Below are 53,008 nucleotides of genomic sequence, written 5' to 3' on the forward strand. Positions count from 1 at the left end.
TTTCTAATTCCCATGTAGATTAGATCCATGTATGTCTCTCTTAAGGTCCTAATTGTTATCTAGGTTCTCTAGGATTGTGAATTGTAGGCTGGTTTTCTTTGCTTTATGTCTAATAGCACTTATGAGTGAGTACATATGTTATTTGTCTTTCTGGGTCTGGGTTACCTCACTCAATATGGTGTTTGCTAGATCCATCCATTTTCCTGCAAAATTCAAGATGTCATTATTTTCTGCTGTGTAGTACTCCATTGTGTAAATGTGCCACATTTTCCTAATCATTCTTTGGTCGAGGGGCATTTAGGTTGTTTCCAGGTTCTGGCTATGACAAATAGTGCTGTTCTGAACATAGCTGAGCACATGTCCTTGTGGCACAATTGAGCATCCTTTGGATAGATACCCAAAAGAAGTATTACTGGGTCTTGAGGAAGGTTGTTTCCTAATTTTCTGAGAAATCGCCACACTGATATACAAAGGGCCTTTCCAGTTTGCATTCCCACCAGTAATGGAGGAGTGTTCCCTTTACCCCACATCCTCTCCAGGATCATCAGTGTTTTTGATCCTGGCCATTCTTACAGATGTAATACGGAATCTCAGAGTTGTTTTGATTTGCATTTCTCTGATGACTAAGGATGTTGAACATTTCCTTAAGTGTCTTTCAACCATTTTAGATTCCTCTGTTGAGAGTTCTCTGTTTAGGTCTGTACCCCATTTTTTTAAAAATTGTATTATTTGTTCTTTTGATGTCTAGTTTCTTGAGTTCTTTGTATGTTTCAGAGATCAGTCCTCTGTCTGATGTGGGGTTAGTGAAGATCTTTTCCCATTCTGTAGGCTGCCATTTTGTCTTTGCTTTACAGAAGCTTCTTGTTTCAGGAGGTCCCATTCATTGTTCCTCTCAGTGTCTGTGCTACTGGGGTTATATTTAGTGATCCCCTGTACCAATGTGCTCAAGTTTACTTCCTACTTTCTTTTCTATGGGGTTTGGTGTGTTTGGCTTTATGTTGGTTGAGGTCTTTGATCCATTTGGACTTGAGTTTTGTGCATGGTGATAGATATGGACCTATTTTCATTCTTCTACATGTCTGTTTTTATGTCAATAGCAGTCTGTTTTCAGTACTGTAGCTCTGTAGTAGAGTTTAAAGTCAGGGGTTGTGATGCCTCCAGAAGATCATTTACTATACAGAATTATTTTGGCTATCCTGGGTTTTTTGCTTTTCCATATGAAGTTGCTGACTCATTATTTTGAGTTGACTTTTTGGTCATTGTACTTTTAGAAACTTTTCACTTTTGACAAAATTTCTGGGACCTACCCCCCACAATAAGTTGTGTGACCCTATGTAAGGTTTGAGTCACAGTTAAGGAAGATTTTCCTTAAATCATTATCACACTCAGCAAAATAGATGGCTTTGTACATAAATATTAGAATGTATTGTTGGGAACAATGTCAAGGACAAAGGCTATGTTTTTGAGAATTTCATACTTGAGTACCGTGTTTAAATTTCTACCCATCCTCCTGGAATTTTTTTTAAAGATTTTATTTACTTATATATATATATAATATTCTGCCTACATATATCCCTGCAGGCCAGTAGAGGGCATCAGATCTCATTATAGATGGCTGTGAGCCACCATGTGGTTGCTGGGAATTGAACTCAGGACCTCTGGAAGAACAGTCAGTGTTCTTAACCTCTGAGCCATCTCTCCAGCCCCTGCTCCTGAAATATTTTCAATTTGTGGTTGGTTGAATCTGTGTGTGAAAATCTCAATTTATTTTATTTACAAACAAAATCTTTTCACTGAACTTAATTTAATCTTACCATTTTGAAAAGCACTACCAGTGACAAAATGGCAGCAATAACCATTTGGTTAGCATTTGAGGCTGACCAGAAAACATATTTCATAAAAGTATTTCATATGAAATAATTATTAGAAATGCCTTTCAAGGACTAAGGGAATGGCTCAGTGATAGAGCACTTGCTTAGAAATATGTTTGGAGTTAGTTCTCCTGTTTAATAATGGTTAGGGCCTTTGTATAGCCCATGATAGGCTAAGTGTGAGAGTGAGGGATCTGCCCACTGAAGCCATTCTGGACAGCAGACGCCTCAGCTCAGTATGTCCACTATCAGTGAAAGGAAGAGCCCATGGTCAAATGTGTCCTGACTCTTAAACAGCTCTGCCTGACAGGACAAACAGCACTTCTAACTTTTCCCTGGCCAGAGTGATCACATGGCCATGCCTAACTTAGGTGAAATCTTTGCCATATCTTTGATCCCAGCATTCAGGAGGCAGGGGCTTAAACACTGCATATATATTTTAACATTTCTTTCTTTCTTTCTTTCTTTCTTTTTTTTTTTTTTTTTTTGGTTTTTTGAGACAGGGTTTCCCTGTGGCTTTGGAGCCTGTCCTGGAACTAGCTCTGTAGACCAGGCTGGTCTCGAACTCACAGAGATCCGCCTGCCTCTGCCTCCCGAGTGCTGGGATTAAAGGCGTGCGCCACCATCGCCCGGCTTAACATTTATTTCTATTTGTGTGTGGGGAGTAGGAGTGTGCAGAAGTCCAAACAACGTGGGAATCAGTCCTCTACTCCGACCATGTTGGTCCTGGGGCGCAAACTCAGGTCATCAGACTGGTCGCAAGCATGCTTACCAACTGAGACATTTCATTGGCCCTCAAAGATATTTGTATACTCATGTTCCTAGCAACATTATCATAAAGCCACAATTTCCACACAACCAAAGTGTCCACTGATGGAGCAATGGATAAAGGAAATGTGGCATACAAGCAATAGATTATTATTCAGCCTTAAAAAGGGAGTTTTGAGCTGGGCAGTGGTGGCGCACACCTTTAATCCCAGCACTTGGGAGGCAGAGGCAGGTGGATCTCTGTGAGTTCGAGGCCAGCCTTATCCATAAGAGCTAGTTCCAGGACAGGCTCCAAAGCTACAGAGAAACCCTGTCTCGACAAAAAAGAAAAGGGAATTTTGACACACTATGATCTGAAACTTAAATACATTATGCTAAGTACAATAAACCTGGCACAGTAGGACAAATATTTGTATAATTTACTTTCGTGGAGTACTCAAAATACTCAAACTTACAGAGAGAAAATCAAATGGTGGTTTCAAGGGACTGCAGAGAGAAGATGAATGGGTTAGTGTTAATAGGCACAGAGGTTCTGCGGAAGAAGGTAAGAATATCCTTGAGTAGATGGTGGTGGTATTTGTACAACATTGAAAATAAACTTGATAGCACAGAACTGCATACTTAAAGATGGCTAAAATGATCCATTTTCTCTCATATTTTGTTGTGGGACTGTTTCCTCTGAATTGAAAAATGATTCCCTGGCAGGAAAGGGGAGCTCACAAGAAAAAGAATCCCACAAGGGGCTGGAGAGATGGCTCAGCATCTCAGGATGGGGCTTTTATTTCCAGTATCCACATGGCGGCTCACAAACATCTGCAAACTCCAGTTTCAGGGAACATGATGTCTTCCTCTTTGGCTTCCATCAGCACTCTATGCACGTGGTGCACAGACATATACAGGTAAACTTTCATACATATAGAAAATCAAAACAGAAGAAATCCACAAGACTCAAGAGACCCCTCCCCAAGGTTATTTATTTATTTATTTAACAGAGGGTCTCATATATCCCAGGTTATCCTACAACTTCTTACCCTACTGCCTCCTCCTGAGTGCTGGTATTACAGGGGTAAACCACTATGCCCAATTTACATAGTGCTGGGTTCGATGAAACACAGGGCCTTATGCGTATTAGTAAGCACTCTAGCAAGCCTGAGCTACATCCCCAGCACCTCCCAACCCAAGGTAATTTAGGTGGGAAACAACTGCTGGGGAGGAGAAACCATTTATTTATTTATTTATTTTTTTAAATTTATCCCAATAACTTTATTTTTTTTATTTTTCTCATTATTTTTTAATATTTATTTATTTATTACATATATAATATTCTGTCTGTGTGTATGTCTGCATGCCAGAAGAGGGCATGCAGACATACACACAGACAGACATACTGCACTGGCACTCCAAGACAGACAGGAGGATCTCTAAATTCAAGGTCAGCCTGCCTTAGAATTCCAGACTAGCCTGAGTTACTCTGAGAGATATCCTGCCTGCCTCACAAACAAACAAAATAATAGCAACAACAAAAAAGGTCCAATATAGGAATTTGGGGAGAATTCAAACATTCAGACCCTAGTGAACGAAAAGTGACTTTCTGATCATTTATAGAAAACCTGTTTCACAATATTCTCTATCTCAGTAAATGCCAATTCCAAGCTTCCGATCGTGCCATGTCATCTTAGACTCCTCTCACGATGGACATCTAATCATGTATGACAGGGCTCTAAAGAATCCCAGATATGACCTTTTTGTTTGTTTGTTTGCTTGTTTTTTGAGATAGGGTTTCTCTGTGTAGCCCTGTTGTTCTGGAACTCTTTAGACCAGGCTGACCATGAACTTGAATTCACAGAGATCTGCCTGCCTCTGCCTCCCAGTGCTGAGGATTAAGGGCATGCACCAACACCATCCAGCTTCTGATTGCGTTTTTTTTAAAAAATATTTATTTATTTATTATGTATACAATATTCTGTCTGTGTGTATGCTGCAGGCCAGAAGAGGGCACCAGATTCCATTACAGATGGTTGTGAGCCACCATGTGGTTGCTGGGAATTGAACTCAGGACCTTTGAAAGAGCAGGCAATGCTCTTAACCTCTGAGCCATCTCTCCAGCCCCTTCTGATTGCGTTTTATTCTGCCATGGTAACACCATCTCCTGGATTTTGGCAGTAGGAATTGTTGTTCTCTATTTGTTTTTAGCCATCTTGAGAGCAGCCAGAACATTTACAACCATGAGACCTGTGCTATCACACTGCTTCTGCCTGATACTCTCCATAAAGGTTCACCTTCAGGGTAAAAGATAATCATTCCAAAGATGCACAGGGAGCTGGGCGATGGTGGCGCATGCCTTTAATCCCAGCACTCGGGAGGCAGAGGCAGGCGGATCTCTGTGAGTTCGAGACCAGCCTGGTCTACAGAGCTAGTTCCAGGAACAGGCTCCAAAGCCACAGAGAAACCCTGTCTCAAAAAAACCAAAAAAAAAAAAAAAAAAAAAAAAACCAAAAAAAAAAAAAAAAGATGCACAGGGTACCAGACTGCACTGCTCCTTTCTGCTCCATTATTCACTGTGCCTGACTCCCAGCACAGAGGCTTTTGGCTTCCTTGAACCAGCACACTTGTTCCTGTTCCAACGTCTTTTAGGCTTGTATTTTCTGGCTGGCGCTATTCTTTGGCTACTTCAAGTCTTTATCACTGTTGTTCTTAATTCCTGCGGGTTAGATGAGGGTTACGCTAGAAAAGACACAGACACGCGGCGGTACCACGTGGTACACTTTTTAATGGGAGGGGAAAACACACTAGGAAAAGTGAAAGGAAGGGACAAAGGCAAGGGACAAGAAGGGAAGGGAAGGGGCGAACTCGTGGCTTGTCCTTGCTTTTAACGGAGGATGCAAAGGCTTCTGGGAAATGTGTCCCGCGCTTGCGTGCGCTGGAGTCCAGAGGGATGCTGGGAGTTGTAGTGTTGCAAGGGAACAACAATCACGATCTAACATGCTGTATTGCTTATTACTTATTGAATTATTGATACAGGGTCTTACTCTGTAGTCCAGTCTTCTTGACTCCGAAGTGCTGGGATTATAGTGTGAGCTACCACCATCGACACCATTCCACTTACTGCCTGTTTTCCTTCACTATACAATATAAACTCCAAGAAAGTTGAAGTTGCCATTTTGCTCAGTGCTTGGCACTCTCCATATGGAAGATGTGAAATATGGTGAGTGAAACTATGGACAAGTAGTTAATGAATTTATGCTTTTGATAACTTGTTTAAATTTTTAAAATCTCACGCTGTGGGCTGGCCCCCTTGGCTTCCTGCCTCAGCCTCCGAAAACTGAGATTACAGCAGTGTGCTACTTCATCTAGATTTTTCTTTTGTTTTTCTGTGTAGCTTGGTGCTTCCCACCTGTCCTGGAATTAGCTCTGTAGACCTGGCTGGCCTCGAACTCGCAGAGAGCTGCCTGTCTCTGCCTCCCAAGTACTGAGATTAAAGGCATGCGCCATCATTGCCCAGCTCTTCTTGCTTTTTAAAAACTGTTTTTAGGTTTTAATTTTTAAAATTTTATTTGTTTATGCGTATGGGTGCTTTGCCTGCATGTATGTCTGTGCGCCACATTCGTGCAGTGGTCAGAAGAGGGCGTTGGATCCCTTGGAACTGAAGTTAGCTGGCCGTGAGCCACCTTGTGAGTGCTGGGAATTGAACTCAAGTCTTCTCGAAAAGCCGTAAGTGCTAGTAACCAGCGAATTGTCCCTCTAAGGGTTTCTACATAGCTCTGGCAGTCTAGGACCTCACTATGTCGACCAGGCTGGCCTTGAACAACCCATCCGTCTCTGCCTCCAGAGCGCTGGAATGAAAAGGGGGTGCGCCACCAGGCATGGCTCCCTCTTCGTATTTTTTTTAAGCCCCAACTTTTGGTTTCCTTAGGATAATGAAACATTGTACTGTGAAATCTTCATGCATACAATAAATTGTCACCTCTGTATTTCTCGATCGTAAATTCCATCAGGTTTGAACAGACGCTCAGTTTTCACTGTCGACAAAATCCTTTTGAGCCTCAGCAACCCCAAGTAATGTGCTTGCAAAGAACGAACTACTCAGGGGAGGTGCCTCTCCCGACCGCCGAGCACAGTATCGCGTATCGATCCTAGACTGAAGGCGGCTGTCCTGGTATCTCCCGCCAGGCCTAGCCTTACGGCAGACACGCTTCCACAACACTCGGGTCTGGCCCAGGCTGCTGGAAAGCAGGAGCCCTGCCTTCCCCCAGAGAACAAAGTTTTCCTCGGGGCCCTTCCGGCTCGCCACACCCCGGCCAGAGGCCGCTCTGCGGACTAGGCCTCTGCCGACTCAGCCTGAGCGCGCTCCCTCGCCGCCAGCCCTCCTTTCCCCTCCCCCCGGCGCGGCGGCGGCGGTTGGTCGCGCGCCTCCGTGCCTTTTCCACCCCCTGCGAGAACCAGCGGGCTCCAGGCCCTTTGGGATTGGCTGCGTCAAAGGGCATCTTCTCTCAACCTCTTTGATTGGCTGCTGTAGGCGCGGGATGCAGTCTCCAATTGGCTAGGTTAGAGCGCCTGCGCGGCGGGGTTCTCGGTCGCCAGCCATTCCAGAGGAGGACTGCGGGTCGTTCGGACGTTTTGCCTGTCGCTGTAGGAGAGCTCCCGTCTCTCCGGGAAGGCGGCTGCGGCGTCAAGATGAAGATCTTTGTGGGCAATGTCGACGGGGCGGATACGACGCCGGAGGAGCTGGCAGCCCTCTTCGCGCCCTACGGCACGGTCATGAGCTGCGCCGTCATGAAACAGTTTGCCTTCGTGCACATGCGCGAGAACGCTGGCGCGGTGCGCGCCATCGAGGCCCTGCATGGCCACGAGCTGCGTCCAGGTCGCGCGCTCGTGGTGGAGATGTCGCGCCCAAGGCCCTTGAACACTTGGAAGATTTTCGTGGGCAATGTGTCGGCTGCATGCACAAGCCAGGAATTGCGCAGCCTCTTTGAGCGCCGTGGACGCGTCATCGAGTGTGACGTGGTTAAAGGTAACGCGGGAGCGCGCTTGGGGAGGGGACGCGCGCGGTGCACTCAGCCTATTAGCCACGCCCCTTACCCGGGGGGGTTGGTCCTTGCGGTTGGGAACGGTGGGGAAGTGCGCGGGAGCGGGGCCTAAGGTGTTGGGGGCCAGTTGGGTACCGCCACCCTCCCCTGCTGTCCAGGCAACAACATTCATCAAGTGGGAGGAGTCGGCTCTGGGCGGGTGCAGTGGCCACTGCTAAGCGAAGCCGCGGGCCTGGGGTCGCGCCAGAGACTTGCGAGTGTCTCGGGTTGGGGCGGGGGTGCATTTTCCTGGTTGCAAGGACTTGGTACCAAACTGAAATTGGGAAGTGACGGGCACCAGCCGGACCATGGAACAGGGAAGATTTCGCCACTTTCCCACTTCCTCTCCACACATCGGTCAGATCCCGGGAAGAGGGAAAAGGTGGGGGCTAAAGCCCCAAGGCCTCCCCGGGGTTACCTCCTTACGAATGCTTCCAAGCGGAAGGTAACGGGGCCCTTGGTCGTTTCTCGGGTTGCAGTCTTTATTAGTATTCTGTCATGGATCTGCTTGTGGGTACCAGAGGGGCCTTTTCCAAACCCATTTGGCTTTTCAATATTTGGTGGGTTATCCTTGATAGTTTTGTGCTTTCCAACCCTCGGGGTCCCCCCCCAACTTTGTGTTCAGTCTTACATCTTACCAGCTGGAAGCCCTGATTTTATTTTTGCATGTGGAAGGGGGCTTTTGTTATGAGGCCTCCCCCCAGGTAGTTTTTACTTGCCAAGTTGGTGCCACAGGGCCCAGCTGTTTTATAAGTTTTGAGATTGCAAAGGGGTATGCTCTGGCTTTGCGGTATGTTGAGAGGCGGGCGTGGTGTCTGTTAAACTTGGGCTAAACACCATTCACTCAGTAGTCGTGCTTGAATAATTCTCAGGACAGCTCCCTAGTTTCGTTTTCTTTGAGGAAATGTCTTTTTTGAGACCCTGTTGACTTTCTTAGCCTGGGGTCTTATCGCTTGTCTCCTAAATGCTATTCTTTTTTGTTGGCAAGATTTTAAGGGACAACCCAGACCGGTGTCTGTTTCACTGGTCAGAGTTAACTTTGCCCTGTCATTTTCAACAATGCCACCTGGGAGTGATGTCCTACTCATGCCTTACTTCTGTTGGATTCCTATCTGCTCGTGCCCTATGGGAATGATGAGGACAGGAATAACTGCGGTGGTAGTGCTTGCTCATTTCATCAAATAGTTCGTTTGCTATCCAGGAAAGTCACAACTTTTGGGCCATTGTTGTCTTCTCTATAATGGGGGTGTTTAAAGGGTCATAGGGTGTGCATTACCAGGAACAAAATGTTTGTTCTGCATTGATACTGATTCTGTTTTCCTCAACTCAGGTTATATCTGGAATGATACTTTCCTGCAGTCTTTAAGCATACTGTGGTGCATGGATTTTTTCTGTTTAAAGTAAAAGTGGGAAAGGTCTCAGTTTGGGTACTTGACCAACAAAAGGATGGGATATATGAGTTTTTATGACAATTTTGTGTTTAATTGACCTATTTAGTTTCTTTTGTGGTTCTTAGGTAGGCTGGCTACCAGAGTGGAAATCTAGAATCCAGTACCTCAGGGTACAGTCTCTCCGTTGGAATTCATATGGATCAATAAACTTTTTTCTCAGGTGGTAGGCCAGAAATTTGCCTGGCTTAGTTTGGGACTGACATTAAGTAGAAGTGAGGGTGGTGGTTGATAATGACTTTACATACACTGTACAGCTCTAGGCAGATTCCCTGTGAGAGTTACAAAGTTTGTGCATTTTTCCTTTTAGGAACAAATATAGCAAAATTACACTCTAGACTGATATGACCCAGTCTCTACTTTGATATGAAAGATTTGGTGACGATCTGAAACATACTTCCACTGATGATGTTCTCTTTGGGAATGAAAGCATTTTAAAATTGGGAGAGTACTAGAAGAAACTGGCTCTGCAAAATACCTTTCTCATTTTTGGGAGGGGAGGCTGAGGATAGGCATTTGGTTGAATTGTCAAATCTTTGAAAAGTGCAAAAGCTTTATTTTACACAGAATGGCCAGCTGTTTTATTTTACAGGAAAAAAAGCATAGTTGCTTGGTTAATTGAGCTTAGGTCTGACTTGTAACAAACAATGACTATTCTCCACAGCTATAGCAGCTGTGCACTGTTGGATAGTCAAAGATGGACAGTTTCAGGTCCGAATATCAGAAAAGAAAGATTTTTTTTTTTTTTTTTTGGTCGGCCATTCTTTCTCTACACAACTTCGTAAACTTAAAAGTATTTAGTCTTTGGGAAAACTCAGTTTCTAGTATTCTTTTAGCTTTGGTGCTAGAGAGATTGTGGTGCCATCATAGAAGGTCCTGAAAACATAACTTGTTGATCATATCTCCTCTGTCCCTGCTCAGACAGGGTTTCTTTGTATAGCCCTGGCTGTCCTGGAACTTGCTCTGTAGACCAGGCTGACTCCCATACTCAGAAATCTGTCTGTCTCTGTCTCCCAAGTGCTGGGATTAAAGGTGTGCACCACCATCTGCTAATCTTATGCTGTGATTTCCATCAGTAGTTTCTTTGAAGTAGTTCAGCAGGCAAGAAGGTCTTTGGAGTTCTTCAGATTTCTTTGTTGCCCTAGTAGTAGTTGGTTTCTGAGTGTTTTTGACAGGTCTGACTTTGGCTACTTACTGCAATTTAGCCCATTTCTAGGTATCAGATTCCCTGGGCTTCTACTAACTGAGGTACATCTTCACCCTCCCCCCATCTTTAGGTCTATTTTATTTTATGTTTATGAGTGCCTGCATGTATGTATGTGCACTACATATGTGCCTGATGCCCACAGAGGTCCGAAGAGGTCTGATCCCCTGGAATTGGAGTTAGGGATGGTTGTGAGCCACAATTTGAGTGCTGGGAACTTATTATACAAGAGCTGCAGGTCTTGTAGAGAATTCAAGAAGCCATCTCTCCAGTCCCTGTTCCCCTTTTTTATGCAGCCCAAGCTGGTTTTGAATTTGCTGTGTAGCTACAGTCCTGATTTGAATTGCCTCTACCTCCTAGGAGCTGCTATCATACGTATGTGCTGCAATGCCCAGTTCACACGTTTTTCTATTTATTTATTTATTCATTCATTCATTTATTTATTTATTATGTGTTTAGCATTCCTTCCACATGTGCCTGCAAGCCAGAAGGGGGCGCCAGGTCTCATTATAGATGGCTGTAAGCCACCATGTGGTTGCTGGGAATTGAACTCAGGACCTCTGGAAGAGCAGTCAGTGCTCTTAACCTCTGAGCCAAGTTGACTATATTTGTGTCAGAGATCTTCCCTCGTTATTGCTTAATTAATTGGGCAGTCATTTGAATTATTCATTTGAAAGTACTGTTCCTTTTCCATCCTCCCCTTGTCTGTCTCCCCCCCTTTCCTTTTTTATAGTATGGGGGATCAAACCAATGTCCTTACAGTTGTTACGTATACACAATCACTGGTTACATCCCAGTTCATAAGTCTTCTTGTTGTTGTTTTCAAGACAGGGTCTCACTATGTAACACTCACTGACTATCCTGGAACTCCTTTGTATGCCAAGCTAGCTGTGAACTCATACAGAGCACCCAAGTGCTGGGATTAAAGGCACTAAGCGCCCCCCCTCCCCCCCGCCACATTTTTAAATCTTCTTCTTTTGGTTTGTCACTATTTAAGCTTTTTTTTTTTTTTTTTGAGACAGGGCTTCACTGAGACTCTAGATTGCCCTTCAACTTCTGGTCCTCCTTGCCTTTCCTCCTGATTGCTAGGGTTACAGGGTTACTACTGTCATATGCTGGGCAGCACTTTATCTGCTAAACTCAAAACCAAGTATAAGGTATAGATGATGGGAGATGTAATTTCTCTTGTAAATCCATTGAAATTTTTCTTAGGTGTTTTTCCTAGCTCATTTTTGAATAGGATAAGGAAACAGGTGGGTGGTCATGTTGGTGCATGCCTTTATTTATTTATTTTTTGGATTTATTTTTTTTTAATTATGTGTGTATGTGGAGTCTAGCTAGAGTACTTTGGATCCCCTGGAGCTGGAGTTAACGGAGCTGTGAACCACTTGACATGGGTGAGCGGTCCATGCTCCACCCACTGAGCTGCCTTTAATTCCAGCATTTTGCAAGTCAGTCAGGCAGATCTCTTATGAGTTGAGGGCTAGTCTGGTCTATGCCAGCCAGGGTTACGTAGTGAGGGGAACAAAGATCAAGAATGCAGCGGGAGGCAGAGGCAGGCGGATCTCTGTGAGTTCGAGACCAGCCTGGTCTACAAGAGCTAGTTCCAGGACAGGCTCCAAAACCGCAGAGAAACCCTGTCTCAAAAAAACCAAAAAAAAAAAAAAAGAATGCAGGAAGGTTCCTTTGTCCTTCCTGTTGTTTGGTTGTCTCTTTCTACCTCACCTTCTGCCCCATCTACTTTGAAGCTCCAGCTAACCTTAATGTTTTCTTTTGAGTGGGTGGGTGTTTCTGCTTGTCATTGCATTTCCCTGGTACCTTTGTCTTTCTTGAGGTGAGTTCAGCTTTTTTTTTTCTTTTTTTTTTTTCCAGTGACTTTGTAGCTCTTGTTGACCTCTAACTCACCTTCTGTCTGTCTCACCTCCTGAGTGCTGGAGTTTTGACAAGCTTTACTACACCTGGCCTCTCTGTTTTTAAAGATATCTTAGGCCACAATAGCTATTTTTAGCTGATCAACCTAAACTAGAGATCAGCAATCAAAGGACAATTCAAATACCCTGTGGCTAGGTGGAAAGTAACATTTAGCCTTTCATAATTGTTAAAAAAAAAGTCAGCTTTTGGGCTGGAGAGATGGCTCAGTGGTTAAGAGCATTGCCTGCTCTTCCAAAGGTCCTGAGTTCAATTCCCAGCAACCACATGGTGGCTCATAACCATCTGTAAGGAGGTCTGGTGACCTCTTCTGGCCTGCACCACAGACAGAATATTGTATACATAATAAAATAAATAAATAAATAAATAAATAAATAATTAAAAAAAAGTCAGCTTTTGACCATGGGATCATTGAAGACTAGCATTTGTTGAACTAGGAACATCAAGCTTGGTGTTCATCTTGTTCTTAAAAATTAAGCCAGGCATAATGGTGAACACCTTTAATCCCATACTCAGAAGACAGAGATGGAGGGGGCCGGGGAGGAATCTCTGTGAGTTAGAGATGAGCCTGGTCTAGTCTACACAGTGAGTTTCAAGATAGTTGGAGTCACATAATAAGACCCCATCTTGACCCTCCCAATATTATTTTATGTGTATGAATGTTTTGCCTGCATATATGTGCCTACACAGTTAGAAGGTGTGGCATTCTTTGGAACAGGAAGTGATTATGAGCTGCCCATGTGGGTGCTGAGAACCAAACCTGGGTCTTCTGTAAGAGCAGCAAGTGCTCTTGACTGCTGGTCCAGCTCTCCAGCTTCATTTTGTTCTTTGGTCATATTAAGCAGGTTTCAAGTTTATGTGGCATTATGATTTATTAGATGAAAAATAATATTCTCTAGGGAAATAAATCTCTGGTTAGTTTAGGTTTGAAGAATTGTCATAATTCTCCATTATCTTGCAGCCATTTATACCTCACAAGGCATTTCTGTCTTCTTACTTGACCTCTAATTTGAGGTTAGTAGTATAAATTTTTCCAACAGGGAATAAATGTTATATTCTTTAAGATCACCTAACAAGTCAGGGATGATGGATCTAAAGCTGGGCCTTGTAGTGTAGCCCAGGATCCTTGATATTATATTGTACTTGGCTTTTTGCCTTTTACTTTTTGGGAGAGGGCATTGTCTTCAAATCCAGGAAATGACTTGTTCTGTAGGAAGGAATAACTTAGATAAGCATCTTGGAATAAGTCCTAAAAGTAAGGATGGCTGTTGGGAGGCCATTCACAGTAATCTATTTTATAATAGATAATAGCCTTAGTAATTCCGTCCAGATAACTCCTCATTTCTTGCACTGATATGACAGAGATTGGATCCTGCCTCTTAATTTACGTAAAGTAACCACAGGTCCAAAATGGAGTTAGGGGCAAAACCTTAGGTTCCTTTCATTGTTCTTTATATCCTCTTGATGGCACTATTACGGTTCGTGGTATGGTTGTTGTTAAGAATTTCTTCCCCTTTAAGATTTTTCCTAGCCGGGCGCTGGTGGCGCACGCCTTTAATCCCAGCACTCGGGAGGCAGAGGCAGGCGGATCTCTGTGAGTTCGAGACCAGCCTGGTCTACAAGAGCTAGTTCCGGGACAGGCTCCAAAACCACAGAGAAACCCTGTCACGAAAAACCAAAAAAAAAAAAAAAAAAGTTTTTCCTATGTTGTAGATGATTAGAGTTCTCAGATCAATATCCTGTCTTAGACTTCTTCCCAACACAATTTACTCAAGTCTTTAATGAGAGAACCTAGGTAGGTGGCTGGTGATGTTGCTCAGTCATGAACTGGCATGTGTAAGGCCCTTTGTATGTTCAGTCCCTGGCCCTACGCTTTCCCCTCCCAATAAAGCAAGTGCCCTTTAAGGGTAAACCTGAAAATTCAGCAAACAATCTTTTAAGGGGAATGTGTTCTTCTGTCCCTTGAAGAGGAAATAGCAGAGAAAGCAATGTGGACTCTTGATTCCATTCCCTTATCTTACTGACACTCATAGGGTCTAGCTTCTGTGCAAGTTAACGTTTTTAGTTATACTACACAATCCTGTCCATGGACCTCCGGATGAAACAAAGGGGCATGGAAGAGCTAGCTGGGGCTTTGGTCCTGGCATTAATAAATTGATTTGCAGCAAGCCTTATAGAAACTTGGAACCTGTTTGCCTAAAAGTTTGCCTCCCAGGATTGTTGAGAGGTCCTGGATGTGAAAGTGGGTGTGAAAACTGGAAAGTAATATGGAAAGGGGAAGATTTTCTAGCAGGAATTCTGTGAATGCTTGCTTCTTGCAGTCACTCTGCTTTTACTAATTGGACCTAGACAGAGAAGTGAGTCACACCAAATTGTGAGTGGTGGTTTCTAGTGTTTTAAGCTCTTAGCTTCAGAGGTGAGTGTTAAGTAGCTAGTTATTAGATGTGCTTGAATTGAGAACATTGAGTAATTGAGTGATCTAGAAATACTTTGTGTATTTGCTTGCTGGTTTATATTTATAGAAGCTGTGAAGATTTTTATCCTGCATTGTTGTTCATTTTTGCTTTTCTTTTTTCACAGAAAGTTAGTTGATTGAAGTGGCAGGGGGACAGGGAAGAAGGCCGTAGTCAAATGACTGCTTGAGACTGTCAAAAGCTTTGTTACACATCAGCCACATTTCATGGCATACTCATGTAGAGGAGGGTTTGGAAGCCTGGTTGTAGCTGGCAACAGCTGGGTGCTGTTGTGTGTCCAGTTTGGGACCCAACAGGTAGCATGCCCTGCCCCCCTAATTGCTAACCCTCTGTCTGCTGCTTTATCAGACTACGCGTTTGTTCACATGGAGAAGGAAGCAGATGCCAAAGCCGCCATCGCGCAGCTCAACGGCAAGGAAGTGAAGGGCAAGCGCATCAACGTGGAACTCTCAACCAAGGGGCAGAAGAAGGGGCCTGCCCTGGCTATCCAGTCTGGGGACAAGACCAAGAAACCAGGGGCTGGGGATACAGCATTCCCTGGAACTGGTGGCTTCTCTGCCACCTTCGACTACCAACAGGCTTTTGGCAACAGCACTGGTGGCTTTGATGGGCAAGCCCGTCAGCCCACACCGCCATTCTTTGGTCGCGACCGCAGCCCCCTGCGCCGTTCACCTCCTCGAGCCTCTTATGTGGCTCCTCTGACGGCCCAGCCAGCCACCTACCGTGCCCAACCCTCAGTGTCACTGGGAGCTGCCTATAGGGCCCAGCCTTCTGCCTCTTTGGGTGTTGGTTATCGGACTCAGCCCATGGCAGCCCAGGCAGCCTCTTACCGTGCTCAGCCCTCTGTCTCCCTTGGGGCCCCATACAGGGGTCAGCTGGCTAGCCCTAGTTCCCAGTCTGCTGCAGCTTCCTCTCTTGGCCCATATGGTGGAGCGCAGCCCTCAGCCTCAGCCCTTTCCACCTATGGGGGTCAGGCAGCTGCAGCTTCTTCGCTTAATTCCTATGGGGCTCAGGGATCCTCCCTCGCCACCTATGGTAACCAGCCATCCTCTTACGGCGCCCAAGCTGCCTCTTCCTATGGGGTTCGTGCGGCTGCTTCTTCCTACAATGCACAGGGAGCAGCTTCTTCCCTAGGTACCTATGGAGCTCAGGCAGCCTCCTATGGTGCCCAATCTGCAGCCTCCTCACTGGCCTATGGAGCCCAGGCAGCCTCTTACAATGCCCAGCCCTCAGCCTCTTACAGTGCCCAATCTGCCCCTTATGCTGCCCAACAGGCTGCTTCCTATTCTTCCCAGCCTGCTGCTTATGTGGCACAGCCAGCCACAGCTGCTGCCTATGCTAGCCAGCCAGCTGCTTATGCTGCACAAGCCACTACCCCAATGGCTGGTTCCTATGGGGCTCAACCAGTTGTTCAGACCCAGCTGAATAGTTATGGGGCTCAAGCATCAATGGGCCTGACAGGCTCATATGGAGCTCAGTCTGCTGCTGCGGCCACTGGTTCCTATGGTGCAGCAGCTGCCTATGGGGCTCAGCCTTCTGCCACCCTGGCAGCTCCTTACCGCGCTCAGTCAGCCTCTTTGGCTGCTTCGTATGCTGCTCAGCAGCATCCCCAGGCTGCTGCCTCCTACCGTGGCCAGCCCGGCAGTGCCTACGATGGGACAGGCCAGCCGTCAGCAGCCTACCTGTCTATGTCCCAGGGGGCCGTTGCCAACGCCAACAGCACCCCGCCGCCCTATGAGCGTACCCGCCTCTCCCCACCCCGGGCCAGCTACGACGATCCCTACAAAAAGGCTGTCGCCATGTCAAAAAGGTACTGTATGCCCCCCCGCCTCAGCCCCCAGCTGGGGCTTAGGGCAAGGGGCTGAGGTTGGCATGGGAGGGAAACAGGAGCCATTGGCCCCTCACTTGGTCTTCTGTGGGATGTCCAAGGGTCATGAGGGTGAGTGAACATTTCTGGCCATCAGAGTTTAGGTGGAACATAGTGCTCAGTCTGGGGTGATACCAACTACCTAGGACCAGGAAACGTCACCATTCTAGGATGTACCACTGGAGCCACTTTCTGTAGGATTGGCTCATAGCTTTTCCCACTGTCTTAAGCCCATTCCCTGTTGTCCTGGTTTTGATGGGGTAGATGTGAAAGAGTAGTCCTTTTGGCACTCACTGGCTGAAGGCAAGCTTATGAGGTGCGTTCACCCTGGGAAGTTGGGGACCCTGCTTTTTCTCCGTCGTTCTGTTGATGAACCAAGGTCTTTTTGTACAGGGCCCATGAATGGGGATAGTTTGTTTGGGAATGTAGACCATAATTCACCTTGACCAGTTTGGAAGGGAGAGAGCTTCAGCAGAGGGCTTGTTTCCTGCTGACTTGAAACCTTGTTTGATTTCTTGGCCTGGATAGTATGATGAGCCTTCTGACAAGGAAACCAAATGGTTTGAGACAAATCTGATAACACCCTCCCTGTCCCCAATGGCATCTCCCCTAGGCCCACCTGGAGCCCTCCCGTAAACTGTCTCATTTACCAACTGTCTTCTTCTCTCGACTAGGTATGGTTCCGACCGGCGTTTAGCCGAGCTCTCTGATTACCGCCGTTTATCAGAGTCGCAGCTTTCGTTCCGCCGCTCGCCGACAAAGTCCTCGCTGGATTACCGTCGCCTGCCCGATGCCCATTCCGATTACGCACGCTATTCGGGCTCCTATAATGATTACCTGCGGGCAGCTCAGATGCATTCTGGCTACCAGCGCCGCATGTAGGGCCATCCTGGGGATGGGGCGCCACAGGAAGGGAGAGAGAGGAAGAGGTAGGGTAGGGTTCAGACTCAGGTCATCACCACCCTGTTTCATACCTCTCCCAATGGTGATTTTTCATCCCCTCCCTCTACCATGTGGGCCTTCCCCAGGAGAGGACCATTTTGTATTTGGCAGTAGCCTGCTTTGTTTCTTTGCCTCAGCAGCACATCTTGCTACTGGCTTTAGATCTGCGGTTTTCCCCTACCCTGCCATCTTTCCAGAATGGGCATTTCTTTTATATTTTTATTTTTTTCCTGGCTCCCTTTATTTTTCTGCGCGATACTTGAGGTTGTTTGGAGGGTCATACAACCTACAGCTGATGTCGGGCGGCGCGTTTTTCTTTTTAGATGTGAGGGAGGCCAGGAAAGGGTTACTTTAACCATTTCCTGTGGGCCAACCTATGCCAGCAGTCCAGGGGGCCCTGACTGTCCTCTGTAGAGACTATTGAGACTGAGATCCGGTTGGGACAGTCAGGTGGTATGTGTCCAGATCCCTGGTTGCCACTGAAGTTTAGCTGATGGTGACTGGCATAGTCCCAATTCCCTATCTGCCCAAGTAGGTGGTGTTAGAAACCTTAATTTTTTTTCTCTTTTGTATGGACTACAAATAAAACTTGGGGCGATTTGTGGTTTGGAAACCTGGTTGTCATTGTCTTGATTGCATTCAGTGTCAGGTGAGCCAGTTTGACATCCAGGAAGACATGACAGCTAAAGAAAGGCAGCCTGAAGACCCAGAGTAGGTATGGAAAGGTGCTTGAAAGTGGGGTTAAGTTCATTATCATCTTAAATGGCATGCCATCTTTAGAACTGGAGAGCAGACGGATCAGTTTCAGTTGATCACATATTCAGAACAATGCCCATTTTCCTCTGCTTATGTTTGACTAATGTCCATGACCTTTTCCCAGTTCAGGAAACAAAGCAAAAACTACAATCCTATAGGATGGTTCAGGCTGAGATCTGACTGGGATTGGGTAATGGGCTGCCGCCAGTGTTGACAGAGCTAATGAATCCAGGCAGTAGGCTTGAGTGAGTGTTGAGGCTGGGACCTGGGAAAGAAGCTATAGTGGAGTGGAGGTGATGTCACTATCCGGTACTGCCCTGTGGTTGGAAAAATGAGGGGCAAGGAAAATATGAAGCATATGGGGCTATCTGACCATATCGTGGTACTTCGCCTGTTGAACTTCATCATGGAGCATCCTTCATGTGTCCTGCCAACTTCGGTCATCACAACACCTGTCTGCATCTATTATGGTTTTTAGATACCTTTTTGCTGGGTTTATATCTGAAGGTATTATAAAACATTCATGAGAAGTGGCTGGGGTGCAAACATAATCAAGAAGGAATGCTGAGATTGAACAAAGAATTGATAGAGAGCTTGTCTGGAAGAGGGCTGGAAGACCTGGGCAGTTTGAACCAGGGATAAAATGGAGGTTTGAACTTGATGGGTAGATAAAAGAAGACTGGTTAAGTGGAGTGATAACAGAACCCTGATACTCCTTGGGGAAGGATGCTTTAGAGACATTTGGGGGCTTGGTGGATTAAGGTATGTGCGTGCACGTGTGATTGCAGCTGCAAAATAGATGGGGTGGGTTGTCTGCCTCCTTCATTGGCATCATCGGAACTTGGCTGTGACAGTAGTTTGCCCCAAATGTCTTCTTCCTTCTGCCCATCATGTAAAAAATGCCTCAAACTCACAAGTTCTTATTTGTGGCTAACGGGTAAATCTCAGGGAGTACTGGGGTCAAAGGTCTTTTATTTGCTTCTCTTTCTGCTCATCGCCTTGTCTTCAGGTGCTTTGCTGCTCATATTCATTCCTCTTCAGAATGGGGGTAGAATGGAAAGATAGGTTTCTTAATACTTTTCTCTGTGATGGTAGAATATGAGAGCTAAGTTACAGACTTGGCGTGACTGCTCTGGGGGAGTAGAGGGTTGGATGTAGGGCCTGATTGTGGTCTAGGTATTTGCAGTATCTCTTTGTCATTTTCCTTTTCCTCCAGCCCTTGTTCTGCCACAGTCACAATTCCATGGTTCCTGCAGAAAACAAAAACAATCTCCCCCCTCCAACCAGCTTTATGTATTCCCAGGGCCAGTGTTGATCTTTTTTACAGCTAAACTCAAAGTGATTTGGTTTATTGGATCAGTCTAACTGTTGGCCATCTTTAGATCCTGATGCCTCATTGCCCCAGCCCTCAGGGTTCTCATTCAAGCCAGAAGGAGCTACAGAGCTAAATCATTTGTCATTTTCTTTTCTCTTGCAGATTGTTAAAAAAAAACTTTATTTAAATTATTCATCTCTATTCTATAACCCACTCATACTTTGCTTTTTATCGATATCTGAGTTTTAAGTTCTTAAAACTTGGGGAAAGATGGGTTTGGTGAATGGGAGGACAGAAATGTAATGAGTGTTTTGGGGAAATGGATTTTCATCGCATCTTCAGAACATTCAACTTCTACACATAGCATCTCTACATGTTGGCCATATTGGAGAAGTTTTGTTGGTTTATTCCTGGAACAAGACATACACAGAGACTTCTAACCTTATCAGCCTGTCCTCTTCAGAGGTTTGGCTTTTGTTTTAAATTCTCTTGGCTTGCTGGGGCTCCATTTCTTAAAATAGAGATAATGAGAGACCATCAATGAGGAGCCGGTCTCTAGAAGTGTGCTACTTTTCTATACAACCCCCTTGTGTCCCCAGCTAAGCAGTGTCAGAGTCCTTGCACAGTCTGTTGGTTCTCCAGGCATTTTGTCCTATCAAGCCAAGTCAAGGGACAATAGAGTAGCATGGTAAAACCATAATGAAAATATATTTACTAGATTTATGGACTGGCGTTATTTAATAGAAGTTTGGGTAATAGAGAAGATAAAATAGTACACAGAAAGCTAATATTTATCTAAATTATGTTTTAAAAAGATGCTAAAATAAGGCCTTTTCTTCTGAAAACTTTTAATTTCAGGTCTCCCTCTGACTCATAATTAAATCTCTATCTATAAAGCTTGAGATGGCAGTGCTTGGGAGCTTGGTCTGGGGTTGGCTGGAGAGAGCTCCGCACTGGAAAGTAGGACCTACCCCGGCGAACTGTTAGAGTTAATGAGCAGTGCTAGGCAAAGGGTGGACCTAGGAGAAGGGGATGTGTCAGTGACTAGAGAATACTTTTTTTTGGTAAGACTTAACTCAGGTTTGAGTTTGAATCCTGACTCTACCTCTTTTTTGGTTTTCGATAACAGTTTCTCTAACTTGAGCCTTTCCTGGAATTTGTCTGCAGACCAGGCTGGCCTCAACCTTACAGAGCTCTGCCTGCCTCTGCCTCCTGAGTGCTGGGATTAAAGGCATGCGCTGCTACTGCCCAGTCTGGTTTTTCCTCTTAACTGTGTGATAATTGGATATGTCAGTACTTCTGCCTTGTTTTTATCATCCAGTATTTTTTTTTTCTTTTTTAATTTGAGACAGGGTGCCACTCTGTAGCCCTGGCTGGCCCAGAATTCAACAGGTAGATCAGGCTGACCTTAGACTTAGCTCTCTGCGGGCCTCTGTCTCATGAGTGCTATAATTAAAGGTGTGCACCACCATACTCAACTTTGTTCTTATCTAATTTTTTGTTTGTTTGTTTTGAGAACAGGGTCTTAGATGTCTGAGGCTGGTCTCCCAACTTCATGTGTAGCTTAGGATGACCTTAAATTCATATCTGTCTTCACATCCCAAGTGCTACGGTTACTGACATGTACCACCATTTCCCGTTTATATGGTGCTTGGGATGTGAATGACTCCAGGAACGCCTTCATGCTATGAAGGAAGCACTCTACCAACTAAACCGTGCCCTTAGTACCTCATTTAACATGATCATGGTTCTAAGTATTGCTTAAAATCATTTTTTTATTAACCAACTCAGAAGTATCAAAAAGTGATAGTAGTATCAAAAAAGTCATTTTTAGTTTGGCGGTGGTGGCACACACGCCTTTAATCACAGCACTTGGGAAACTGAGGCAGGCAGATCTGAGTTCAAGGCCAGCCTAGTCTACAGAGCAAGTTCCAGGACAGGCTCCAAAGCTACACAGAGAAACCCTTCTTGTCTTGAAAAAAAGAAAAAGTCATTTTTATATGTTAATGTTCATTGAAACCAAAATACATTACCTCTTGTAATTATTATTCCATAATAGTTTCTAAAAGGATGAGTGAACATAAAACAAATGAGGGTATGTATTATACTCAGTTACTAAGTTTCATTTTTCGGGGCTCCAGAGATGCCTCATTGCTTAAGAGTACTTTCTGATCTTGCAGAGGGTCCTGGGTTTGGTTCTCAGAACCTACTTGGCGGTTCATAACAACCCTTAACTCTAGTTCTAGAGAAGCATAGCATCCAATGTCCTCTGTGGGTCCTGTACATGGTGCACATAAATTCTCACAGGCTCAGATTCATACATGTAAAAAGAAATTCATCTTAGGAATGAGACAATAGAGTCTGGGGACACTGAGCTGACCTGGTGAAACATGTAGTTTTGCAAAGGACTTGGGATATAGGTTTGAATGCAACACATTGGAGTCATCTGAGTTTTTGCTGTGAGTGCTGCATAGCAGCATAGCAATGACTTAACCTACTAGACTACACCAATATGGACGACCCCCCATCTCTGGTGACACCATTTTGTGTCTTAGGATGACTTTTCTTTTGCTTATGAAAAAATAAAGTTTGCAGTACGAGGGACATCTTGAATGGAAAGGAGTAGAAATAATATAGTTAGCCAGTGGGCTTGGAGTGGGCACACTTGGTTATTAGCCTGTTGGCTCCCTATGAACATCCTTGATACTGGGTTTTAATTTGAGCCTTTGTCAAACTTGTGACTCAGTTTTGGACTAGGGGCCAGTTATTTATTAGGAGTGTAAATTATTAGATGGACGTGTTGGCTTGTGGCTATATTTCTAGTACTAGGCAGGCTAAGGCAGCCAGGTGGTGGTGGCACACGCCTTTAGTCCCAGCACTCAGGGAGACAAAGGCAGGTGGATCTCTTAAGTTTGAGGTCGGCCTGGTCTACAAAGTGAGTTCTGGGACAGCCAGAGTTACACAGAGAAACCCTGTCTCGACAAACCAAAAAGGAAAAAAAAAAAAGGCTGAGGTATCTAAGAGTTTTTAGTTATGTTGCTGGGGAGTGAACCCAGGTCCTCCTTGCTAGGCAGGCGTTCTATGATTGTGCTACATACCTAGCCCTGGCAGACAAGATGATTTAAAAATAGAAGACAGTAAAAGTGCTTCTGTAGGTGGGATTATAGTTAAGGGAGAGGGTTTGAAATTGGTGCTGTAACTTTCTGTAAGGGCTGTGAGCAAATAGACCTCAGTGTGAACACTTGGTCTATAGTTAACCTCGTTACCGAAGGCTTCATTTTGCTATTGTCAACGTCATGATGAAAAGCCACCTCTGACTTGATGATCAGATTTTGTTTTGAAGAAGATTGAAACGTTCTGGTGATGATAAGCACAGATAACTTTTCCTTGAAGTACTGGGATTCTTTTGGGTTTTCGAGACAGGGTTTCCTCTGTGCAATAGCCCTAGCTGTCCTGGAACTCACTCTGTAGACCAGGCTGACCTCGAACTCACAGAGAATACCTGCTTCTGCCTCCCAAGTACCGGGTTTAAAGGTTTGTGCCACCACTGCCTTGCTGAAGTACTGGGATTCTAAAGTAAGGACCTTACATGTTAGACGCTTATCATTGAGCATATACCTCTCTAGCCAGCAAGCCAGTATAACATGAACTGAATCCAATCACTTCCTCAGATATCAAAAAGGTTTCTCATGCATTAGGTTTTTTCCTTTCCTTCCCTTTTTTTGAGACAGGGTCTCTCGGTGTAACAGTCCTAGCTGTCATGGAACTAGCTCTTGTAGACTTGTGGACCAGGTTGGCCTTGAACTCACAGTTCTTCTGCCTCTGCTTCTGGCCTGCATTCTTTTTTTAGTCAATAAATATTTGAGTGTCTTTCATGTTACCAAAGTAGTTCCAGCATTGAGGGCATGTAATATGGAAAATGATCAAGATAGAATTTCAAGTAATTGTAATTATTTGCAAAAGTAGTATGAAGTGATCAGTTACAAGTCAGTGTGTGTGACTTTAGATACAGCGGCCAGTAAACTGGGTGGTGGTGGCACGCCTTTAATCCCAGCACTCGAGGCAGAGGCAGGCGGATCTCTGAGTTCGAGGCCAGCCTGGTCTATAAGAGCTAGTTCCAGGACAGGCTCCAAAGCCACAGAGAAACCCTGTCTCGGGGGTGGGGTGGGGAAAGAGCGGCCAGTAAAAGATCTGAATAGAGAATTAAAAAAACAGTCTTTATCTGGTGGTGATCAAGCAGACTGAGACTGTAGCGAAAACCTGGTTGGGTAGTTTGTTAGTCCATAAAGAAGTTGGAATATGCCCCTCACTCCCGTTTTTCTTTTAGGCAGAGTCAAACTATGTAGGCTTGACTAACCTGGAACTTGCTATGTAGACCAGGCTGGCATTGAACTCACAGAGACTTAATTGCTTCTCCCTCTTACGTGCTGGTATTGCCTGTTCAGCTGTAGTAGATTTTAACAACCAAGGACATGATTTTGATTTGGAGGTTGGTTGGCCATAGTCTGGTGGTTTTGATGTCTGCACACTGGCATGAATTGTGATCCTTTGAATTGTTACCTAGTCTCTACCTTTGAACCTGTAGAGATTCTAATTTAGTGAATGAATTGGTCTTGTATGCTATTGCAGGTATTTTTCAGGGATTTCAGCATAAGAAAATTTAGAAGATTGAACTGAGAGAAAAGAATTTCTATACTATATGTGTTTCTGGATACATATTGAGTTGTGATAATGTAGTATTAGACCTCCTCAGAAAGGTCCAGGGCGGTAGAACTGGTTGTATTGATTACTGATCTCAGGTTGCCTTTACTCAGACTCAGGTGCATCAGAGTGGCCATATTTAATGTCATATTTTCACATGGGGGGTGGGGGTTTTGAGACAGGGTTTTTCTGTAACTTTGGAGCCTGTCCTGGTGTCCCGGAACTCGCCATATAGACCAGACTGGCTTTGAACTCAGAAGAGTTTTGCTTTTTGAGACAGGATTTTTCTGGATGTCCTGGAACTCTGTAGAACAGACTGACCTGGAACTCAGAGTTCCGCCTGCCTCTGCTTCCTAAATGCTGGGGTGAAAGGTGTGCGCCACAACTGCCTAGGTTTTAACTTAAAAAAAAAATACCTTTTCCCATACTTAAATTATTGGCTAGTTTTCTGTCTCTGAGTTAGGCTTATTTTCTGTCTTTTTTGTTTTAGTCAATCCCCCTGCCCCCCCCCCCTGCCGGTTTGGGTGGCAGTATGCTGTTTGTTCTTCCTTTCCCCATCATCCTGTTCTCATGAAGTTGCCCTGCTTTCTGCCTGTTCATGTTCATGTTCAAGTTATCCATTAAGCACCTTTCCCCTTTTATCCCCATCTTCAAAAGCTGCTTTGCAACGGTCGTGACTAAAGTTGCTTGCTCACTGAGTATGGGATTATGTGAAGCAACCAGTGGGTGAGAAAAATGTGATGAGGGCATTGGATCCTGTGAAGAATGTTCGTTTGTACTTGTTTGCAGCTCATTGTCACAAAGCCTTTTCTCCTAAGGTCAGTTCTAGGGAGTTTAAACTTAACAGCTCTGGCTAATGGCACCCAATAAAACAAAACCAAACCAAACTTTTGCCGTTCCTGTTTTTTGCTTTTGTTTTTGTTGCTGTTTTTTTTTTTCCTTTTGGGGGTGAGGTTGGGGTGGAGGTCAACTTTTATGTTTACACAACATTTTGGGTGGTGGGAGGCTAGAGGGATCATTAATCCCAGTGCCTCCTAGGTTTCTGGCCGGCTCATTTCTGGGCCATTACACCGTAATTGAAGCTGGATCTACGGACTGTTTTAGAGTTTTTCAACTACCTAGTTTTAATTCCTGGGTAGCTATGGGACTTAGGAGGGCCAAAGTGGAAATTGCCCAAGGCTGAGGTTGATTTTTAAGTAGGGGCGGGTGCTCGGCTATTTATTGCGTGTGGTCTGTGTAGGCTGGACGGAGGTCTGTGTAAACTGCGGGGTGTAGTGGCGTTCAATTGCAGGGTGCGAAATCTTGGAATAGAGGACTGAATACAGTCAGAGCGTGCACGTGGAAGTGGTGGAATGTGAAAGCTTAACCAAGTTAGGGCCATGAAGCCACTGACTGCCACACTGAGACTATCGCTTAGTCTGCCTAATGGCGGGCCGCAGTTCGAAGAAACCCACGTTTGTGACTCCTCCCTCACATGAACCTCCTGCCCAATCAGTGGCTTCGCTTTCACTAGGCTGTGTACTCATTGGCTTTCGTATAAAAGCTCCGGATAACTGACGTTTCCACCTCTTCCTGGCCTCTCAGGTAATTGGCGTTCGCGGTAACCAATCAGGAAGAGGATCTCCGGGAACGCCAGCCTTTTACTTTACCGAACGTCCAATCCGGTGGTAGGTTCACTCCCCCTTTCTACCCAGAGTCACTGCTGTGGCCGCCGCCATTTTAGCATTTTGTCAGAACCGTCCGCGCTGCGAGGAGGAGGAGGATCTGCAGATTTCCATGTGGTGAGAGACTCCAAATCCTTCTGTGTTCTTTATTAAAACTTCCCTGACTCCCTTGGACGTCAGGGCTGTCCTAGTGGGGTCGCGGCCTGCGTAGCCGTCACTGAGAGCCGACCTCGGTCCTCGACTTTGTGCGGTAAGCCTGAAGCAGCCCTCCCCCAAGTCCCCACCCCGCAGTCCCTGGAATACCTTCCTTTTGTCCCCTTTATCCTCTGCTTTGCTGATTTTCCTATTTGGGGGTTTATGCCTAGTTAACTCTTAGATTTAGACATGAGACTCATGCCCCAGGGCCGTGTTGCCTCATTAAACAATATATAGCATCCATCTTTGACCAGGCAGGTTTTCTTTTCCTTTTTTCCCCTCCTTCCTTTTTTTTTTCTTTTTTCTTTCTGTTGCGCTTCTCTGTGTAACAGTTCTAGCTGTCCTGGAACTCTGTAGACCCGCCTGCCTCTGTCTCCCAAGTGCTAGGATTAAAGGCGTGCACCACCACCGCTCGGCCAGTTTTTCTTTTGTAGGAACTACATAGTAAAGATGTGCGCCCCCCCCCTCCTCCCCCAAGATCTCTCCTACTCGGGCACTTTCTGTATTTCCCATACTTATTATCTGGTTGATTCCAGTGTTCGCTATTCCAAAGGAAACTCATAAACCCAGGTACTTCAAGGCCCACGTTTCCGGAACTGATTGCTAAGAGAGGAAGAGCTAATTAGCAAGTCTAGTAGTTAGAATCTTGTTTTCTTTTTTTTTATTTTTATTTTTTAGTTTTTTTGGGACAAGGTTTCTCTGTAGCTTTGGAGCCCATCTTGGAACTCGCTCTGTAGATCAGGCTGACCTAGAACTCAGATCCACTTGTGCTCCTGAGTGCTGTGCTTAGGGTGTATGCCACCGCTGCCCGGCTTAAAATCTTATTTTCTAGTGGCTATCACCGTGGGCTGAAATGCTCAGTATATGTAGCTTTTAATTTATTCTCAAAACTTCCAGCCCTGTTTTTCCTTTGTCTGGGGCAAAGGGTCTACTCAGTGGCAGAGCATTGGCCTATAACGCACGTCACTGTAGGTTTGATGCCCAACACCACAAAATTCCCTTTGTCTACAAAAGACTGCCCTGTTAGAGACCTCTTTAATAGAAGTTTTTGTGGGGAGTAAGGCAGGCTCTCTTGTTGAACTCCCTTGTTGGTTATTGTTTGGACAAGTGACAGGGCACACCCATAAGATAAAATTTTTGGAACTATATGCTAGAGTAAAAGGATGTGATAGTAGGGATTGGTTTTATTTATTTTTTTAATAGTTGCTGTGGACTTAGGTCTTCCCTTAAAAACTTTGTCTTTTTACTTGCAGGCTGTGTGGAAATGGTGAAGCTGTTCATTGGAAATCTTCCCCGGGAGGCCACAGAGCAAGAGATCCGCTCACTCTTCCAGCAGTACGGGAAGGTGCTGGAATGTGACATCATTAAGAACTATGGCTTTGTGCACATAGAGGACAAGACGGCCGCTGAGGATGCCATACGCAACCTACACCGCTACAAACTGCACGGAGTGAACATCAATGTGGAAGCCAGCAAGAATAAGAGCAAAGCTTCAACCAAGTTACATGTGGGCAACATCAGTCCCACTTGTACCAACCAAGAGCTTCGGGCCAAGTTTGAGGAGTATGGCCCAGTCATTGAATGTGACATCGTGAAAGATTATGCCTTTGTACACATGGAGCGGGCAGAGGATGCAGTGGAGGCCATCAGAGGCCTTGACAACACAGAGTTTCAAGGTGAACCACTCTCTTTTGGTGATTGGCAGCTCAACATAAGGCTATTAGGAAGAAATTGGATGAGTAGAGAAAGGGTTTGGGATAGAAAACTTTTTGCTGGCTGACAAGGATGGGTGATGCATTTTTATGTTTATTCATTTACTTTGTATCTGTGCCTGTGTGCTGCAGCATGCATATGGAGATCAGAGGACAGCTTGGGGGAATTTGTTCTCTCCTACCACGTGGGTCACAGGGATTGAATTTAGGTGGCCGACCTAACAAGTCAGGTGACAAGGGCTTTTTTACTCTCTAAGTCACACCCACTGACCTTTTTTTATGAAACGTTCAGGAACAATGCAGGAAATAGGTAATGAATTTTATAAAATGGAGAATGGTGATTGGAGGGGGAAATAATAGTTCGTTTTCATTTGTAGTATTTAAGTCTCTTGAGTCTGTGAAATCCTTTCTGTGTGCATGGTGGTGGCTGTGGCGCAAGCCTTTAATCCCATCACTTGGGAGGCAGAGGCAGGTGGATCTCTGAGTTAGAGGCCAGCCTGGTCTGCAGAGTGAGTTGTTCCAAGACAGCCAGAACTGTTAGAGAAACCCTGTCTTGAGAATACAACAAACAAAATCATTTCTCTGAAGACTTTGTCTTCTTTTTAATTCTGATTTTTATTGGATCAACACAAGGTCACATTGAGTTGCACTTGATAGAGGAAAATCCAGAGAAAGAAAGCAGCAGGGACAGAATTTGGGTTAAGCTTCCCCTCTTGTTTCAGTTCTTTCAGTAAAGATAACAAACTTTTGAAAGGTTCTGGCTTTAGTTTTGCTTTATGTCTGTGTGAAGGAGTCACATTTGAACATCACTTAGAATTAGGAGACTGATTTTAAGAATCTAGAGAGGAAGAGTTAGGATTTGGAGCAGTAATGGCATGTTCTCCAGTTGGTTTCATGTGCATGCAGGGGTAGATTGGTTTCGACATTTTGGGGGATAGTTTGGGGTTACCATAAATCCCTGGTGGCTGAATTGTTTTTGTGCCTGGAGGGTGTTGATGTGGTTTATCAATTCATTTGAAAGGTATTTTATTTTAAGATCAAAACTTTCTTATCAAGAGTGGCATTTAAAAGACTGAATTGTCAGCTGGACTTTGAACTCCTCATGCTTTTAGGTTCCAAGAGTCAGAAACAGTTTTTTTTTAAGGTTCTGACAAACTTCCAGATTACAGCATAGTCCTGGAACTCATAGCTATATTTCTTAAGGGGGAAATAAAAAAAAAATACACACACAGATTTTGAAATATTTATGTGTGATCTACAGAAGTCAGAAGAGGGTGTCAGATCCCTTGGGACTGGAACCAGGTGGTTGTCAGCCATGTGGTGATTAGGTGCTAGGACCTGAACACAGGTCCTTTAGAAGAGCAGGAAGTGCTCTTAACTGCTGAACCATCCCACCAGACCCATAACTCAGGTTTTCTTCTTATTTATTTGTTTGTTTGTTTATGCTTTGATGTGAAGATTGCAGACCCCCTTGGAACTGGAGTTAACAGACGTTGTGAGCTACCATGTGGGTGCTGGGAATTGAGCCAGTGTCTTCTTAACCTATGAGCCATCTCTCTAGCCTGCCCCCCCCTTTTTAAAAATATTTAACTTTATGTGTGTTGTTTGAGTGTGGTGTGTGTATGTGTACATGTGTGCAGATCCCCCTCAGAACTGTATTTCAAGCCTGGGCTGTGGCTTATTAATACTAAGCAGTGGCAGGTTCTTTTCTTCATTACTAACTTTTGTGGAACTGTGCTTTATTGTCATCTTTGGTTCCCCCCCCTCTTAAATTGAACCTTTCTAGAGTCTGATGACACCCCCCCCCCCATGTGACAAGTGCCCTGTGTCATGGGCATTGCTTTGCATTATTAAAAATGTCACAGGTCTCTCAGGTCTAGTTTGCTTTTCTTTTTTAATTGGGAAGCTGAGAGTTATTTTGTCAACAACTTAATTGGAAGCAAAGACTGCTTTTGTGGAAGGTTCTGGTATGATACCTGATATTTGGAGGCTTTCCAGCACTTTAATCACACAGAGCTGGTGTCTTCTGGTGGCAGTTACATGTGTAAGGGGAGGAGGACAGTGTAGTCTGTTTGAGGGCAAGTGTTCTTATAACTGGGTATCTGAAACTTGGGATCTGATGCTAACCCATGCTTAGTTAATTTTACACTGTTTCTCTTAATGTCATGGTTTTTCAAAATACGGTGCTAGAGATAGAGTCCAGGGCTTTTCACATGCTAGTAAGCTGAGCAACAGCTGGAGACCATTTCTTCTCTCCTTTCTTCATTATGTTACCTAGGTTGGCCTTAAACTTAGGTTGGGTTTAAGCCATTTTTCTGTCTCCAGCCTCTTCTAGGTGTGTGTTTCTCCAATCCCTAGCATTACTGTTTTATTCCCTCCCTCCCTGTGTGTATGTGTGTGTGTGGTCGCATAGTTTTTCTATACAGGATTTCTCTCTGTAACAGCAGCTCTGATTGTCCTGGAACTTGCTCTGTAGATCAGGCTGGCCTCAAACTCACAGAGATCCACCTGCCTGTCTCCTGAGTGCTGGAATTATATCATGCTTGCCTTTGTTTCATTTTTTTTTTCTTTTTTTTTTTTTGGTTTTTTGAGACAGGGTTTCTCTGTGGCTTTGGAGCCTGTCCTGGCACTAGCTCTTGTAGACCAGGCTGGTCTCGAACTCACAGAGATCCGCCTGCCTCTGCCTCCCGAGTGCTTTGTTTCATTTCTTTTTTTTTTTTTTTTTTTTTTTATATTTATTTATTTATTATGTATACAATATTCTGTCTGTGTGTATGCTCGAAGGCCAGAAGAGGGCACCAGACCCCATTACAGATGATTGTGAGCCACCATGTGGTTGCTGGGAATTGAACTCAGGAACTTTGGAAGAGCAGGCAATGCTCTTAACCTCTGAGCCATCTCTCCAGCCCTTTGTTTCATTTCTTAATTGGTCAAAGTTCTTTATATGTTGAGTAATAATACCTGACTAGTCCTTTTCCTTTTAGTTTATATTCTTTTTTTTTTTCCTTGCCTACTTGAAGAAAACTGATTTTAGATTTAAAAGGTTTAGTTCCCTTTTTGGACACCAGAATCAACAAATGCGTAGATCAAGGCATTTATCAGTGAATAATTCTATGTCTTAAGTGTGTTTGCATGCTTCTTGGTTGTATTTTTTCCCCTAATTTGTTATGTTCTAAAGTTTCCCTATCCCCATCCTGGGCAAATTTCAGTGTTTCCATTATGGCCTGTAAATATCTAACTGCCTATCTTTGTTCTTTTTGATATCTGCAGTTTAGATTTATTAAGCTTTACCTGTTTTTGTATTTTGTCTCCTCACTCTCTTAATAGTTCCTAGGATCTAATTTTGATTTTTCAGGTGAGATTATTTAACACTTTCTTTTATGTAGGAGAAACCATTTTTCTAGTGACTTGAAAAGTTATTTTTTTAAAAATATTTATTTATTTATTTTGTATACAGTGTTAGTTTTCATGTCTGCCTACATTCCGGAAGGGGGCATCAGACCTCATTTTAGATGACTGTAAACCACCATGTGGATGCTGGGAATTAAACTCAGGACCTCTGGAAGAACAGTCAGTGTTCTTAACCTGAGCCATCTCTCCAGCCCGAAAAATTATTTTTTACTTTTGCCTGCATGTATATATGTATACTAAGTGTGCTCGGCACCTTGGAGGCCAGAAGAGGGGATCAGATCCCCTGGAAACTGGAGTTACAGGTAATTGTGATCTTCCATGTAAATGTTGGGAATAGAACCTGTCTTCTCTGGAAGAGCAACCAGTGATCTTACCACTGTGCCATTCTTCCAGCCTCCTCTTCTGTTACTGTTACAACCTATGTGTTGAAGTGCATTAGAGACATTACACTGTGAAGATTTTGTTGGATTTAGATACCTTTTGAATTCATTTGCCAGTAAATTTGTTGACATAGGTAGAAATTTCTTATTAGGTGAATAAATTGAGAATTTAGTTTTAACCTTTTTTCTTAAAGTTGCCTTTTTTCTTTTTTTTCTTTTTCGAGACAGGGTTTCTCTTTGGTTTTGGAGCCTGTCCTGGAACTAGCTCTTGTAGACCAGGCTGGTCTCGAACTCACAGAGATCCGCCTGCCTCCCAAGTGCTGGGATTAAAGGCGTGCGCCACCACCGCCCGGCTGCCTCTTTTCTTTTTATTAGGGCTTTTAGAACTATTTCATTTTCAAAATACCAATTGTGTTTTTCAAAGAAAGGTTGTGTTTGGAGCATGTTCTTAGAATTTCAAGATCTTACTTGATTTTTGAAACAGGCTGTATGTCATAACTTAGATTGGGCTACAGCTTAACTATCCTCTGGCCTCATTCTTCAAAGTGCTAGTATTAAGGTGTGTGCCATCATGCTCAGCTTTTTTCCATCTTCTCACTGTAATTCCTCTACTCTGAGCAGTTTGTTTCACTAACATTGTTGATTATCCTTTGTACCTTTCTTATTCTCTTATTAAAATGCACTTACCGTGTGTATATGTGTTGAAAGCTTGCCCAATTTTCTTTTGGCCCTCTGATTAGAGTGTCAAATTGTGGATAAATCCCTATTAGAATGATTATTAAATGAGAAAGAACAATTTAAAGAGAAGACCTTCATCTTGTGTTCCCATATTTCCTTAATTCATTACTATTCCAAAGATCTAGCTTTGAAACTTGGTATCCAGGCTCAGCTTTGGAACAAGTCCTAATCATTCTTAAGTGATGGTAACTTAAATGAATCTCTTTTGATTTGGGGTATGTATGCATAAAATTGGCTCAACATTTTTCTCCCTACTTAATCTTGATATAAAAGATGGGTATGTCAGATTTTTGAAACATTCTTGAGTTTCTTATGTATTGGGCCAGTGGGGTAGCTATTTGTGCAATTACTTGGCAGTGGGTGAAATCTCTTTTTTTGAGCAAAAGTAGAATTCTTAAAACAGTAAGCTGATGTTGATAGCTATATTTCTTCTTCATCTGGTTATCTTTTGCTTGAAATCATTTATGCTGGACTTCCCCATCCCCTGTAGAAAGTCATTTTGACAATTTGTCACACATCTAGGGTTGTTTAGGTAAAACCATTGCTGTGACCAGTGGCTGGGGTTGGGGCTTGGGCTATTACTTCGTGATAGCAACCCTTCTTGCGTCTGTTTCTTCAAGGCAAACGAATGCACGTGCAGTTGTCCACCAGCCGACTTAGGACTGCGCCCGGGATGGGAGACCAGAGCGGCTGCTATCGGTGCGGGAAAGAGGGGCACTGGTCCAAAGAGTGTCCAATAGATCGTTCGGGCCGCGTGGCAGACTTGACTGAGCAATATAATGAGCAATATGGAGCAGTGCGCACGCCTTACACCATGAGTTATGGGGATTCATTGTATTACAACAACACGTACGGAGCGCTCGATGCCTACTACAAGCGCTGCCGTGCTGCCCGCTCCTATGAGGCAGTGGCAGCTGCAGCTGCCTCTGCATATAACTATGCAGAGCAGACTCTGTCCCAGCTGCCACAAGTCCAGAACACAGCCATGGCCAGTCACCTCACCTCCACCTCTCTCGATCCCTACAATAGACATCTGTTGCCACCTTCAGGAGCTGCTGCTGCTGCAGCTGCTGCTGCTGCTGCTGCTTGTACTGCAGCTTCTACTTCATATTATGGGCGGGATCGGAGCCCCCTGCGTTGCGCTACAGGCCCAGTCCCCACTGTTGGAGAGGGCTACGGTTACGGGCATGACAGTGAGTTATCCCAAGCTTCAGCAGCCATGCGGAATTCCCTGTACGACATGGCCCGGTATGAGCGGGAGCAGTATGCGGATCGGGCGCGGTACTCAGCCTTTTAAAGTTTGAGGTGAGAGTGGGGGGTGTGTCCCCTGTTGGTTTTGCCATCCCTCCTGTGACCTCAAAGGGCTCTAGTTAGGCTGCTCTGCTTGCTTGCCTTCTGCAGGGCTAGTATGAGGTTACTAGCATAGTTCAGTTTACAGACAAGTCCTTAAATGTTGGAGTTTGAAATAAACATCCTTTGCTCTTTTGCTTATTTTTCCAGGCTTCTAATAGTGGGAGTCATTCTCGTTGTATTTGTGTTTGTAACAACAATGGTGTACTGTTAAATCTTGGGTCAAATCTGTGTGCTGTAATTGACCTGGGATCCAGATATTCAGACATAGGTGGGCTGCTTCTTAGAGTCTATTGAATTTCTTAGCTGTGTGGCACTAGTTCCTGTTTTTTTCTTTTTCTTTTTTTTAGTTTGCTGTATTGCATTATGCTTTGAAAGGGTCTGATAGGACCACTAATGATAAAGTTTCTAACTAGTTAACTGATTACTATTGTTCAAATCCTATGAAGACCCACAAATGGCTTCATCTTAATCTTGAAGATTGTTTCTCATATTCTCAAAGGTCTCTCTGTCTTAGGCATTTAAAGAACTTAATTAGTGATAAATTAAAGCAGAAATAGTCGAAAACATTTCTCATAGCGTAAGAAAGTCTGTCATGAGCTTCAAAGTCCAACTTAACTGCTTAGTCCAGCTTCATGACCTTAAGAGTCCACTTTTGTTATCTTTTACCTCTATTGTGTTGTAGCTTCTTATTCAGTTTTTTATTTTTGACCCTGGGTTTGACATGTTTCACTTAGTGTGATACAGCAGTATACGTTTACATGCATACTTGTGTATTCCTTGGTTATGTTGAAATCTAGTCTTAGGAACTTTACCATGATCACCTCATCCTCATCTTCCTGTTAGTTAAGGACATTTAATACTCAGCAACTTTACCCAAGTCCATTTGACCATGACAGTCTCAGTTTGTAGCCTAACGGGACCTTGAGCTCCACGGTTCAAGTTCAGTTGTGCTTCAACCCTGAGTGCTGGGATAGGTGTTTACCACCATGGTGGGGCTTCTGTTTTGAATACATTCTCTTTTGACGCGTCTTGTCAGCTTTGGGCTCTAGGTTTTTTGAGAGTGCTGTTGTACTTGGGTTACTTTTCAGTTCTTTTAGTTTTGAGGAGCCCTACTGTGTCCCTGACATTGTTATTGATCCTTAATCTTGTAATACAGATACTTTGTCATCTTTCATATTAGAGCAGATGATGTGTCCATTGACTGGTCCAAATGACTGACTGGGTTCATTGACTAGGATTGTGCTAGAAGAGAAACTTGAATAACTTGATGTAGCTTACACATTTTCCAGTACCTTCTTTTAAAAGTTGGTTCTATAAACCTTCAAACTTGTTCAGTTGATGCAACTTTTTTCTAGTTCTTGCAGTAATTCATAGATTGAAACATATTGTTGACTTTTTACCCCAGAGGTTAATTGGAACTTTCCCAGGTTTTTTTTTTTGTTTGTTTGTTTGTTTTTGCTCTCTGAGTTTGTGGAATTACCTTCTCTTGAGAATGCTAATGTTAACATTGAAAGTAATAGAATATCTTTACCTACTATCATGAAAATTTTGCTATTTAATTTGGAGAAAGGCCTTTACTAGGGGACTGTTTAGCCTTCCCAATGATTCTCTGACCTGCAAGCTGTTCTCATTTTTAGAAATTATGTTGATATTAGGGAAAGGTAAACTTAAAAGTATCAAGGTATGACATTCTAAGATGTTCTTTGAAGTTTCTAAGAGGAAAAGCCCTTTTGAGCTTTGCTGTAAAGCCCCTGTACTGTGCTCTCTTTCAGGTGGGATGTGTGTGGGCTGAAATTCCGAGCTGCGGTTGTGCATGAGAATACACCCTTCGTGGTACCCCATCTCCGGGACGTTCTCGGCTCTGTGCATTCAGTCCCTCAGGAACCATGGACCTTAATTTACCTTGTTAAGTTCAGACTTTCTTTTCCTGTTCTCTCTCCTGCTCAATTTCCTGTTCTCCTGTTTATTCTTCTGTAGCTTCCCATTTATGTTCTGTTTTCCCCAGCATGCCTCCTGTGCAGGAACTGGTAGGGGTTGGCTGTCTCTTCCCTGCCTCCTGACCTTGCTGAGAATCACTGCTCCTCCAGGTTTTCTTTTTTGGCCCAAAGGCTAGTCCTAGAGATTTGGATCACTTTCCAGTGAAATAAATGGTTTCTCAAATTAGGGTATGTGTGCTTTGAGAAAGTTCTTGTTTGGACTTGTTTCTGGGTTCTTTGTTTATTTGTACCCTGAACAAAAGGTGGGGAGTGTTTACAGTTTAAGCTACCTAGCTTTGGGTGAATAACACTGTAGAGGTTTTTACTTTTTTTTTTGTAAATAGTAGATAGCACCTTTTGGCACTAAACAGAAGAGTAGTTATACAGAAGAATTCAAGTAGGCATCCTTGTTTCAATGAAGACGTTTCCTGCTGGTCCACTTTTGATTATAACGCCAACTAACTAGTGGTTTAGAGCTGTAGATCTTTACTTGCTTGGAGAAAGAATCATTGTGCATACTTGGCAACTTCTGTTAATACTCAGTCAACATACCTCCCTTGACTTATTTCTGGCAAAGAGGTGAAGGTTTGAGGGAAAAGAAAATATTTTAGAAAAATGAAGTTATGACTCTGCCGGAGTGCATTTTGCTATTCCATCGACTAGTACTACTTTGTGGCGCATTTCACCATTCATATGGTTCTGCCAGAATCAAGAGTCTGCATGAGTAGTTAGTTCCACAGCATCTTATAGCTTGTACTTCATGACTGTAGATGAGAGGTGTAAAGGGCCCAGCAGCTCCTTTGTAAGTCATTGATAAACTTACTATCAGCAGTTAAGACAAGTGTTTGAATGCAGTGAGAAGCCACTGCTTTAGTGTCATGTTTTTATTAAAAAACAGTTTGTCTTCTATGTTTCAGCATATATAGGGCCATCTCTCAATCATTTACTTGACCAGTATTGAGTTCCTCCTGTTATGCCAGGCATGCTTTCAGTAAAGGGGTCATAATGATGAAGATAAAATGAAATAAAGATGATAAAGGAGTCACTTTTGACTTGGGTGACTTTAAATTTTTCTACTAACTGTCTATTTCATTGATTCATTCTAATTTATAGATGGCTGGGATTGTGACAGCACTCGGGACAAAGGTAATTTTTTGTGATCTGAGACCCTGTGCTAAGTGATGTCTGTGTTGCTCTTCGGTCTTTCTAGGAAAGGAGTTTTTACTTCCAGGCTGAATTGTTTTCTTTGCCATTGTTGCCTGTCTTAGAAAGGTTCATGCGTACTTTGGTCCCTTTTCTTTAATGAATAAATTCAGTTACTGTTGTGCACATAGTTTTAGCTCAATTTCTTGATGTGAAGGTTGGGAGACTTATATTTGTTAACAGGTTTGAGGAGACTCTTCAACAGACGTTAGGGATCTTAAAGCTGTTTTATAAAAAAGAATGGGGTGGGAGGCAGAAATGAAAGAAACACCAGGCCCGGCTTCCCTTAGATAGCTCTTACTTAACCCTTGGGGCTGGGTGTGGTAGCATAAGCCCTTGTCCAAGCACGCAAGTGGCAGAAATGGGTGGGTTTCTTGCTTCAAGGCCAGCGAGTTCCAGGAGAGTCAAAGTTCCAGGGGAGTGAGACCCTGTCTCAAAAGTAAAGAAAATTGCACATCAAGTGGAGGAGGTTCCTGTCTAAATGGTGTCTTTGTTTTTATTGACTTGTCAGAGTAGACATGGCTGTTTGTTCACCATGTTGCTCAAGGTTGCCAGGCTCCACATTCTGAGTAGTTGGGGCTAAAGGTGTATACACTGTGCTATACTTTTATAGTATTAAAACGTAAAACATGCAGAGCGTTAAAATTTACCTGATTCATCTTTTTGTTTTAAGAGACTGGTTCCTGTAACAACTTCTCAATTTTTTTCATTGCTCAGTTCATGTTGGCTCAGAGCTTTTTTTTTCCCCCTCTCTTTTTAAATAAAAGACGTGCTTTTGCTATGTATACACCCAGACTAACTTTGAACTCTTACTTTGCTTTAGATGGTAAAGGTGCTTGGAACCTACATGGTGGCGAACCAAAACTCCTATATTGTATTCTGACCTCCACATGTATACTAATGGTACACATGCATGTGCACACTTGGGGAATGCTGTTGTAATCTCAGCAATGTGTAATCTCTTGAAAGCCGAAGTGATTGAGAGTTCAAGGACTAACCATACTTTATAGTGTGATTCAAACAAAAAAATTTATAATGTGATTTTTAAAATTTATTTATTATGTATACAATGTTCTGTCTGCATGTATACCTGCCCGCCAGAAGAAGGCACCAGATCTCATAGATGGTTGTGAGCCACCATGTGGTTGCTGGGAATTGAACTCAGAACCTCTGGAAGAACAGCCAGTGCTCTTTACCTCTGAGCCATCTCTCCAGCCCCCTCATAATGTGATTCAAACAAAAATCTATTCATTGACTTGCTGGAAAATGCTTATGAAGTGTAATGGGAGAATAGTGAAGTGAAAATTATGAGTCAGGACTGGTGCTGTAGCTCTGTTGATAATAAATTTGCTTAGCATGCTTGAAGCCCTGAATTTGATCTGTAGCACTGCAGAACACTATGATAGTGCACATATAGTCTAGGACTGGGGAGGTAGAGGCAGGAAGACCAGGAATTCCAAGTCATTGCAGCTACACAACCAGTTAGGATAGTGGTTCTCAAACCAACCTAAGTGCTATGGCATTTTATACAGTTCTTGTTGCGGTAACCCTCAACTGTAAAAATAATTTTGTTGCCACTTCATAATTTTAATTTTGCTACTGTTATGAATTATGTAAATATCTGATATGCAGGATATTTGATATACAACCCCTGTGAAGGGGCTGTTCTAACCCCAGCGGTTGCAACATACTAGTTGAAAACCACTGAGTTAGGCTAATCCAAACTATCAAACCCTGTCTCAACCATTTGCAGAAACTGAATATAACTGATTTTGAGCATTAAAGTGGTTTGAAATTTGTGGTGGAACTCGTGTGGGTGTTCACGCGGGTCTATGGAAGTACAGAGGCATTTCAAGAATGATTTTTAGTTTCTACAGGTGGACTAGTCTTTAAGGACTGAACCACTTTCCCTTTGCCCAGGGCTGTTTTATTGTTCTCCAGTTTATACCTTAGCAAGTTGATTTCCATATCCCCAAAATATCTTATTAAGCTTCCAAAGGGACAATGCCAAGTGCAAATTCTCGATAAGGAACACATTCGTTTTCTATTTTTTTCCCAATCTAGTTTTGTATAGACTTTGCACCTTTGGAAAACTCTAAGACACGTAATTCCACATATATTAAACAGAAGGTGCTGAAGACAAAGGGCTAATTAAGGCTGTGTGCTGACATTCATGCACCATTTGCAGCTGTATAGGTGCCCCCCCTTACAAAAATTATTTTGATCTGAGTTTCCAGTCTAGTGAATGAGTATTTCATTAGACTACATCGTTGTGTAAATAGACAGTATTGGCATCACTTACCTCAGGAATCTGTTTCAAGAAAATCACTTGCATGTTAAACACATTTTCCTTAGCACGCTACCATTCATTTGCATCTGTGAGCTAGCCTTGGACTCACTGATTATTCCTTAATTGTTTACCATGTGTGGGTTATGTGGCGAATGCATATCAATAGGGCATCAAGCCTAATTTTGCTTTGCCTTTTAGTTGTTCCCCCTCCCCCAGTTTCCGATCTTGGGTATGCAGATCTTCGATTTACCTTTTGGGGGAGGGCAAAGGATGATTGGAGTGGTCCCACTTGCTTTGTTTTGAAGGTTTGATTCATTCTTGTTCTAGGTGGATCATAGGTCCTACAAGGGTGGTTAGGGAGTTAGTTCTCAAATTGTGGTAGACATTTTGTTTTTGGCACTAAGACCTTTTCGTGAGACCTCATGAAACTTCAAAGAATGTGCTCTTCCTCTGAGCTGTATCTTGAATTCTAGATCAAAAGATTGAAGTTTTTCAGGACTCTGCAGTAGGTGGGTTGACTTGGGTAATGATTGCCAAGTTCAATCCTCTTTACCCTAGGACATTAATACTAATAATGTAGACTACAGGAGGAGATAGTGAGAGGTGTGTAGATTATTAGTGCTTTCCAATTGTTGGAATCACTTCTTAGTTCTCTTTATGAGGTCATAAGGAGATAAAGATTGATTTTTTAGAATGATGGTAGTGCAGTCCCATCTCTGCACACCCAACTCTGGTGTGTTTAGAGAGTAAGTAGGCTGGGTTGAAGTGGGAGAAAGTGTCAGAAGGAAATGTCTCAGAGACAGTATTTAAACAATTTGAAAATGGGAGGTTTCTTTGCAAATTTAAAGGCTGAGTTATTAAGTACAGCTTTTGTAATTAGAGAAGTTAAAAATCTACAGGAAAGTTCTACTATGTATGCCTATAATCTTGGCATTTAGGATGTTGAAGGAGGATGACTGGACTTCATATAATGATTGAGTTTCCAGGCCACTCTAGAATATATAGTGACAGTTATAACAGTGGTTTGTCTTAGTTTGAAGTGATACAGCAAAGTAAATAGACTAGTGTACACACAATAGAAACTGATTATAGTTTTTAAAACTAAAAGGTAAAACATATATAAAACCAGCAGATAGCAAACTGGGTAGTTGTGATACACACCTTTAATCACAGCACTTGGGAGGCAGAGGCAGATGGATTTTTATGAGGTCGAGGCCAGCCTTATGTACATAGCCAGTTCTTGGAATGCCAGAACTGTTCAGCAGATAGCTAGTTTATCTAGCTTCTCTGGTCTGTTGATCTCAATATGGCTGAAAGATCCCTGGTTCTTTTTATTTTTAAATTGGGTTTTGGTTTTTGAAGATAGGGTTTCTCTGTAGCTTTGGAACCTGTGCTGGAACTAGCTTTTGTAGTCCAGGCTGGCTTTGAACTCACAGAGATCTGCCTGCCTCTGCCTCGAGTGCTGGGATGAAAGGCGTGCGCCACTAGATATCTCTAGTTTCTCTATAGATCGTAGTTCATTTGTGAAGGCTTTCCCTCTGATTTGATTGACTTCTAAGGATTTCTACATTGACTGGCATTTTAATGTAGGTGAGAGATGACACAACACATTGAATCCATAGCAGTGTCCTACTGTTTATCATGGTGGCAGGATTGAACACTTTCATTCTCTAACTGATGAAGCATGGGTAGTATGTACAGTGTTTATTTAACACTAGAAATTGGTATAGTTGTGCATGACTTTGATCCAACACTCACTCAGGCAAAAGCAGGTGGATCTCAGTGAGTTTAAGGACAGCCTGGTCTAGATAGTTCCAGGATAGCCAGTGCTATGTGGAGAGACTGTTAAAATAAACAAATAAATAAACAAAAATAAATTGGAAGGTAATTTTAAAAGTGCCAAATGGTAAATTAGGAATATCTTATTCAGAAACAAGAAAGGAATGACTAAAAATACAGAAGTAGTTCTGGGGAGGAAAGAAGGATTTTGAAAGTCTAAGATAAATTTTTTCAAATCATTGGCAAGAATAAAAGGTCTAGTCATGTTTGCACCATATCCTTAAGCTGGCTAATGATGACTGAGAACATGCACATCTTGTGACAAGAATGACTTTCTAGCAGGAAAATAGCATGGCTGAGATGTAACAATGATGTTGCCCTGTGTAGTGATAAGTTAAGACAATTCTTTGGAATAAGGATACCCTTAGGTTCTTTTTTATAGGACTTAGTGGTAAGTGAACTTCAAAGGCTGAATTGAACATTTTATTATTGCTTGAGTTTTGCCTAAGTTGTCAAGTAAGTGCTAAGAGTGACTGAATTTCCTTTAGTTCTTCTATATTTAACAAGGTTAACTGTCTCCATGTATACAAGGTCAGACCATACAATTTTACAATGTAAGGACTAAATTTAGTACAGAACTATAATATATAACTTTTAGTCAAGTGCTCGCTTGGGCTGCACATATACTAAAATGGCCCCTGTGCAAGGATGATAGGCAAATTCATGAAGCGGTCATTACTTTTCAAGACAGCCTTTATGAAAAGTTGGTGTGGTGTAACACTAAGAGTAGGTAGTTTGTGTGTGTTTATTGGCTACCTGGTTATAATAATATTAAAGCAGTTATTTTCTGAATTTTCAAATCACAAAGATAGAATATTACTATTTTATCAGCAAGATATATATTTCTAAACAGTCTAAACTGTTCCATCCATGGTGTGCCCATTTTGGCTGACTACTATTTACTACTGTGCTGTCACATGACAAAATGAGGCAAGGGACCTTTGAGGTCTCTTAAGGTTACTAAATCCTTTATGAAAGCGCTGTCTCTTAAAATGTATTCGTTTATTGACTAAAGACACTATCATTGCTGGTATTACAATCTGAAACATGAATTTTGAGGGGGGCACATTTTAACATTACCTTGTTAAAATGAGGATTTTTTTTTGTTGCTTGTAAAACAAATAGTTAATGAAAATTGATTAGTGGGTATGTACAATTCATGGTGCTATGTAGTGACCTAAAACTCACGGATACACAAAGGAGATAGTGAAAATGTTGCATACTGTCATCAGCTGATTTTTTTTTCTTTCTTTTTTGGTTTTTTGAGACAGGGTTTCTCTGGCTTTGGAGCCTGTCCTGAAACTAGCTCTGTAGACCAGGCTGGTCTCGAACTCATAGAGATTCGCCTGCCTCTGCCTCCCGAGTGCTGGGAGTAAAGGCGTGCGCCACCATCGCCCGACTAGCTGATTTTTCTTCCTTCAAAGATTCCTCAGCACATTCTCTGCTTCCTCCCATATCTTTCAGAACAATGTCTGTCTGTAGTTAGTTCACCAACCTAGCTGAATTTGTAGTTTAAAAGCTTTATCCTCAACTACATTATAAGTTTGCAACTACTTTACATCATGGAAGGTCATTTCTTTGATTTGAAGCTTTTTCCTGTTTTGCAGCTTTCCTGATTTTTGCCAGAGGCACAGCGTCAGTAACCATATGAAATACCTGATGGGTCAGTCCTACAGAACTCTGTACTATCATTTGCACTGTAAGACCTCAACATGAAACTGCAGCCCAAAGGTCTAGGAGCATGTGTATAGGCATATACACATGTTACCACTCTTGACTGCAAGATGCTCTAGACTCCAGAGCATCTATAATCTAGAAAAGTGCTACATGTGAAGTTGGATGCTGCTTCTGCTATATCTGCTAAGGAACCAGCATCTGCCAGGAAACATACTATCATTCCAACATGTCAGCCAGCATTAAAAAGGAGTTTGGAACAGTCATAAAGTTTCCAAGGAATTTCTGCTTCAAATACACCACCATCTTTACATCATCTCCAAATAGCTTTTTCCTGTTTCCACAGCATTTGTGGCATATTCAACTTGAAAAATTGTTCCATCAGGAGAGAATGTAGAGGTTGACAGGTCATAGCTTGTGCAAGTGGAGCTCATGGTGTAGGCCTACTAGACCATGGAAGACTTCTGGCTTGAAGTAATGTGTGTGTGTATGTGCGCGCGTGTGCATGCATGTATGCATGTGTAGGCCCCGGACACATGGTTTGAGACAGGGTCCCTCTATGTAGTCTTGACTGTCCTGGAACTTGCCAAGTAGACCAGGCTGGCCTTAAGCTAAGATCCACCTTCATCTGGATCTATTGACTGAGTTTTGCTTCTTGCTATGTTGCTCAGTCAGGCCTGAAACTGAAGACCTGCTTCTGCCAGTGAAGTGCTGGACTGTGCCACCTATGTTTTCTTCCTTTTAGTGTTTTAAGATGTGAAAGTCTTCTGTAGCCCTAGCTGACCTTGAACCTATAATCTTTCTGCTTCAACCTCTCCAGTGCTAGGGGACCACAGACCTGTGTGGTCAGGCTTAGCCCCCTCCCCTTGATCTTTTTTTTTTTTTAATTTATTTATTTATTAAGGATTTCTGCCTCCTCCCCGCCACCACCTCCCATTTCCCTCCCCCTCCCCCGATCAAGTCCCTCTCCCTCATCAGCTCGAAGAGCAATCAGGGTTCCCTGACCTGTGGGAAGTCCAAGGACCACCTACCTCCATCCAGGTCAAGTAAGGTGAGCATCCAAACTGCCTAGGCTCCCACAAAGCCAGTATGTGCAGTGGAATCAAAAACCCATTGCCATTTTCTTGAGTTCTCAGTAGTCCTCATTGTCCGCTATGTTCAGCGAGTCTGGTTTTATCCCATGCTTTTTCAGACCCAGGCCAACTGGCCTTGGTGAATTCCCGATAGAACATCCCCATTGTCTCAGTGTGTGGGTGTACCCCTCGTGGTCCTGAGTTCCTTGCGCGTGCTCCCTCTCCTTCTGCTCCTGCTTTGGACCTTGAGATTTCTGTCCGGTGCTCCAATGTGGGTCTCTGTCTCTGTCTCCTTTCATCGCCTGATGAAGGTTAATATTCAGGAGGATGTTTGTCTTTGGATTCCCCTTGATCTTTTTATGTTTAACGTCCTTGTTCTTAAATTGATATATATGAATTGGGTATAGATGATAGCTTTTTCGATATTTTACTTAGTGGTTTTGTCAGGGAAGAAAGTTTGATTTCATATAGAACCTGAATTTTGAGCCTTTTCAGATAACCAATGTTTTCTCTGAGATTGTGAGGTTTTTGTACTTGAACATGAGTATTGTTCCCTTTTCTTGGAAAAAATTTTTTTGTTTCATGTATGTGAGTGTTTTGCCTGCATGAATGTCTGTGTGCCATGTTCATGCCTAGCACCCTCAGGTCAGAAGAGCATCAGATTCCCTGAGACCAGAGTTACAAATGGTTTTGAGTCACTATGTGGATGCTAGGTCTCCCTACAAGAGCAGTAAACGCTCCTAGCCACTAAGTAATCTCACTAGCACCACTTTTTACATTTTTGTACAATTTATATTTTAAATTTTTGATTATTTTGCACACATACTGTGTACCATGTGCATGCTGTTCCCCTTGAGGTCTGAAGAGAGCGCATCATATCCCTTTAACCTGTAGTGACCAGCCATTGTAAGCTACCATGGGGATATTAAGAATAAAACCCAGGGGGCTAGAGAGATGGTTCAGAGGTTAAAAGCACTGGCTGGTCTTCCAGAGGTCCTGAGTTCAATTCCCAGTGCCCACATGGTGGCTCACAACCATCTAGAATGAGACCCAGTGCCCTCTTTTGTTGTGCAGGCACACATGTAGGCAGAACACTGTATATTTAATAAATAAAATCTTTAAAGAAAGAGAGAAGATGGTTTAAAAAAAAAAGAATAAAACCCAGGTCTTCTGCAAGAACAGCAATTGTTTAGCTCCTGAGCCTTCACTCTAGTCACGTATTTTGAATTTATTTTGCTATACAGTGTGAGGTGAGTAGCAGAGTTACTTGAAAAGGGATTTTAAATCTCAGTTAAAAGGGCCAGTGAGATGTTTAAGTGTGTTAAAGCTGAGTAGCTTGAATTCAGTCTTCAGAACCTTTCGTGGATGGAGAGAACTGACTGCTGAAAGTTATCCTCTGGCTTTCACATGTGTATACTTTTGGTATACATACATATCACAGAATGAAAATTTCAGCTATAGCATGACTAGGGAATTGTGTTTTGTTTTTATGGGGAGGAGGGTTGAGGTAGGGTCTCTATATAGTCCTGTCTTGAAGGTTGCCCTGTAGACTAGGCCCATACTACTGTGCCTGTTTGTTTTGAATGAAGGCCTGACATGGCAGGGTGTCTCCTACTTTACTGTAACTAACACCTTCATCTCCAGGGAAACTACTACTCTAGACCAGTTAACTGCTGGGGACAGAATTAGGCATGGAATCAATTGGGCTTGGAGTGTTAATAGAGTTGCTGTAACTCAGGATGCTTTATCATTTGAGGAACTTGGTTATGGATTTTACCATCAGAACCTGTAGTTGTTCCTAGGCCAACTGTCAGAAATGCCCAGAGTCTGGTGTTCAGAATTGAATCGATAGGGTCCTGTTAGTCACAATAGGTTAACATTTCCTCACGTGTTCCTGCTCAGTATAGTTATAATTTACATTTGGAGTGGGCAACATGCATACCTAGTTTGTATCAGTTTTTAGATTTAGTTTTATACTGGGAACTGAACCTAGGGCTTCCTGAATGCTGGCAAATACTTCAAACCACATTTCTATTGTGTGTTAAGGGGAAAGTAGTTCATGTAAAAGTTTGTGAAGCTAGAGTTTGAAATATATCCTCTTGGGCTGGAGAGATGGCTCAGAGGTTAAGAGCATTGCCTGCTCTTCCAAAGGTCCTGAGTTCAATTCCCAGCAACCACATGGTGGCTCACAACCATCTGTAATGAGGTCTGGTGCCCTCTTCTGGCCTGCAGACATACACACAGACAGAATATTGTATACATAATAAATAAATAAATATTTTTTTTAAAAAAAAGAAATATATCCTCTTTTTTTTTTTTTTTTTTTGAGGGGTTCTCTGTAGCCTTGGCTGTCCTGGAACTTGGTATATAGACCACACTGCCTCAGCCCCTCAGATGCTGGTATTGAAAGTGTGCAATACTGTGTTTGGCCTCTTCAAATTTTTTTAAAAACTTAAATTTTGTGTTTCTATATACTTGGTGGTGGTGATGCACACCTTTAATCCTAGCACTTGGAAGGCAGAGAGAGGCAGGTGAATCGAGGTCAGCCTGGTATACAGAGTGAGTTCTAGAACAGCCAAGGGTACACAGAGAACCTCCATCTCAAAAATTTTTTTCAAATGAATTTGTAAGATCTAGGATCCTAAAAGTTTTCCTCAGGAAGTCGGAGAGATGGTTTAACATAATTCCAGTTCCAGGGCCTCTGCCTCCTAAGGCATATACACATATAGAAAATAAAAATTTAAAGTGTTTATTTTCTCTAGTACTTTTGTCCTCCCTTCAGGATTTCAACACTACTACATTTGTCTATTTTAAATTGTTCCATCACTTCCTGATACTTGTTTTTTTAAAAACAAGGGTTGTGTTCAGTGATTAAAAGTGTAAAGCTTATTAGCCTATGTTAATTATATAGTTTTGGATTTTATATTTTCATGCAAGTATTTAGATCATATTCATTACCACTACTTGTACTGCCTTTTTAAAAAGATTTAATGTTTGTCTGTGTATGGGTGTGTTATGTGTCCATGAATGCAGTCTCACCAGATCTGGAGCTGGAAGTAAAGTTTGTTGTGAGCTGCCCAATGTAAGTGTAGAAAACCAAACTCTGGAAGAACAGTAAGTCAACTCTTCAACCCTTCAATTATCTTCTTATTACTCTTCCATTCTCACAGATCCCTTTTCTTCCCATCTAATTTACTACCCTTCTACTTTATTTTCTTTTGGTCCCAGGAAGTTCAATTAGGTCTGCAGCATCATGGGTAACTTACCAGTGGCTCCACTATTGAAGAAAGGGTCTCCCTCCCCTAGGAATATTACTGATGAGGATCTATAATATAATGGGATGTTGATAGTCCCAATTTTGTGGAGGCCTTAAGTAATCAATGCTCTTGTGAATTCATTAGTGTAATAACCAAGTCATAAAGATAACATTTCCCAATGCCCTCTCTCAATTTTTTATTTTCCTGTTTTTTTTTTTCTTTTCCTGTTTTTTCGATACAGGGTTTCTCTGTATAACTTTGGAGCCTGTTCTAGAACTCTGTAGACCAGACTGGCCTTGAACTCAGAGATTTGTCTGCCTCTGCCTGGAATTGAGTGCTGGAATTAAGGGCGTGTGCCACCACCACCCAGCTCTTACATTCTTTTTTTTTTTAATATTTATTTATTTATTTATTTATTTATTTATTATGTATACAATATTCTATCTCTGTGTGTCTGCAGACCAGAAGAGGGCAGCAGATCTCGTTACAGATGGTTGTGAGCCACCATGTGGTTGCTGGGAATTGAACTCATGACCTTTGGAAGAGCAGGCAATGCTCTTAACCACTGAGCCATCTCTCCAGCCCTCTTACATTCTTTATATGCCCTTTTCATTGATAATTCCTGTAATTTTGGATGTTGGGTGTAACAGATGTCCCATTTAGGGCTGAGCATTCAACACAGTTATTTCTTGGTACTTGACCAGTTAATGAGCTTTGAACATAATTGCTGTCATGTGCAAAGAAGTTTCTTTGGCCAAAGCTAACAGTAGCACTATTTGGCCATAAACATGAATGCATCCATATAAAGCCACAAAATGTTCATTTAAAAACAATAGTAGCTTTCTGTCTAGGGCTACTGGGCTTTTGAGTAGGTAAGAATTCCCTCCTGTGGAGCAGGGATCTGATGTAGTCAGAAAGTGGCTGTCACATAGCAGTCATGCCACTATTGTACCAGCAGGCATATTTTGACTGGCAAATAACACAACTGAATAAGCCTGCTTATTACTTTTTTCTCCAAATTGGTTTGTCTACAAAAACTCTTATGGTGCTTTGCAGTTATTTTCAACTACTCCAGATCAATTCTTAGCTTTAACATACTTATTATCTTGGGTATTTCTAGTATTTTGACATTATTGCTTGAAACAAATTGCTTTGCCTTCCAGGACCTTCCAACTTTTTCTAAGTCTCATCTTCCTCTCTCTGACCTCCTGACACAGGAGATTCCAGAGCTCTTAAATTTTGTTTCTTGTAGTCTTCCTATCTCCAGCACTCTTAAGTAATCCAGTGAGTTCAATCACTAGCTATATTCAGAAATTCCCCAGTTTGTATATCCAGCTCGGATTCTACTGGGAAAACTTCAGATTTGTGTCGTGTTTCAAGCATAACTCTACAACACCTCATATAACTAACTTTCTAGTACTCCCTCTACTATCCACCCTACTGTATCCTTCCATCTCAGTTGATAGTGGCTCCATCCTTCACTCTGTACAAACCTTGGGGGTGGCCCATGAAGAAATCCAGTAGAAGTTGGGTGATGGTGTTAGAGTCCCTGGATGGGAGTTACAGATTGTAGTAACTGTTATGAGCGTGTTAGGAATTAAATTCAGGTCCTCTGCAAAAGCAGCCAGTATTCTTTTAATTCATTTCATTTTTGTTATTGGTGGTGAGGGGTCTATGTAAAGTCCTGGCTTTCATATAGCTTGACTTAAAGATCATTCTGGCCTTGAACTCATAGATTCTCCTACTTCTGGGATTAAAGGTGTGTACCATTTTCCTGGGTTAAAAGTAGCCAATGCTCTTAACTGCCTTAGCATCCATTTGTTATGCAAAAAAAAAATGCCCCCAAAACAAAAACCTGAAGGGTCAGATCCTGGAGTGGTAATACATAATTCACGGATTATTCCAGCCAACGAGCTTAAATGTACAGCAATCTAAAACTCCAAGTAATGGCTTACCCCTTGAATCTAGTACTTGGGGAAACTGGAGGATTGCCATAAATTTGATCCCAGCCAAATGTATACAATAAGTTCCTGAGGTAGAATAGTAAATACCCTGTTTCAAATAACAAACCATTCTTGAAAGGTAAAAAGGCAAATGTGGAAGTATCTCATGCCCCAGGAGTGTCCTGTCTATTGGAGATGTGAGTCCTAAGGACAGAGCTGCTTCTGAACCTCAGCCTGACCTGAGCCCTGCCTACAGCTTCATTTCTCTATTTTTTCCCAAGGCTTTTCTGTGTAGCTCTGGTTGTTCTGTAACTCATTGTGTAGACCAGGTTGGATTTAGACTCAGATCCACTTGCTCTTGTTTCCCAAGTTCTGGACTGGTTCATGACTCCCTCTTGATAGTTCCATCCTGGCCAGTTTGGGCCACTGCCTACTGTCCACTTGGTCTTGCCTCATGAAGAATGAGAATTTTTCTTTACCGTGTGTATGTGTGTGTATGCGTGCACAAAACTCCTTTGCCTTTTAGGGCCTTTGCCAGTTGCTGATTTGTGTTTTAGTTTTTGTCCTTCAGTTTCCTATGGTAAACAAGCACCAGTAATTGAGGTGGGGGCTTTTCCTTACTATTAAGAATGGCAAATCATTTAGCATTTCTAAACTTTAGTTCCTTTAATTACTGGGAAAGCTAAATATCATTTGTTCTTAGGGATTAGCAGCGATGATGACGGATATGTTATTTCTATTTGGTCTGGATCCTTAAAGGTCCATCACACTGAAGGCATTCTCTAGAGTTCACCTTGCCAATCTTTTATTCATCCTATGATTTTGGATCTGATTCAATTTCCTGCATTTCAGTTCCCTTGGTATAGCCCCACATAAACGAAAGCATCCCTGGCACAGATTCATCGGACAAATTAGTGATTCTTCCCTGGGATATGTATTTTTTCCTTTCCCTCTTAAATTTCCAAGAACAGGGATACTCACTGAGAATCCTAGTAAGTCAAATTCTGAAAAGCCATAACCTGTCTTAGGCAGACTGTTGTTCTTTGAAGGGAGGGGGGCATTTTGCAGATAACCAACCTCTTTCTGTCCTTGGGAAAAGTCCTTGCAGTACATTGCGAACATTTCTGTGCCTGTCTTCACTGTGTGGCTGGAAATCAGAGGAAAGTAGGTCAAAGGCTGTCTCAGGGCAGACCTAAAAGATGAAGCAAGGCTTTGTTACAAGAGCTTTGCTGAGCAGAGCTGAACCTTAGTAGTACTTTGCCTCTCGCCCAACCCTACAAAGGCACTGCATTAATATCAGGAAGTTTTCAAGGAACCTGGCTGCTTTTTCTCCCAGGCAGTGATAATATTTAAGTCAGCATATACTTTCCTTTGTACTTAGTGTTTCGCAGAATGCTGCTGCTATGGCTGGGCTTTGCATGGGTTGGTACCCAGGGCTCTGCCTCACACAGCCAACTACACAGGAAGAAAATCATGGAGGCAAAAGACCTCTCTCCCACTCTCCCTGGAACTGGGTCAGCAACTTCCCTCAGTTCTCATCCCTCACATTCACTATCTCTGTAGGCAACTGATAAGTAGTTTTGGTTTCTCTGAGACAATATTTCATTGTGTATCCTGGCTGCCTGGAACTTAACACTTAGACCAAGTTGGCCTTGAACCCTCAAGGGCATGGGCCACCATACCTGCCTAGTAGAGTACCGCTTTAAAATTTTTTTATATATTTATAGTGTTAATGTTTTGCCTACATATGTGTGTGTGTGAACTACATTTGTGCCTGGTACCTAGGGTCTGTATTCCTTGGGACTGGGATTAAGGTTTTGAGCCACCATGTGAGTGCTGGGAATGGAACTTGGGTCTTCTTTCCTTTGAGACAAAAGTACTCATGTAAGTAACTCAGAACTTTGTAGTGAACGAGAACTTTAAATTCTTTTTTTATTTTGGTTTTTCAAGACAGGGTTTATCTGTAGCTTTGAAGGCATGTGCCACCACTTCCCCGCAACTTTAAATTCTTGATCCTGCCTTTACCTCCCAATTGCTAGGATTACAAGTGTTTTACCTAACATCAGGCTTTCCATTCTTAATCTTTAATTGCAGGTAAGCGGTGGCAATGCAGTATTAACCCCAGAATTTGATTTTAGACCTACGTTCCTAACCTACCTGTGATAGTCATCTCAGTAGTCTCTTAAGATCTCCAAGTGACTGTATCATCCCGTGTTCTGTACTATTCAATTCAGACATGGCCTGGCCCACAGCAGGTGCTCAGCCACTGTTGAATAGAAAAGTCAGCTTGGTGGGTTTCAGAGATTTAAGTCCTCCCCCAGATGGCCACCTAAATATTATATTTATCTGTACACTATTTCCTATCTACAAGGTATTTTTTTAACTTCATCTATAGTCTGTTCATACTTTTCCATTAGTGATTGCTAAAAAAAATTAATGAGCTTATGATAAATCTGTATCTTCTAAGAAATTCCTTCACACTCCACAACAAGGCTCAACTTCTGTCACGTACCTCTTCTAGTTTCATTCACAGTTTTGCCCAATCTTCATTGCTGCCTTTTTGGCTAATGGTCGTGTCTCCCTTTCCCTCCATTTGGGATAGCCACCCTTGTTAGAATTCTGATTTTCACATATTAGAGTATTACAGTGTATTTGGCTCTTCATAGTGGTTAGCACAACTGAATTAACACATTGGTCACCATAACTTGCTGCATAGCAGGAGTTCAAAGAGCAGATAAAGGAGTTCAGGAGCATTTAGAGTGAGAGGTCTCATGGGACTGGGAAATCATCTGTTGAGAAACTTCATGTTGGTTATGAAGGAAATTTTGTACCTACAACATGCAGCTTCTCGTGTAAGAACTGAGGTTTAGAAGTAAGTATATTAGTTTACTCCTAGCCAGTTGTAACTAGTTGAACAAGGTTTTTGAACTAGCCTTTCTTAAGGTTTTATTATGAAAAAGTGAAAGGAAAAAACTTCATATAATATCAAAGTTGTAGTCACTAGTCATTTAAATTATATAAAAATTTGTGGAGCTGGAAAGATGGCCTAGTGTGCTGCTCTTCCAAAGGACTTGAGTTTGGTTCCAACTCCCTGACCCCCATGGTGGCTTACTATTTATAACTCCAGCTCCAGGGTATCCAATATTCTCTTGGCATTCACGGACATCTGCTTAGACATGGCATATAACCACACAGATACACACGTACTCATAGAATTTCTAAGTACTACTAGGTATAATTTAAATATTTAAGAGTTACATGTGGCTGTAGACTGAACAATTCAGTACAGTTTTGCAAAGTCTTAAACTGGCCATGGCTCTGTAGAACTATTTATACAGGTTTTTCTTTCCTGTTCTGCCAGTGATTTAGGGGATCAAGATACAGTAAACTACCATGTTTACGTTTGTCAAAACCCAGCACAATACCATTAGAGATTCTGGTGAGGTCAGTATCCACACATTTTTTTGTTGTTGTTTTTTTTGAGACATGATCTCTATATGTAGTCCTGGCTTTTCTGGAGCTTTCTATGTAGACCAGGCTTGCCTCAAACTTATATAAGATCCTCCTGCCTCTGCTTCCTGAGTGTGCACCACCATGACTACATATCTTTTCCATTTTGACTGGTGGTGTACCTACCAATCTCAAATCCCAGTGGTTTTTAATCTCTATTGTGTGACAACAGGGATTGTCCTGCCCTCCTGTGCAATGTTCGAATTAACATGGGTCTTTTGTACTTTTTCCTAGTTGGAGTGTGGGCATGGACCTCTGTCATTCTGGCCTCTAGTCAAAGTCAGAAAATTGTTAAGCATAAAATATGTGGAGTCTAAAGTATTGGTATACTCTTATAATCAAAGCATGAGAGAGGATGATGATGCAGGATGACAGAGTTTGAGGATAGCCTAGATAATAAAGTAAAATCCCATCTCAAAAGAAAGTAAAAAATGGCTCGACTGTTAAGA

At 42.8% G+C, this 53,008-nt stretch overlaps 1 protein-coding gene across 4 annotated transcripts; it reads left to right on the plus strand.

Moving 5' to 3' along the window:
• Nucleotides 1-7,209: 7,209 nt before the first annotated feature.
• On the plus strand, nucleotides 7,210-35,957 carry Rbm14 (RNA binding motif protein 14). 4 transcript variants are annotated; one of them, XM_041661668.1, is made up of 4 exons: nucleotides 25,978-26,255; nucleotides 27,454-27,876; nucleotides 33,062-33,746; nucleotides 35,567-35,957. In XM_041661668.1, the coding sequence occupies exons 2-3, from the start codon at nucleotides 27,465-27,467 to the stop codon at nucleotides 33,736-33,738; spliced, it is 1,089 nt and encodes a 362-aa protein (XP_041517602.1). In that variant the 5' UTR covers nucleotides 25,978-26,255; nucleotides 27,454-27,464; the 3' UTR covers nucleotides 33,739-33,746; nucleotides 35,567-35,957. The 4 variants fall into 4 exon arrangements, with proteins under 4 accessions (XP_041517601.1, XP_041517604.1, XP_041517603.1 ...); XM_041661667.1 differs by lacking the exons at nucleotides 25,978-26,255; nucleotides 27,454-27,876; nucleotides 33,062-33,746; nucleotides 35,567-35,957 and adding exons at nucleotides 7,210-7,650; nucleotides 15,109-16,570; nucleotides 17,302-18,182; XM_041661669.1 differs by lacking the exon at nucleotides 33,062-33,746 and having other exon boundaries at nucleotides 25,973-26,255.
• Nucleotides 35,958-53,008: the final 17,051 nt, after the last annotated feature.

This window comes from Microtus oregoni, unplaced genomic scaffold (assembly GCF_018167655.1).
Source record: "Microtus oregoni isolate MIOR12 unplaced genomic scaffold, Mior012 000012F_ref0000307, whole genome shotgun sequence".
In the NCBI taxonomy this organism is placed as follows: domain Eukaryota; kingdom Metazoa; phylum Chordata; class Mammalia; order Rodentia; family Cricetidae; genus Microtus; species Microtus oregoni.

Excerpts from the sequence above, each read along its gene's own strand:
- Rbm14 (XM_041661667.1), top strand. The coding sequence starts at position 7,314 with ATGAAGATCTTTGTGGGCAATGTCGACGGGGCGGATACGACGCCGGAG. Across the intron at positions 7,651-15,108 it reads CGAGTGTGACGTGGTTAAAG|ACTACGCGTTTGTTCACATG; the intron begins GTAACGCGGGAG and ends CTGCTTTATCAG. Across the intron at positions 16,571-17,301 it reads GCTGTCGCCATGTCAAAAAG|GTATGGTTCCGACCGGCGTT; the intron begins GTACTGTATGCC and ends TCTCTCGACTAG.